The sequence below is a fragment of the Anomaloglossus baeobatrachus genome, chromosome 2 (genome assembly GCF_048569485.1).
Source record: "Anomaloglossus baeobatrachus isolate aAnoBae1 chromosome 2, aAnoBae1.hap1, whole genome shotgun sequence".
Lineage (NCBI taxonomy): Eukaryota > Metazoa > Chordata > Amphibia > Anura > Aromobatidae > Anomaloglossus > Anomaloglossus baeobatrachus.
In genome coordinates, this window is record NC_134354.1 from 219,020,161 (window position 1) to 219,092,249 (window position 72,089).

Sequence of the window (72,089 nt, forward strand, 5' to 3'; positions counted from 1 at the left end):
CGCCCTCCCGCCTGTTCCTCCCTCTCTCTCCTTACTGAGGCTAGCAAGACAGGTTTTATTGCTGTCGCTTATAAGGTTTGGGATATAATTAATTGATAACATTAAAGGGAACCAAACATCTGGATTTTGGTATATAAAGTAAAGCCAGTGCAGTACTGGCACTATCAGGCACAGGCTGTACATATCATTAGTGGGCAGCTCGGATGTTTAGGCTGTGAAATCCAAGTTTGTGAAGTTTGAAAATTCATCCACTTTTTGATTGACATGTGCACTTCTCCAGATAATATCCGGGAGGGTTATGCACATGATTGACGCCCCCCCTCCTGTTCTTCCCTCTCTTGCTGTATGCAAATTTCTCTCTTCAGTTACATGGCGTTGGAGCTGGCGCCTGCGCATAGCGCTCAACTCCGGCGCCATGTTTTTGCAGTCCGCATTACCTAGTTTTGTGTCTGAGAGGGCGGCGCATGCGCCCTCGCTTCTTCAGATCTCGTTGTGACCGCGGGAGCGTGCGTGGTCACAACAGGACTGGCGAACAGCTGATCTTACGAATTAGCTGCAGCAGACGATATCGTAGCAGACGTCTGCTGCAGCTAATCGGTAAGATCAGCTGTCCTCCAGTCCTGTTGTGACCGCGCGAGCTCCCGCTGTCACAACGAGATCTGAAGAAGCGAGGGCGCATGCGCCGCCCTCTCATGCACAATACTAGGTACTGCGGGCTTCAGAAACACGGTGCCGGAGATAAGCGCTATGCGCAGGCGCCAACTCCGACGCCGTGTAACTGAAGAGAGAAATTTGCATACAGCAAGAGGGGGAAGAACAGGCAGGGGAGGGGACGTCAATCATGTGCATAACTTGCCCAGATATTATTTGGAGAAGTGCACATGTCAATCAAAAAGTGGATGAATTTTCAAACTTCACAAACTTGGATTTCACAGCCTAAACATCCGAGCTGCCCACTAATGATATGTACAGCCTGTGCCTGATAGTGCCAGTACTGCACTGGCTTTACCTTATACACCAAAATCCTGATGTTTGGTTCCCTTTAACTTTATCAATTAATTTTATCCCAAACCTTATAAGCGACAGCAATAAAACCTGTCTTGCCAGCCTCAGTAAGGGTATGTGCGCACACCAACTTTTTTAGGTACATTTTCCCTGGATCCTGCCTGAAAAAGCATCAGATAAAGTGATTGTAATGAACAGCAATGTACAAACGACATTGCTGTGCAAAAGCTCATTCTCTTGTTAGTTATTTTAATAGCTTCAAAGTTAGGAAAGCGTGAAACAGTTATAAGACGTAGCATGTTCATTGATAAGGAGGCCCCTTCGCTAGTTAGAACTTATAGTCAAAAAGTAAGCCCCTCTTTGTGAAAAAGTAGCTTCTAACTCCAGCATGCTTCCTCATAAGCACTGGCAAGAAATCAGGGCCATAGAGCTCAATTCATTATTGCATTTGCACCTGTTTTTTTGTTTTGGTCTTTTTTATCTTTGCAATGAATACCATAAATCAGAATAAAGTGACTTTATAAAATGCAAATGATGATTCAGGGCCATAGTGAGCAGCAATATTAACAATATGGTCAGTAAGTAAGAGAAATGTGCTAATGTTATGGCCAGAGTAATAACACACAATTAGTTTGGAGTATCTTTTATTTATACCTAGACTTTTCTCTTTCTGCATATTCTTAAATAAAACATCTATTATTTTCATTGTCACGGTGCTTTAAGTCCAAGACGTAAGCAGGAGGTCGTCACTTTCTGGAGTTCACATAAACAAGCTCGTCATCTTCTCACACTCGCCGGTGCAAAACATTCACCTTCAAGGCAGTGGCGCAGTCATACTGGTGCTAGCTTATAGATGTGTAGGAGTAGGGAACAACCTTCTTACATCACTTCTGAAGGTCCAGCCAAACATAAGATGATTGTCTTACAATTTGGAACAGATCACTGGGATTTCTCCAATGAGCTCCATTCTTCATTTTTACTTGACTGTAACGATTCCTTGCTCACTGATAGAACGGCTCGAAGCTCCTTGTTCTCCAGCTGACAATATATAAAAAAGAAGAATCAGCAGTGTTATACAAAACAGGACAACCCCTACTGCTTGTAATAAATGTATAGAAAATCACATTTATACATCGACATTTAAAATTGCTGACATCTTTACACAACTTACACCTGCTCCTAAGCCTGACCCACACACCCCGACCCAATCCATCAGACAGTGTGTGAAATTTTCTAAGTAAATACAGGGTGGTCAAAAAGTAGCTGGACTGTATGTGTAATAGGGTTATCAAACATGGTGTAAAGTGAAACTGACTCAGTTACCCTTAGCAACCAATCAGATTCCACTTTTCATTCTTCACTGACTATTTGGAAAATGAAAGGTGGAATCTGATTGGTTGCTAAGGGCAACTGAGTCAGTTTCACTTTACACCATGTTTGATAACCCTATTACACATACTGTCCACCTATTTTTAGACCACCCTGTATATTTCTAAAGGTGCTAGTGACATGAATTCCTCACCAGATATTGGTAACAACCCATCAAATCCACACAGTCAAAGAAATCAAACCATAGATGTCTATAAATTTAGTGAGGTGTAATAATGACAAATGACACAGGGAAAAAGTATTGAACAGACTTACTGAAATGTATTTAATACTTCGTACAAAATTATTTGTTGGTGATGACAGCTTCAAGACGCACGCATACACTGCTCAGATGTGATTTTGGCCCATTCCTCCACACAAACACTCTTCAAATCCTGAATGTTCCTTGGGCTCCTTTTTATGAACTGTGAACTTTAGTTACTTTCATACATTTTCTATTAGATTCAGGTAAGGTGATCGGCTGGGCCATTCTAGCAGCTTTATTTTCTCTGAAACCAACCGAGAACTTCCCTGGCTGTGTGTTTGGCATTATTGTCTTGCTGAAATATCCACCCTCATTTAATCTTCATCATCCTGGTAGAGGACAGCAGATTTTTTTCAAGAATAACGTGATACATTTGTCCATTCATCCTTCCTTTAATTATATGAAGTATGCGAGTGCTGTATGTTTAAAAACAGCCCCACACCATGATGTTCCCACCGCCAAACTTCACTGTTGCTATGGTGCCAAAGACCTCCAAACATTGTATGTATTATGTCACCTGACCAGACTACATTTTTTCAGTATTTCACAGGCTTGTCTAAGTGTTGTGGAGTACACTTTAAACACACTGGAGTATGCTTTATGTTCACGAATGGAGTCTTGCATGGTCAGCGTGCATACAGGTCATGGAGGTTGCATGCATTACTTATTGTTTTCTTTTAAACAACATTACCTGCTGGTTCCAAGATTTTCCACAGGTTGTCCTCAGCTCTTGGACAACACTTCTGATAATTCTTTTCACTCTTCTGTCTGAAATCTTAAGGAGAACACCTTTTTGTGGCCGTTTTATTGTGAAATGACATTCTTTCCACTTCCGGATTAAGGCCCTAACAGTGCTTCTGGAACCTTCAGTATTTCAGAAAGACCTCTGCAAACAATGCAATCAGTACGTTTTGCAAGAATAACGTTTAGTTGAACCAGCTGATATTTTTCACTAAGTGGCAGGATTGCTTTCTAATTACTGATAGATTACAGCTGGTGTCATGACTTTTCATGGGTTTTTGCACTTCTCTATGTGTTCAATACTTTTTCCCTGTGTTATTTCTCATTATTACACAATTTATGTATGTTTATGGTTTGATTTCTTTGCTTGTGTGGATTGCAGGGCTGTGGAGTCGGTAAGCCAAACCTTCGACTCCGACTCCGACTCCTCAAATTCTCTTGCACCGACTCCGACTCCGGCTCCGACTCCGGCTCCGACTCCGACTCCTACATATATTGCTTATAGTTAGGTGAAAAATTTATTGTAGTACATGAATATGTGTATGTGAACATCAGACATTTAATAATTTTTATGATACAATAATCAAGATATTTGGATAGAACATAAAATATATTTATTGGAATACAACTTTAGAACACAAAAAACTGTAATAAATTGTAAATATGTAATACACTATGTAATATACAGTAGATTACATATATATCTTGTGTGTGTGTATATACACTGTATATATATATATATTATATATATTACATATTTACAATTTATTAGTTTTTTTGTGTTCTAAAGTTGTATTCCAATAAATATTTTATGTTCTATCCAAATATCTTGATTATTGTATCATAAAAACAATTAAATGTCTGATGTTCACATTGTACTACAATAAATTTTTCACTTAAATATAAGCATTATACTAAATGTTGTTATTTAGTAAAATATTCAGCACATTCTGCATTGCACTCCTGTCCCCAATTTATTATATATTTTAGGAGTCGGAGTCGGTGCATTTTATACCGACTCCGACTCCGACTCCACCAAAATGAGCTCCGACTCCGACTCCACGACTCCGACTCCGACTCCACAGCCCTGGTGGATTGGATGGGTTGTTACACAAATCTGGTGAGAAATTCATGTCGAAAGCACCTTTAGAAATATATTTACTCAGAAAATTGATGACGTGTTCAATACTTATTACAAGCGCTGTATATATCTGTGAAAAAGCATTAATGGGTGAAAAACATTCACTGTAAATAGTGTGGGTCCCCAGAGTGGCAACAAAACATCTCTATAGGTCAGTGCATGGAGAAGATCTCTGAAGAAGCCCTTAGTATCTGACACCAAGATGTTAGCGGTAAACCCTTGACTTTGTCAGCACTGAATGACTGTTCCAACAAAGTACAGGTGCTTGGTGCAGCTTTGGTGTGGTCAAGCCTTTAAAGGGAACCTGTCAGGTGCAATATGCACCCAGAACCATGAACAATTCTGGGTGTATATTGCTAATCCCTGCCAAACCGCCCCTGTATACACTAGCATAGATAAAGAGATCTTTAGAAGAAATATTTCTAAAGATCTTATATCATATGCTAATAAACGAGGGGACTAGTCCCCTGGGCGTTAGTTCCTCTGGCTAGTCGGCTCCTCTAGCATGTTAGTACGCCACTCTGGGCATGCTAACATGCTAATGAATGTGTAGCGACAGAGGATGATCTCACTCACCTCTCCACCGCGTGTGACGCTGGATTTCGGCTTAGTGTGCATGACCCCGGAGTTCTGGTCATGCGCACTATGAAGCCGGGTGTACGTGTCCTGGCTTCAGATTGAAGTATTGCACATAACCACCTCCGGGGTCATGCGCACTGAGCCGAAATCCCGCTGTCAGGTGGCGATGGCAGCCGGAGAGGTGAGCAAAATCATCCTGTGATGCTTCACATTCATTAGCATGTTAGCACACCCACAGAGGCGTACTAACATGCTAATGGAGCTGACTACACAGGAGAACTAACGCTCAGGGGACTAGTCCCTGGCCTCATTAGCATACGATATAAGATCTTTACAAATACTTTTTCTAAAGATGTCTTTATCTATGCTAGTGTATACATGGACGGTTAGGCAGGGGTTAGCAATATATACCCAGAACTGCTCATGGTTCTGGGTAAATATTGAACCTGACAGGTTCCCTTTAAGTACATTTTCCCAAATACCTGTTTTCACTCTATCTCCACACCCCTCTTTTTTGATTGACTGCTCAGGTTTATAGAGCCAGAAAAGGGGCAGAGATAGAGGGGGGAGGAAAAAAAAAGTAGGCGAAAAGGTGCACTTAAATGTTTGGTCACGACAAGGGTTCTTTGAGCTACTGTAGATGATTTGAACAGTCACAGACTCCTTTTAAAGGGGTGATTCCATGAACAAAATTTTAAAACAATAGATCTTGGAAGAATAATAATTTCCATAATTAGATGTGTTATAAAAATGTTCCTGTGCTGAGATAATCTTATATATGTGCCCCTGCTATGTACTGTGTAATGGATGTGCCTGACCGTACAGAGACATGGTCTCATTATACCACATTTCCTGGGCCGGGGAGGAAACAAAGTACACAGGCAGAACAGCATGGGATCAAAACTGCTGGTTTCTGTGAGGTAAAACATTTCAATGTCTGTTTTATCACATTAGTGAGTGTTTCTGCCACATCTCCAGTCATCTGAGCTCATCATATATTAAATCAGTAAGTTAGGAGAAGCAGTGCTACATCTACTACATATTGGGATAGGATCTTGGAGATGGGAATACCCCTTTAACACTAGAACTACTGGACTCGTGACACCTATATAGAAATATATAGTGCAAAGTAGTCAAAATGACTACCTCAGTAGTTCTAGTGTTAAGCATAACAGTGCTCTCTAATATGTGCTTTACCACATGAATATAGTCTAAAAACAAGTTGTATATAATGGTGTTGCAGTTATTTGCACATTATCTATTTGGGACCTAAGTGCTGACCACGTCTTACCTCTAGTTGGGCAAGTCTCTCCTGAATATTGTAGGCCTGCTCCTCATCTACTTGAATGGCTTTCCTCATCACCTCCCCCATGGCACATATTCTATCAATATAGCTTTCTATTTCCTAAAAGAAAACAACAGGTTAGTTCACAACAATACGATATCGACATACCCATATTGAAATTTTTTTGCATTAATTCATTTAGATAATAGGCCACATATAAAAAAAACCCTAATTTCTACAAAAGGTCAGTAAAATAGTGTAAAACATGCAGTGGATTCTAGGCATGGTACAAAACCGCAGCTTGCTATGTACGTATTGCAGATTTCAGCCATGAATTACATCGACATGTGGATTTCATGGCAGATTTTAATACTTCATCAACAAGTATATTGTGTAGACTACACGAGTCTACAATTAAGAATAAACATTCCCTATAACTTTACCTATGCTGCTCAACAATTTATGGATATAAAATACGTTGCATATAGTTTTTAGGTTTAGCGTATATTTTTACTTTTTCATTAAGGAAACCAGCTTGTGCCACTTTGCATTGTATATGCCATATTACAGTGATATTACTGGGCTACTTGCAGCAGTTTTGATAAAATTACCGATTTATCAGCATGCAATTATGACTAGAGAACTAGTAAACCTGCAGCCAGGTAGTCCTCCATATTCATGAGCTCCGTATAACCCAGTTTACACCACTGGTTTGTAGTTTTCGGCCTATGCACAGTGTACACAGAAAGCTGCCAATCAGTGGTGTGGACTGGTTTACATAGAGCTTCATAGAACTGGTAGATCTGCAGCAAACAAATCAGTGATTTTATCAAAACTATAGTAAGTACGAGCCCAGTTTAATTTCTGGAATCCGGGTCTCACCTCCTGCATCATGCTGCTTTCAGATAGGTTAGCAAAAATCTGGAGAAAAATTCTATTTAATACAAAACTACGAAAAACAATTCTGATATGTTGAAAGGATAATAAAATTAGTAAACGTTACCCATACACAGTAGGCACCCGATAATTACAGTGACATCGGATGGCAATTGAATGTGAATGGGGCCAATGGCAGGTGTCCGGGGAAAAAAAGGATTGGGCATAAGTGAGACGTATCTGTCCGTGGCCTATTGCCTCTCCCCCTAATGAGATAAACATGCAAGCTGGACCAGGGTGCTGGTTTATTGGTGGAATGGAGAGTTTTGCATTTTGCATTCCAGGCAATACTTAGAAACTGACGATATAGGAGTTCATTGTCATACAGTACCATTACATCAACAGGTGTGTGCAGGCCAGATAAAAACTTGCTTAAATGTGTTTAACTCCTTGGTACAATTTGTCACATTTTTAGGTCACAAAAAAAAAATAAAAAAAATTAAAAAAAAGATAACAAATGTAAAATAAAACTAAGCAATGATGATACCTAAAAAAAAAAAAAATTACATACTGGAGAAAATATAAAATTGGCACTGCTGTGTCCTTAAAAGGTATAAACTATGGTAGTAAAATATGTGACCACTAATGAGTGCCACAAAAAAAATAAAATAAACAATGCCAAAAATAACAGAAATGCTGTGGTTTTTTTTTTTTTAAATCTCAGTTTCCTCACCAAAAAAATGGAATAAAATTAGTGTTTATAGGGAATCTGTCACCAGGTTTTTGCTCCCCCATCTAAGAGCAGCATAATATAGAGGCAGACACCCCGATTCCAGTGATGTGTCACTTACTGAGCTGTTTGCTGTCGTTTTGATAAAATTACTGTTTTCTCTGCTGCAGATTTAGCAGTTACAGAGCTCATGAATATGGTGGACTACCTGCAGCACACCAACTAGTCCTCGAATGATAAATCTACTGCTGATTAAACAGTGATTTTATCAAAACTACACTTATCAGCCCAGTAAGTGACACACCGCTGGAATCAGGATCTCTGCCCCTACGTTAATGCTGCTCACAGATTAGGTGACAAGAACCTGGTGACAGATTCCATTTAATGAGCCCAATAGACCTCAAGGAAGTACCAGCAAATACTGCAGCTCTTCCCAAAAACAATTAGCCTGTATATAAGCTGTGCAAATAGAAAAATAAAAAAAGCATCGTTATAAAAAAGGAAGGTTTAAAATACAAAATAAAGTGTTAGAAAGGTGACTGATAAAACAGACTAATATGCTGTACATCAGCCCTGATAGACAAGAGTACTGCTTAAGTTTCTGCATTGGGCCTGACAGTCACAGCCCCTTCAAGAGCGCCACTAATCAGGTGCCACGAGGAGGGAGAAGATCCCTTTCTGTATTCCAACACAAAGAACAAGGGTGAGCTACAGTACAAGTAATAATCATTTTAATCACATCTATAAAGTTTTTATCTGGCTCCAACAGCCCTTTATAGCATTTTGCAGTTTAAGTTCTAATACAACATGAGTGTCACAGATGTACAACTTACAGAGGCGTAGGTTTCATGAGCTCCCAGCACCGGCTCTGTCGGGACAGGCTTCTTATTTGCCATTACCTGGAGCATTTGCCTCCTGTATTTGCTCATTATCAGTTCTAGGGCATACTGATGTTCTTCCAACGACAACCAGAGCTCTGAGAAAGATAGAAACTACATTAACTATAGGATGTAACATATCGCGGGTGATGTGAATATGTCCCACAGACCCTTTACACATCACCCCCCCCAAGCTTTCTAGTGGCCAAATATATCATTGAGAATGGAAGACCCCATTCCAGAGTTTGTGGTCAAGATCCAAAATATTGGAGCAACACTTCACTAACATATCACCTATTCCACGGGAAAACAGATTTTCTAAAAGTAAATGCTAACACAATCATTCTTGTTGTCTAAGGTCAGATGGAAGGCTATATTTATTACTCCAGGTCTCAAAGTTTTGCTTGAGAACATGAGTTATTCTAAAAATAAATTACATACAGGTTGACTGAATTTACTAGTTAGGTAACATCTGGAAGCAATTGGTCATTCAGGAGACAAACTAGAAATACGAGTCACAATTTTCAGATTTATAATTTTTTTTAAATATTTAGAAAACCATGTACCATTTCCTATACATTTTACAAATACTTATTAATTAGTATTGGTATATCACAAAATCCCACTAAAAACATTTAAGTTTGAATACTTTTTCAAGGCACTGTGTATACACACGTGGTCAAAATTGTTGGTTCCCCTCGTTTAATGAAATAAAAACCCACAATGGTCACAGAAATAACTTGAATCTGACAAAAGTAATAATAAAGAATCTATGAAAATGAAAAAATGAAAGTCAGACATTGCTTTTCAACCATGCTTCCACAGAATTTAAAAAAAAATAATAAAACTCATGAAACAGGCCTGGGCAGAAATGATGGTACCCCTGAAAATAATGTGATCAAGGGGCATGTTAAATTAAGGTGTGTCCACTAATTAGCATCACATATATCTACAATCTTGTAATTAGTCAGTGGGTTTGTATATAGGGCTATAGATACTCACTGTGCTGTTTGGTGACATGATATGTACCACACTTAACATGGACCAGAGGAAGCGAAGGAAAGAGTTGTCTCAGGAGATTAGAAAGAAAATTATAGACAAGAATGGTAAAGGTTATAAGACCATCTCCAAGCAGCTTTATGTTCCTGTGACTATGGTTACACATATTATTCAGAAATTTAAGATCCATGGAACTGTAGCCAGCCTCCCTGGACATGGCCAAAGGAAGAAAATTGATGACAAATCAAAGAGACGGATAATATGAATGGTAACAAAAGAGCCCAGAAAAACTTCTAAAGAGATTAAAGGGGAACTTCACGCTCAAGGAACATCAGTGCCAGATCGCACCATCCGGCGCTATTTGAGCCAAAGTGGGCTTCATAGGATACGACTAAGGAAGAACAGCATTGTTGAAAAAAAAAAAATCATAAAAAAGCCAGACTGGAATTTGAAAAACTAAATGTTGACAAGCCACAAAGCTCCTGGGAGAAAGTCCTATAGACAAATGAGACAAAAATGGAACTTTGTTGCAAGGCACATCAGCTCTATGTTCACAGACTCAAAAATGAAGCACATCAAGAAAAGAACACTGTCCCTACTGTGAAACATGGAGGAGGCTCAGTTATGTTCTGGGGCTGCTTTGCTGCATCTGGCACAGGGTGTCTTGAATCTGTGCAGAGTACAATGAAATCTCAAGACTATCAAGGGATTCTAAAAAGAAATGTGCTACCTAGTGTCAGAAAGCTTGGTCTTAGTCGCAGGTCATGGGTCTTGCAACACGATAATGACCCAAAACACACAGCTAAAACACCCAATAATGGCTACGAGGAAAACAGACTATTCTGAAGTGGCCTTCTATGAGCCCTGACCTAACTCCTATTGAGGATCTTTGGAAAGAGCTGAAACATGCTGCCTGGAAAAGGTAACCTTCAAACACGAGACAACTGGAGCAGTTTGCTCTTGAGGAGTGGCCAAATTACCTGTCGAGAGGTGCAGAAGTCTCATTAACAGCTACAGGAATCGTGTGTTTGCAGTGATTGCCTCAAAAGGTTGTGCAATCAAATATTATAGGGAACCTGTTACCAGAATGTTCGCTATTAAAATAAAAGAATCCCCTTCTGCAGCTCCTGGGCTGCATTCTATAAAGGTTCATCTTGCTACTGGCTCCCCTTTAAGACCTAAATAACAACTTTATAAAATATTACCTTTTACTATGGTAATGATGTTTGTTGGCTCCGGGGGCGAGCTGTATTTCGTCTGTTATCCCCCCTCCTGCCACTGTTCGCCATCCCCCGGTGTTCATTTACATAGATGAGGCCGCCGCCCTCATCTTCCGCAGTGCTCCGGAGGTCTCGCGCATGCACAATGGCACTATCGCGGGACTGAGCACTGTTTTCAAAAAAAGGTAAACAGGGATGATAAAAATAAGCAATGGCCAGCGCAAACGCATAACGGTAGAGGCAGAGGTAAAAGCTCGGGCACAAGACTATGGACGGGTACTTGGATGACGCTGGTGATGACATTCACAGCACCGCCCATAATCTCGTGCCTGCGCAACAACATCACCGGCGCTCGCGTTTTGAAAACAGTGCTCAGTCCCGCGATATTGCCACTGCGCATGCGCGAGACCTCCGGAGCACTGCGGCGGCCTCATCTATGTGAATGAACACTGCGGGACGGTGAACAGCAGCAGGAGGGGGAATAACTGATGAAATACAGCCCGCCCACGGGGTCAGCAAACCTCATTACCATAGCAAAAGGTAATATTTTATAAAGTTGTTATTTAGGTCTGAAAGGGGGGCCAGTAGCAAGATGAACCTTTATAGATTTCAGCCCATGAGCTGCAGAAGGGGATTCTTGTAGTTTAATAGCGAAAATTCTGGTGACAGGTCCCCCTTAAGATAAGAGTAATATCATTTCTGGCCAGGCCTATTTCATGAGTTTTATTTTATTTTATTTAAATTCTGTGGAAGCAGAAAAGCAATGTCTGACTTTCATTTGTTCATTTGCATAGATTTTTTTATTTATTATTATTGTCTTATTTCTGTGACCATCGTGGGTTTTTCTTTCATTAAATGAGGGATACCAACAATTTTGACCACGTGTATATATATATTGCGTGCGCACGTACGCACACGTCACCATGTATAATAAGCATGCTTGGTTGGTCATCAGTATTTTACATGCAGGCTGCCTGTGCCTTTTATCATGGAGCAAATGGAAAAAAAGAAAAGACCAAAGTCTGTACTGAGCTATATTAAAAACATCTGTTTATTATGGACCAAATAATTGAGAAGAAAAAAAAAAATAGAGGGGGGTACATACAAAAAAGGAGGAAAACCACATTCCATATAGTGTATATATCAACACATATGAACTTAAGTATAGGGAGCAGCATGGGACACCATATAGTCAAAGATGGCACTATAGTATCATCATAGTATCATAGTACCACCTATTATACCATATACCTATTATACCATAGTACCACCTACTATAGCACCACCAAGCAAGGAACCATGGAGTCCAAAGACATAAGTATTAATCTCAAGTGAGGAGAACCTATATCAACAGTTAGAAACCCCTGAAATGCACAAGCATGCGAGCATCAATCACGTTACCATAGACATACACCGGTGGATGCCATTCCCCCTGGAGCATGTGGTGATTTTCTATGGTAACGTGAGTCTGAAAGCTTTTCTTGCAATTGTGATTAATACTCACATGCTTGAGTATTTCATGATTTTCTAACTCCCGATATAAGTATTAATCTCAAGTGAGAGAAAAGCTATATGTTTTGGGACTCCATGATTCCTTACTTGGTGGTACGATAGTGCCATCTTTCACTATATTGTTTCGAATGCTGCTCCCTATTAAGTTCATACAGTCATGGCCACAAGTCACTGGCACCCCTGTAATTGTTCCAGAAAATGAAGTATTTCTCTCAGATAATTATTGAATTACAAATTTTGTCACATTTTGTATTTTTCTAATACACCTGATGAAAATAAACATAACAGAGAAAAAAAAAAAAAAAAAAAGAAGAAGAAGAGGCAAAATTGGATAAAATTTCTCACAAAAATGGGCCGGACAAAATTTTTAGTACCTTTCCAAACAGGTGGGTAAACAACTGTGTGTCAAGCATGTGCTGCTCGTTCAAACTCACCTGTGGCAAGAAACAGGTGTGGGCAGTCCCAAAATCACCCCGGAAACCAGATAAAAAGGGGAGACGTTGACTCAACCTTTGCATTGTAAGTCTATGTGCCACACTTTGCATGGAGAACAGAAAGAGAAGAGAACTGTGAGGAAAGACAATTGTTGAAAAATATCAACAATCTCAAGATTGCAAGTCCATCTCCAGAAATCTTGATGTTCCTTTGTCCATAGTGTGAAACAAGATGTTTTGAGATCATGGCATTGTAGCAATGCAGGATAATCACGGATAGTGGATAACCAGCCCCAATCAAGTTCCAAAGAAATTCAAGTCGTTCTGCAGGCTCCAGGTGCATCAGTGTCAGTGCGAACTATCAGTCGACATTTGAATGAAATGAAACACTGCAGCAGGAGACCCAGAACGACCCCACTGCTGACACAGGCATAGAAAAAGCTAGACTGTAGTTTGCCAAAATACTTCTGCCAAAGCATATTGTGGGCAGATGAGAATAAGGTAATTTTGGTAAAGCACATCATTCTACTGTTTATTGAAAATGGAATGAGGCCTACAAAGAAAAGAACACAGTAACTACAATCAAGTATGGTGGAGGTTCAAAGATTTTTTAGGGTTGTTTTGCTGTATAGCACTGGGTGCCTTGACTGCATGCAAAACATCAAGAAATCTGAAGATTATGAAAGGATTTTGAACTGCAATTAAGTGGCCAGTATTAGAAAGCTGGGTTTGCCTCCTAGGTCATGGGTCTTACAGCAGAACAATGACCCAAAACATATCAAGAAGTCCCCAGAAATGGATGGAAAAAAAGCACTGGAGAGTTCTGAAGTGGACACAACGAGTCCAGATCTAAATCTCACTGATCTCCTGTGGAGAGACCTTAAAATTGCTGTCGAGATAAGGCGCCTTCAAATATGAGACCTTGCAGTTTCCAAAACAAGTGGTCCAAAATTCCAGCTGAGAGGTTTAAGAAACTTGTTAGTTTCTTTAGGCTATGTGCACACTAGAAAATGGCCATTTTTTAAGAAAAATCTGTACCCTCTGGCAGAAACCACACCTGCGGCAAAAACCGTGGTACAACCACACCCGCCTTTTTGCCACTATTTGCCCGCGGGTTGGTCCTTGCGTTTTTTTACCATTCTTTGCCATTTTTTTTATGGCATAAATCGCAGGTACCTGCAGAAAAGAAGTGACATGCTCATTCTTTTTGCTGCAGAAATTCTGCAGCAAAACCTGTAGGTGAAAAAAACCCAGTGTGCACACAGCATTTATTTTTTCCATAGATTTTGCTGGGGAAGGACTGCAGAAAGGTTATGAACATTTTCTGCAGCAATTCATTTAGCAAAACCACGGCAAATCTGCGGCAAAAAACGCAGTGTGCGCACAGGGCCTAAAGGAAGCAATTTATTGCAGTTATTTATTCCAAAGCGTGCACAACCAAATATTAAGTGGAGGGTGCCAACAATTTTGTCTGACCCCTGTTTGGGTTGTTCTGTGAAATTATGTCCAATTTGCCTTTTTTTCTTGGTGTATTTGTATAGTTCCAGTATACACAAAGGAAATAAACACATATATAACAAATCATATGTAATTGCTATACTTTTCTGGAACAATTTCAAGGGTGACAACACTTTCAGCCATGACTGTATGTATTGCTACTGTATATATACACACACTATATAGAATGTGTGTTCCCTCTTTTTTTGTATGTTTATCCCATTTGATTCCCCAATTATTTGATCCCTAATACACAGATGTTTTTAATATATTTAATATAGCTTAGTACGGACTTTGTTGTTTCTTTTTCCTTTGCAATGTTAGCGTGTGCGACTTGTCCTTATAGTTCATCAGTCCGCACTATATGCGTATAACTATATTGTAATGCTATATTACTGATTATTTTGTTTGCTATGCATGTATTATCAGTGAGTATCTCATGTTCTTTATCATGGCGGTCTGCTGCACCCTGACCTACAACAGTGTTAATAAATATGGCTGCTTCTTTCTGTGATGTCTTTAGGTGTACAGTCCCAACCATATCTAGGTTACAGCTCATAATCACCTTTATTTTCTTGCTGTAGGTCTCTAATCTGGGTGTTTTCCTGACATAATAGCACATGTGGTTTGTATTTTGACGTGTCCTTTATTTCTGCCAAATCTTCTTGGTACTGAAAAAAAGTAGGGAAATAATTAACACAAATTAAGTCAAAAATTACTTTGCACCCAATGCACTGGTGGGCAGCGAGAGTGACCGGGGTCCCCCACACTAGTGAATTGTGTCAGTCCCAACAGTGAGACCCCCAATAATGTCCCTTCAGACAAATGCTAACAGTTGGAGTATTCTTCTGAAGCAAAGCTACCTTGTCTGGCAGAGTCGTTCCAACCTCCTTCATGGCTTCCACATGTTTATGCAGTGAGCTGGACTGTTCAATTAGCGATTCTGCAGCGTTGTCATGATCCTTAAGTCTCTCTAACAGGGTCTTGGCGTCCTGTAGGATCTTGTCAATGGTACACGTCATGGCTGCAATCAAAAAATATGTTAAATATATCTTGCTCTGTAAAATTATATTATATACACACACACACACACACACACACAGTATATATAAATAAACGCATCTATATCTACCTCACCTACATTTTTCTGACTGTAGTGGGGTCTTAAAAATATGTCAATTGATATTTGCTATTGTATTCAGTTTCTTTTCCTGAATATATCTGTATGCAAGGTGTCGATTCGTATTGAATTGATGATGCCCTACAACTTTGTAATTCACTTTCTCTATTTCGTTCCGTTTTTTAGATAAATATGCTAACTCTGTTTTCCACCAGGTGGCGCTATAGGTGGTTTCATTGCATAGCGCATGGCTACTTTACTATACCTAGACACCACTTCTATGCCTATAGCTGCCGTTCTCAAGATAATGGCGGTGGACAGGATATGGGTGGACACACTGTATATGGGCCTGTTAATTTATGGTTGGGGATACCGTAAATCTTCCTCTAAAACTACAATGTCCTTTTTGTGTGTATTTATTTGTGTGTATAGATCTATCCATCTATATACATACACACGAACATACATACAGTATATCATGAAAGTAAGTACACCTCTCACATTTGTGTAAATATTTTATTATATCTTTTCTTGAAACATCACTGAAGATCTGACATTTTGATACAATGTAAAGTAGTCTACAGTCACACTGGCATATGGCTCGCACGAGTGCAATGTGAGAAATCTTGTATTGCACTTGGCCCCATGTAAGACAATGCTACCGCTGAGATCTTTTTCCTCAGCCATAATCAGACTGAAAAAAACTAAAAAAATAAATCGATTAATAGATAAATCTCGCCATCTCCTCCGCAGCTGTGATCCGATCGCAAGATCAGATCACAATATAATGACGCACGGCTCACGCTCGCAGCAGAGCAGGAGTTGAGGGTCATTAGCATCTCACATCGGATGCCGTATGCTAATGTCACTTCAGCCGTAGTCAGTATGCAGCCTGTATACTAGTGTAAATGTGTTGCTCCCTCTAAATAACTCAAAACAGCCATTAATGTCAAAACAGCTGGCAACAAAAGTGAGTACACCCGTAAGTGAAAGTGGCCAAATTGTGTCCAATTAGCCATTTTTCCTCCCCAGTGTCATGTGACTCATTAGTGTTATAAGGTCTCAGGTGTGAATGGGGAGGAGGGGTGTTAAATTTAGTGTTATTGCTCACACACTCTCTCATACTGGTCACTGGAAGTTCAACATGACACATCATGGCAAAAAATGCTCTGAGGATCTGGAAAAAAAACAAACCAAAAACTGTTGCCGTACATAAAGAAGGTCTACACTATGTGAAGATTGCTAACACCCTGAAACTGAGCTGCAGCACGGTGGCCAAGACCATACAGTGGTTTTACAAGACATATTCCATGGTCGACCAAAGACGTTGAGTAAACTTGCTCAGTGTAATATCCAAAGATTGTCTTTTCAAAAAAAGATGTATGAGTGCTGCCAGCATTGCTGCTGAGGTTCAAAGGGTGGGATGGCGTCAGCCTTGTGCTCAGAAAATATGCTGCACACTGCTCAGATGGTGTCAAGCGTGTGTTGTGGTAACCAGGTGAGGAGAACGAAGACAAAGGTGTTTTAACTACAGACAAGCATGGTGGTGGAAGTGTCATGGTTTGGGGCTGCATGAGTGCTGACGGCTGTGGGGAGCCACAGTGCATTGAGGGAACCTTGAATACCAACTTGTTCTGTGACTTACTGAAGCAGAGCATGATCCCCTCCCTTCTAAACTATAATGACGATAAACTAACCTCCAAGACTATCACTGCCTTACTAAAGAAACTGAGGGTAAAGGTGCTGGACTGGCCAAGCAGGTCTTCAGCCCTAAATCCTCTTGAGAATCTGTGGAGCATGCTCAAATGGAAGGTGGAGGAGCACAAGGTCTCTATCATCTGCCAGATCTGTGATATCATCATCGAGGACAGAAGAGGAGTCCAGTGGCTCCTGTGAAGCTTTAGGCTACTTTCACACTTGCGTTCAGCGCAGTCCGTCACTATGGAGAATAGCGCAGTCCGTTAACGCACTGCGCTATTCTCCATAGACTTTTATGGACGACGCACTGTAACGCAAGTGTCAGCGTTGCATCCGCTGGACGACGCAGCGTCGTTATTTTGACGCTGCGCCGGGCGGATGGAACGCTGCATGTAACGTTTTTTTGAGCAGCGGAAACCTTTATTTTTCACTGCGCATGCTCGTTTTTTGTTTTTTTTTTAATCACAAACTTTATTTTATTTCTCGGTGGCAGAACGCTCGGCTGAGCGCTCGGCCGCCGGCATGTCAGGGCACTCGGCTGAGCGCTCGGCCGCCGGCATGTCAGGGCACTCGGCTGAGCGCTCGGCCGCCGGCATGTCAGGGCACTCGGCTGAGCGCTCGGCCGCCGGCATGTCAGGGCACTCAGCTCTCGGCACGTGAGAGCGCTCGGCCGCCGGCTATTAAGAGCGATCAGCTGATCGTTCACAATAGTCGGCTGCCGGTACTGTAAAGAAGAAAGAAAAAAAAAAAAAATAACGCTTTCCGTTATTTTGTACGATCCGTAGCATTGCGTTGTGCCACTATATGCAACGCATCCGTTACACAACGCAATGCTACGGAAGCCGTCCAACGCAAGTGTGAAACTAGCCTTAGTGAACTTCCTGCCCAAGAGAGTTAAGGCAGTGCTTGAAAATAATGGTGGCCACACAAAATATTCACACTGTGGGCACAATTTGGCCATTTTCACTTAGGGATGTACTTTTGTTCTCAGAAGTTTAGACATTAATGGCTGTGTATTGAGGATATAATATTCTGACTGCTTTAATCCTGAGATGTTGCAGTGCAGGCCGCTCCTCCGGTGGTCTCTGCCAGGATCTGAAGTCACAGCGCACAATGGACCGGCCTGTGATGGAGCGTTTGGGCATTAAAGCTTGGGATTTAAGGGCATGTTCACTTTACAAGGAGACTTATCTACAAGTAAGATAGATTAATAAGACAAAATATTCCCCGAAGGCTGCACAATGACTTTCCTCAGCAGACACAGGGATTGTTACAGCCATTGGCGCTAAAATCCAGAATATGGAGAATTCTACAGACATCAAATAACGCAGCCCTCACACTGGCTTCTGTCCATCACAGATCCCACTGACTTACACTGGTCGATCAGCCCCGTCACCCCACGTGGTGTTTCTTTTCCAGTAATTATGAATTTTCATCTTTTATTAATAAGTGACCCTTGGTAAATATTGTAAGGCCCTGTGCACATGGTGCATTTTTTGAGAAATCGGCACGAAAATCTGCATGCCTATCCTGAAGCCAGCAAAGTCTGAGATTTCTTAAATGCTGTGCACACATTCTTTTTTTATCCTTGCAGAAAAATCTGCAACATTTCAATTGTTGGGGCGTATTCCCCTTGTTTTTAGGCCCTTACAGCCATTGACGTCACTAAAAAAAATGCATGGAAAAAAATGCAGCAAAAAAAAAAAAAAAAACAAAACGTGCGTTTTTCTTCCAAAAGTTGCAGATTTCATTCAGAAATTTTTTGCACAAAATCTGCAGCATGTGAACAAACCCACATGCTCCAAAGCCTTTATAAAGCAGCATAAAACAAAAGTCCCAATACAAAGGTATGCTGCTAGTTGGCATACGCAGCTCCTTTGCAAACCTATGCATCTCCATGGCAACAGATAATAAATACAGACGATATAATGATTGTGAACGTAACACGACTGCAGAATGAGACTTCACAGAGGCCCACATCCATCATTGCTGTTTTCCCACCTTTTCTGCAGTCATTTGCTCCTGTTTAGTGGCCTTAAGTGTTTACGCCTTTTTCTTCACACATTTTGTGCCACTTTTTAAGTTTGCTTTCTTTACTTCTTTCCCCTTGCCAACTTTACATATCCAGACGTTGTACACTAAGTCAAACATGCGTCTGACCAAGTCACACTTTTTGTGCCGCTTCTGATTCCAGTCTCTGCCTGGAGTACAGTTTCTAGAAGAGTTTAAATTCTGGTGCATTTTTGCGAATTTTAAAGAACATGGACTTTGATGCTGAATCATCACAAAATAAAAAAAAAAGGTTAAAGACAAAAATAAAGAGCATTTTTTGATTTTGCATCAAATTCATGGACTGTGTGCACCATTTTGACACAAAAAGTCAGTAAACACCTCAAGACGTAAAAAAAGAAAAGTTACGTCAATAAATCACAAATCATGAATTGTGCCCAATGTGCTTGTTTGTAGTCTGTGGACACATGTAGTGTATACAGCTCCTGTGCAGACCCAATAGTTGCAGCTGTTCCCGAGCTAACCCCTTCCCAACATCGGCTGTACATGTATAGAGCGGGCTCAGGAGCTGGTCCTGCTACTTTCATGGCTGGCACTTGTGATTCCATACTAGGGGGCTGCATCTTCTAACCCATCACCCCTAACTCCTGTGGCTGGGCTTCATAGATGGGTAAACTGACAATACAGTGTACAGTTGTGCTACAAATGAGGCAAGTATGAGTGAGTGACTGGGCTAAGATAGGTATCCAGTCTACAGAATAGGTGATTATGGAAGTCATGATTGTCCATGTGCTAAAACCTTAGAGCATTATATGGTGATCATAAGATTCAGCTTTGCAAAGAGCAACATACTGGAAAACCTTGAAGTTGTTATGCCATAATCAGTGGCAAGCAACCTGTATTGTGCTGTAATTAGTGAAAAAGTAACAATTAGGCAACATTGGAGTAAAATAATTATGATAACCTTGAAGTTTTATGCTGAGAGAAACAACACATTGGGCAATGTTTTCATTGTTTTTCACTGAGAACAACAATGTACTGCGCAACTGCAAGATACTGATGATTTGACTAAAACATACTGCGCAGCTGCGATGGAGAGGAGTATGTGGGAGCGGTGTATATAAAAAGGGAGGGATTTTGCTCAACGAGTTAGGGACGTTCCAGAAGGTATAGTGGACGCATTTCTTCTGTGATGTTAAGACCAAAGTATTGTTCCTTCTCGTTGACTGATGTCCCTCCGGTGGAGAAGTGATGCTACAATACCTGGTAATGTATTGATGTTTATTTTTCTATATTCTATGATTTACACTGATTGTATGATTTACATTAATTGAATAGAACAGGGTAATATTGTTTCTGCCATTCCATAATTGAACATTATCCTGATGCAATCTCAATAAATTGTTACATTATTGTTTTACCATAAAACTGTATTCAGTGTGCCTAACTTGTATATTAGTGAGCGCTACGTAAGGGCATATCCGCCCTGTCACTTTGACGTGGTAAGACAATAGTGCTGTACATTTCTCCTACACAATGAGCATCCACCCAACAATGCCAACGATACTACCAAATACACTCTTCGGAATGTAATTACCGCGGTGAATTTGCCACCGATCCGAGTTTACACCCACGGTCACATTACTCGGAAATGTTGTGATGCAGCTTAGACATCAGCAATATGTCAAATTTTTCAGTGATTTATTATAGTGAGAACTTGTTTTCTCAAAAAGCTGGGTGTAGAGTGACAGCATATGTAATAACTAAAGATGAGCGAGCACTAACATGCTTGGGTCCTTGGTATTCATACGTCAGACGGGCCAGACTCAAGTACCAAGTATAATGGAAGTCTATGGGGAACTGGAAGATCTTCTGGAAAAATACTCGAGTCCCCCATTGACTTCTATTATACTCTGTAAATGAGTTGAGCCTGTCCAAGCATCCGACTGCTCGTTACGCTTACTGAGTAGCTAAGCTAAGCATGGCAGTGCTCGCTCATCACTAGTTACAAGTACCAAGCACCTAAGAATGGCAGTGCTCGCTCATCATTAGTTACAAGTACCGAGCACCTAAGCATGGCAGTGCTCGCTCAGCACTAGTTACAAGTACCGAGCACCTAAGCATGGCAGTGCTCGCTCATCGCTAGTAATACAAGCCAAAGTGCAGACACGCTGCTGCATCCTAGGGATGTAAAGAAGAAGTACATGGTCGGGGATCCTGAGTGTTTATGAAAAAAATTACATTTAACCCCCTTCTCAATGTGTGTCACATATCAAGATAGGTAATAATACAGATCTGTGGGGTTCGACAGCAGAGACCCTCCAGATCAGCATAACAAGCCCACTTATCCCGGTTAGGATGGCACAGCAGTGCAGATGCTCGAACACCACCCAATTCATTCCCTGTCAAAAAAACCACACACGCAGAGCTCGGTAGGGAACGATTACAGCAGCGAATGAGCATGAGAACTGATGCTCTATTCAAATGGGGATAAAGGGGCTCAGTTCTGCGGATCTGTGGGGTCCCAGAGATCTGATCTCAGATATCTGTGCCTGCGAATAGCTGATAGCTTTGTTTCATGGAAAATACCTGTAAGGCCCTGTTCACATGCTGTAAATGATGCAGATCCATTTAGGCTGCTTTCACACTACGTTTTTTTAGCATGCGTCATGAACGTTTTTTGCTGCAAAAGCGGATCCTGTTTTTGCAAAGAAAAACGCATGCAAACGCATGTGTTATTTTGCAGGATCCTGTCACTTTAAGTTTATGGGCGGGCATTGGAGTCATGTGATCGGGAGTGAGGGGAACTGAACGTGAAAGACTGGGAGCCGACATCTGACAGCTGCGGAGGCTCGTAACGAAGGTAAACATCGGGTAACTTGCTTGGATACCCGATATTTACATTGGTTACGAGCGTCTGCAGCTGCTAGGAGCCAGCTCCCTGCACACGTAACCAAGATATACATCGGGTAACTAAGCCCGCGGTTACCCGATATTTACCTTGGTTACGAGAGCATCCCTCCGCTCTCAGGAGGGGGGAGAGAGGGAGGGAGGGGTGAGAGAGGGAGGGGTGAGAGAGGGAGGGGTGAGAGAGGGAGGGGTGAGAGAGGGAGGGGTGAGAGAGGGAGGGGTGAGAGAGGGAGGGGTGAGAGAGGGAGGGGGGAGAGAGGGAGGGGGGAGAGAGGGAGGGGGGAGAGAGGGAGGGGGGAGAGAGGGAGGGGGGAGAGAGGCACTGATCACACCAGGCTGGTTTCTGTGCATGCTCAGTAGAGCAAGCAGGATCCTGTCTATCAGCATGCCAGCGTTCACATGCGTTTGCGTGCTGTTTAGTCAGGATCCAGCAATTTGCAGTATTTGGACACAGCTCAAAAACGCTACAAGTAGCGTTTTTGAAAAAAGTTAAACTGCAAGTCGCTGGATCCTTACTATAAACGCACGTTAACGGATTCCGCTGTTTCCCATAGACTTGTATGGATGACGGATTGTGCCAAAAGGACCTGCGTTGCTTCCGCTGGGCGACGCTCCGTTGCTTCCGCCCAGCGGGAGGAACGCAGCATGTAACGTTGTTTTGAGCAGCGGAATCATCCGGATTTCACTGCGCATGTTTTTTTTTTAAATCAAACTTTATTTTGTCTCGCGGTGGCTGAACGTTCAGCGCCCGCCCGCCGGCATGCCCGGCCGCCGGCAAGTGACAGCGCTCAGCTGAGCGACCGGCCGCCGGCTATTGAGAGCGATCAGCTGATCGTTCACAATAGTCTGCTGCCGGTAAAACTGTAACGAACAAAAAAAGCTTTCCGTTGTTTTGTACGATTTGTAGCATCCGTTGTGCCACTATATGCAACGCATCCGTTGCATCCGTAACACAACGCAATGCTACGGAAGCCGTCCAACGCAAGTGTGAAAGTAGCCTAAGGCTACTTTCACACATCCGGTTTGAGCACTGCGGCTCAATCCGGCTGTGAAACCTATGCAACGGATGCGGCGAAAACACCGCATCCTTTGCATAAGTTTTTACATGCGGCCCGTCTGGTTTTCTCCGGTTGCGGCACGCTACTAAGCATGCGCAGTGGAAGAAACCGCATGCGGCGGCCGGATGCGTTTTTTGCCGCATCGCGCCGCATTCGGCGTCCATAGGCATGCATTGAAAAATGCGCCGCAGTGGCCGGAAGCATCGCGATGCGTTTTTTTGCCGGAGCAAAAAACGTACCAGGGAACGTTCCATCCTGCCGCCGCATCGGCTAAATCTGCCGCATGTGGCATAAACCGGACGGAACGCAAGCCCATGCGGCGCCAATGCAAGTCAATGCTGGAAAAAACGAAACCGGCGGCAAAAAAAAAACGGTTTTGTTTTTTCAGCAGGAGCGCCGTATTGTGCCGCACTGCTACAACCGGATGTGTGAAAGTAGCCTAAGACAGAAATTATGTGGCTTTGCCATGATTTTGGAAAATACACATCATGTAATCACAGCCGGAGACGTCTCGCAGACACCGAGATTGAATGGAACTGTAATGGACAGCGAAAATAAACTATTCTGTCACCAGATGGAAAGGAGCGGCTGCTTCATCCCCCATTGTGGACAGTCACGTGCAGTCTTATTAATACCATGCACGTTAGGCAGAAAAGTATGTGATCTGCCATCACCAGAAAACACAGCCAGCACCTGCACAACCCCGGGCACTATCACTGCCATCCATAGTGCACATACAGTGCCTTGTGAAAGTATTGGGCCCCCTTGAATTTTTCAACCTTTTCCAACATTTCAGGCTTCAAAGATGAAGATAAAAATTTTAATGTTATGGTGAAGAATCAACAAGTGGGACACAATTGTGAAGTTAAACGATATTTATTGCTTATTTTAAACTTTTGTAAAAAATAATAAACAAAAAATAATAAACTGAAAAGTGAGGCATGCAATATTATTCATCCCCGTTAAGTTAAAGGAGTTGTCCGACATTAGCTTAACAAAAATGTTTGAGTTTATCTGTGCTGTATTGTCATATAAATCACACCTACATTGTTATTTTTTGTTTTCTAATTTTGTTCCTCTTGAATTCACCCTTTATTCTCTGCAGCTCTTTGTTTACATTCAGATCCAGCAAAATGACCACTTCCTGTGCTGAACCTCAGTCAGAGCTGTCACCGCCCGGCCTCAGTGTCCAGCCCCACCCCAGTGTCCAGCCTCGCCCCCTGCCCGCCCCCTGCACACACAGTCCCTGTCAGTATTCTTCCCCAGCACCTGACCTGGTGTCACTACAGCATTGCAAATAACAGCCCCACATCGGGCTCTGCACCGCACACATATGGCTCTGTACCGCACACGCACACATATGGCTCTGTACCGCACACGCACACATATGGCTCTGTACCGCACACGCACACGCATGGCTCTGCACAGTACACGCACACACATTGCTCTGCACACGCACACATATGGCTCTGCACCGTACACGCACACACATGGCTCTGCACCATACACGCACACACATTGCTCTGCACACGCACACATATGGCTCTGCACCTCACACGCACACATATGGCTCTGCACCTCACACGCACACACATGGCTCTGCACACACACACACATGGCTCTGCACACGCACACACAAGGCTCTGCACCGTACACGCACACACATGGCTCTGCACACGCACACATATGGCTCTGCACACGCACACACATGGCTCTGCACACGCACACATATTGCTCTGCACACGCACACATATGGCTCTGCACCGCACACGCACACACATGGCTCTGCACACACATGGCTCTGCACACGCACACACATGGCTCTGCACCGTACACGCACACACATGGCTCTGCACACGCACACACATGGCTCTGCACCGTACACGCACACACATTGCTCTGCACACGCACACATATGGCTCTGCACCTCACACGCACACATATGGCTCTGCACCTCACACGCACACACATGGCTCTGCACACACACACACATGGCTCTGCACACGCACACACAAGGCTCTGCACCGTACATGCACACACATGGCTCTGCACACGCACACATATGGCTCTGCACACGCACACACATGGCTCTGCACACGCACACATATTGCTCTGCACACGCACACATATGGCTCTGCACCGCACACGCACACACATGGCTCTGCACACACATGGCTCTGCACACGCACACACATGGCTCTGCACCGTACACGCACACACATGGCTCTGCACACGCACACACATGGCTCTGCACCGTACACGCACACACATTGCTCTGCACACGCACACATATGGCTCTGCACGTCACACGCACACACATGGCTCTGCACGCACACACACGGCTCTGCACACGCACACACGGCTCTGCACACGCACACACAAGGCTCTGCACCGTACACGCACACATGGCTCTGCACACGCACACATATGGCTCTGCACCTCACACGCACACATATGGCTCTGCACCTCACACGCACACATATGGCTCAGCACACGCACACATATGGCTCTGCAACCCCCCCCATCCCCATCAGGAACACATGTGGAATACATACTCACCTGTCCTCGGTCCCCGCCGCTCCTGCACGTTCGCGCGCTGTCTGTGCGCTCTTCAGCACAGTAGTGACGTCACCACTGTGATGAACAGAGCACAGACAGCGGGAGGGACAGTGATGAGAAGCTGCGCTGCGCTGCTTCTCATCAGCACTTTCAAATGTACCGGCATCAGTGATCTGTGATGCCGGTACATTTGAATGTGTGATCCTGGGCAGGGGCCCGGTGCTGGAGCTGACACCACGGCAGCTGCCGCCAGGCCCCGCCCCCAGGTCACGGACCCCACAGCAGTGCAGGGGGAGGTTACTGAAGGTGCGGGGAAATGTGTGGGAGGGTGCAGGGAAGGGGGGCGGGGCTCATCACACTGTAGACACCCAGCAGGGAGGTGACAAGCTGTTCCACATTTGCATGTCAACATGGCCCTGCCCATGTAGACATGAAATGACCGGAAGCAGCAAAATCGCGGCAGGAGCGGTCACATGACCGCTCTGAGCCGGGGGAGAGGGGCTGACAGCAGGGCAGGTAAGTGGTCTCTATCTACTTACCTGCCCCAATGTAGCCCAATAGGGAAATAAAAAAAAAAAATGTCAAAGAAGCCGGATAACCCCTTTAATACTTTGTAGCGCCACTTTTTGCTGCGATTACAGCTGCAAGTCGCTTGGGGTATGTCTCTATCAGTTTTGCACATCGAGAGACTGAAATTCTTGCCCATTCTTCCTTTGTAAACAGCTGGAGCTGAGTGAGGTTGGGTGGAGAGCATTTGTGAACAGCAGTTTTCAGCTCTTTCCAGATTCTTGATTGGATTCAGGTCTGGACTTTGGCTTGGCCATTCTAACACCTGGATATATGTTTATTTGTGAACCATTCCATTGTAGATTTTGCGTTATGTTTGGGATCATTGTCTTGTTGAAGACAAATCTCCATCCCAGTCTCAGGTCTTTTGCAGACTCCAATAGGTTTTCTTCAAAGAATTGTCCTGTATTTGGCTCCATCCATCTTCCCATCAATTTTAACCATCTTCCCCTGTCCCTGCTGAAGAAAAGCAGGCCCAAACCATAATGCTGCCACCTCCATGTTTGACAGTGGGGATGGTGTGTTCAGAGTGATGAGCTGTGTTGCTTTTACGCCAAACATATTGTTTGGCATTGTGCCCAAAAAGTTTGATTTTGGTTTCACCTGACCAGAGCACTTTCTTCCACATGTTTGGTGTCTCTCCCAGGTGGTTTGTGGCAACCTTTAAACAACACTTTTTATGGATATCATTGAGAAATGTCTTTCTCCTTCCCATTCTTCCATAAAGGCCAAATTTGTGCAGTGTACGACTGATTATTGTCCTATGGACAGACTCTCCCACCTCAGCTGTAGATCTCTGCAGTTCATCCAGAGTGATCATGGGCCTCTTGGCTGCATCTCTGATCAGTTTTCGCCTTGATTGAGATGAAAGTTTGGATGGACGGCCGGGTCTTGGTAGATTTGCAGTGGTATGATACTCCTTCCATTTCAATATGATCGCTTGCACAGTGCTGCTTGGGATGTTGTTTTGGAAATCTTTTTGCAACCTGCTTTAAACGTCTCCACAACAGTATCACGGACCTGCCTGTTGGGTTCCTTGGTCGTCATGATGCTCTCTGTTCTTTAAACAGAACACTGAGAATATCACAGAGCAGGTGCATTTATATGGAGACTAGATTACACACATGTGGCTTATATTTATCATCATCAGTCATTTAGGACAACATTGGATCATTCAGAGATCCTCAATGAACTTCTGGAGTGAGTTTGCTGCACTGAAAGTAAAGGGGCCGAATATTATTGCACGCCCCAATTTTCAGTTTTTTATTTTTTACAAAAACCTTAAATAAGCAATACATATCGTTTACCTTCACAATTGTGCCCCACTTGTTGTTGATTCTTCACCATAACATTTACATTTTTATCTTAATGTTTGAAGCCTGAAATGTGGGAAAAGGTTGAAAAATTCAAGGGGGCCGAATACTTTCGCAAGGCACTGTATATACAGCGTCAGATCAGTGCCTGTCTGCTGCCATCACCAGAGAACACAGCCAGGATCTGCACAACCCCGGGCACCATCAATGCCATCCATAGTGTACATATACAGTGCCTACAAGTAGTCTTCAACCCCCTGCAGATTTAGCAGGTTTGATAAGATGCAAATAAGTTAGAGGCTGCAAACTTCAAACAAGAGCAGGATTTATTAACAGATGCATAAATCATACAAACCAACAAGTTATGTTGCTCAGTTAAATTTTAATAAATTTTCAACATAAAAGTGTGGGTCAATTATTATTCAACCCCTAGGTTTAAAGGGAACCTGTCATCAGAAATTTCGCCCAAAAGCTAAAAGATTCCCCCTCTGCAGCTCCTGGGCTGCATTCTAGGAAGGTCCCTGTTATTATTGTGCCCCATGTGAGACCAAAATAAAGCCTTTATAAAGTGCTACCTTTTTGTATGCAGCTTCTGTAAATGTGACACGGGGGCGGGCTTTCTGGCGTCCGTTATTCTGCCCCCTGGTCCTGTATGCCGCCCCCATCGCTCCTTTCCATATCTCATGCACCGCCCACTGCTCCAGCCATCCCCGCGCATGCCCAGTGCCAGTCTCACAGAACTGAGCAGTGTGACCGCTGGTGACGTGTGCGCAGGCAAGTGATTATGGGCGGGACTGTGACTGTTATCAGCAAGTACCCGCCCATAATCTCGTGAGCGCGCAAATCTCTCCAGCGGTCACACTGAGCTCAGTGTAGATGCTAGACTGTATGGGCTGCTTCCAGGGATGACGTCCCTTTATCACGTGATAGGGGCGTGTTCAAAATACTATCACGTGACAAAGGGACGTCATCCCTGGAAGCAGCCCATACAGTCTAGCATCTACACTGAGCTCAGTGTGACCGCTGGAGAGGTTTGCGCGCTCACGAGATTATGGGCGGGTACTTGCTGATAACAGTCACAGTCCCGCCCATAATCACTTGCCTGCGCACACGTCACCAGCGGTCACACTGCTCAGTTCTGTGAGACTGGCACTGGGCATGCGCGGGGATGGCTGGAGCAGTGGGCGGTGCATGAGATATGGAAAGGAGCGATGGGGGCGGCATACAGGACCAGGGGGCAGAATAACGGACGCCAGAAAGCCCGCCCCCGTGTCACATTTACAGAAGCTGCATACAAAAAGGTAGCACTTTATAAAGGCTTTATTTTGGTCTCACATGGGGCACAATAATAACAGGGACCTTCCTAGAATGCAGCCCAGGAGCTGCAGAGGGGGAATCTTTTAGCTTTTGGGCGAAATTTCTGATGACCGGTTCCCTTTAATATTTTGTGGAATAACCCTGGTTTGCAATTACAGCTAATAATCGTTTTTTATAAGACCTGATCAGGCCGGCACAGGTCTCTGGAGTTATCTTGGCCCACTCCTCCATGCAGATCTTCTCCAAGTTATCTAGGTTCTTTGGGTGTCTCATGTGGACTTTAATCTTGAGCTCCTTCCACAAGTTTTCAATTGGGTTAAGGTCAGGAGACTGCCTAGGCCACTGCAACACCTTGATTTTTTCCCTCTTGAACCAGGCTTTGGTTTTCTTGGCTGTGTGCTTTGGGTCGTTGTCTTGTTGGAAGATGAAATGACGACCCATCTTAAGATCCTTGATGGAGGAGCGCAGGTTCTTGGCCAAAATCTCCAGGTAGGCCGTGCTATCCATCTTCCCATGGATGCGGACCAGATGGCCAGGCCCCTTGGCTGAGAAACAGCCCCACAGCATGATGCTGCCACCACCATGCTTGACTGTAGGGATGATATTCTTGGGGTCGTATGCAGTGCCATCCAGTCTCCAAACGTCACGTGTGTGGTTGGCACCAAAGATCTCGATCTTGGTCTCATCAGACCAGAGAACCTTGAACCAGTTTGTCTCAGAGTCCTCCAAGTGATCATGAGCAAACTGTAGACGAGCCTTGACATGATGCTTTGAAAGTAAAAGGTACCTTACGGGCTCGTCTGGAACGGAGACTATTGCGGTGGAGTACGTTACTTATGGTATTGACTGAAACCAATGTCCCCACTGCCATGAGATCTTCCCGGAACTCCTTCCATGTTGTCCTTGGGTTAGCCTTGACTCTTCGGACAAGCCTGGCCTCGGCGCGGGTGGAAACCTTCAATGGCTGTCCAGGCCGTGGAAGGCTAACAGTAGTTCCATAAGCCTTCCACTTCCGGATGATGCTCCCAACAGTGGAGACAGGTAGGCCCAACTCCTTGGAAAGGGTTTTGTACCCCTTGCCAGCCTTGTGACCCTCCACGATCTGGTCTCTGATGGCCTTGGAATGCTCCTTTGTCTTTCCCATGTTGACCAAGTATGAGTGCTGTTCACAAGTTTGGGGAGGGTCTTAATTAGTCAGAAAAGGCTGGAAAAAGAGATAATTAATCCAAACATGTGAAGCTCATTGTTCTTTGTGCCTGAAATACTTCTTAATACTTTAGGGGAACCAAACAGAATTCTTGTGGTTTGAGGGGTTGAATAATTAATGACCCTCTGAATAAACTTTTCACAATTTAAAAAAAAAATAAAAAAAGAAATAACATTCTTTTTTGCTGCAGTGCATTTCACACTTCCAGGCTGATCTACAGTCCAAATGTCACAATGCCAAGTTAATGCCGAATGTGTAAACCTGCTAAATCTGCAGGGGGTTGAATACTACTTGTAGGCACTGTATACAGCGTCAGATCAGTGCCCGCCTGCTGCCATCACCAGGGGGCTCAGCCAGCACGTGCACAACCCCGGGCACCATCACTGCCATCCATAGTGTATATATATATATATATACAGCGTCAGATCAGTGCCTGTCTTCTGCCATCACCAGGGGGTTCAGCCAGCACCTGCACAACCCCGGGCACCATCACTGCCATCCATAGTGTACATATATACAGCATCAGATCAGTGCCCGCCTGCTGCCATCACCAGGGGGTTCAGCCAGCACCTGCACAACCCCGGGCACCATCACTGCCATCCATAGTGTACATATATACAGCGCTTCCCCTGTATAACCCATCTACCCCATAGACATTCCTGTGGCTTCTCCCGATTTGGGGATATACACACGTTACGTAATTCCAGGCATTTGGGGTTAAACATCCGTTTTGTGACACATTTTGCACTTTGGCTTTTACAGTCTCTGCTTTTCTACAAAATGTAACTTTGATGTGTTCTGAGGTGATAAATCAGCAGAGAGGAGCTCAGGAGGAGACTGATAAACTCTCCCTGTGGACTGTCACAATGAGCTCACTGATGGCTTCTCAGTTCCCCCATTCTGCAGCCAGCAATACACAGTGCAATGCAGAGGCAAGAGCAGGTGAAATGTGAAAACATGTTCAATGAACCCAAATTCAAGTAGCCTCATATACATGCGACTAAGTTAAAAACAAAATGTCTCTAGCAGTGGGAAACCCCTTTTAAGCAAGTACAGCCAGGTTCTCTGCAGCCGCAGTGCTCTGAGCTGTAGGCAGCAGGGGGCGCTGTCCCAGCAGCACTGCACAATGACTGGGGGGACACCGGCCACACCGAGCACTGCCCCTCTCCAGCCGATCACCACCATTACCTGCCAAACCTGCCCGGCGACCGACAGTCTCAGCAACTTCCGCCTCCACTCGCCGGAAGTTCCAATCAAGCGTTCTGATTGGTGGCAAGATGTCATTTACATGGCTACAACTACGTCATGTATTAGTGCGGCCATGTCATGTCCTGGCAAGTTCCAGTTTATCTGCTATGACGCTTTATTCCTGGGGTTTATACCGAGGACGAGGCTTCACTTACAGACGAGTTATTGCTGCGGAGTCACTTCGTTCTATCAGCATGACAATATTGTTTAATACTGCGCCATCTAGTGGTCAACTAGGAAAATGCAGCTTCCTGCGCTTAAAGGGAATTAAACATCAGGATTTTGGTATATAAGGTGCAGCCAGTGCAGTACTGGCACTATCAGGCACATTGTGTATATACCATTAGTGGGCAGCTCGGATGTTTAGGCTGTGAAATCCAAGTTTATGAAGTTTGAAAATTCATCCACTTTTTGATTGACATGTGCACTTCTCCAGATAATGTCTGGGCGGGTTATGCACATGATCCCCCCCCCCCCCCCCCCCACACACACACACACACACACACACCTACACACCTGTTCCTCTGTCTCTCTGGCTGTATGCAAATTTCTCTCTTCAGTTACACGGCGTCGGAGTTGGCGCCTGCGCATAGTGCTTATCTCCGGCGCCATGTTTTTGAAGCCCGCATTACCCAGTTTTGTGCCTGAGATGGCGGCGCATGCGCCCTCGCTTTTTCAGATCTCGATATGACCGCGGGAGCGTGCGCGGTGACAACAGGACTGGAGAACAGCTGATCTTAGCCAGATTAGCTGCAGCAGACGTCTGCTACGATATCGTAGCTGCAGCTAATCGGTAAGATCAGCTGTTCTCCAGTCCTGTTGTGACCACGCGCGCTCCCGCGGTCATAACGAGAACTGAAGAAGCGAGGGTGCATGCGCCGCCCTCTCAGGCACAAAACTGGGTAATGCGGGCTTCAAAAACATGGCGCCGGAGATAAGCGCTATGCGCATGAGCCAACTCTGATGCTGTGTTTCTGAATAGAGAAATTTGCATACAGCTAGAAACAGGGAGGAACAGGCAGCGGGAGGGGGGGGGGCGGGAATCATTTGCATAACTCACCCGGATATTATCTGGAGAAGTGCACATGTCAATCAAAAAGTGGATGAATTTTCAAACTTCATAAACTTGGATTTCACAGCCTAAACATCCGAGCTGCCCACTAATGATATGTACAGCCTGTGCCTGATAGTGCCAGTACTGCACTGGCTTTACCTTATATACCAAAATCCTGATGTTTGGTTCCCTTTAAAGCGCTTTACATATACGTAGGTCTACTGGGAGGTCAGGTGACTTCCGGCTCTTTCTGGGGCTCCCAGTCCAGTGTCGTGCCACCCAGCCCGATGTCGTGACGTCCAGTCCGGTGTCGTGCCGCCCAGTTCGGTGTCATGTAGTCTTTATTCACAACACAAAGCATGTTCATTGTTAGAGATTTGCATAAAACATTTGTGCCGCCCCTGCAGCGGATCGAACCACTCGGATCCGGGGGTGCTGATCACTCGTGGCTCGGGGGTCTCCGGACCCGGGGACCACACTCAAATGTAAATGGGGATATTTACAGGGGATTTGGTAAAGTTCGTGACGCCACCCGTGGTGTGCGGTAATTGGGAGTACCGCCGCTGCCGTTGGGAGTACCTGGGGTGATGGAGTGGGGCATCTAGGTGACGTTGCCCTCCATGGGTAGGGACAGGCCCTGGGACTCTGTTTGGAGATATTGGGACACAGTGCAGGGATCAGTTGGGTACTCACTCAGCAATGAAGCAGATGCTGACAATCGGGTAAACCAAGTCTCTGAACGCCGTTGCCTCTCAAGGGGAGCTCGTCCAGGTCCCGTCCCCTACAGTGTTGTTGGTGGTCCGTAACCTGCCTCCTGGCACTAAGTTTTAGATTGTCTGTTGTGGCCCAGTAGCTTGGAGCTATCCGGGCCCCGCTCCCCACTGTGGCTAAGTGAAGGAGCCTGCTCTCAGGAGCTCACGCTTGGGATTTCAGTGGACCGCTTGCAAGGTAAGCCCTATCCAGGGCCGGCCTTAGGCTAAATGGCGCCCTGTGCCAAATTACCCTTTGGTGCCCCCAAACCATGTCACAGGCGACCTGCAGCCAATCAGCAGCTGGTTTACTCTCTCATCCTTTAGATAAAACTGACATCCAGAGGAAGTCATGAAACAGCAGCAGCTCTCCCTTCTTCTGGATTACAGTTTTGAAAGAGGGATAGTGAAGCAGCCGCTGATTGGCTGCAGATCACAAGACCCCGGTGCCCGGTTGTATTGCTTTTCTGCTGCGTTTGTTTTTTTCATGTACTGTAAAATGACAAAAAAGCCTCGCCCTAAGCATACTGCAATTTAGTTATTTAAAAAAAAATAAAAATCATTTGCAAAAAACATCCTGAAAGTCTATATGTATGCGCCGTTGTTACTGGCTTCATTTCTGGTGTCTATGCAATGACGGTATTCTGTTTTTCTTTTAAGTATATAGAGCGAGTGGCTTCTTCCAATTTTAGCCGCCCCACGAATGAAAAGGTTACCTCTTTTAGCCGTTTCATGGCTTTTGAAGCCTACAGCAGCTAAACTAATTAACCAAAGACGGAACATGTGCACAGCAAAATCATTCTGAAATTGCTGTGCATCATGTCCCTTTGCTATGGTGTATTTGCAGCGCTTTTTTAGGCAGGTACTCCCTGTTGCTCACACGCTTTATCTGTTGTGCACAGAAACATGTCCGCTTTTTTCCGGCATCACTGATGTCCCACAGACCACACTATGGTGTGATCCGTGAAACATGTACCAGAAAAACACGGACATTGAAAATAAAGTGATTTTTACATTCAACTTCTCCAGCTGTCTCCAGCCTCTGCTGGCTGCTGCTTCCTGCCCGGCTAATTACTGTCATGCATATTCATTTATGCATGGCACAGCCGACCCGGAAGTACTTGCAGAGGGGAGACACAGCGGCGGCCGGATGCAGCAGAGCTGGAGAGTTCAGCCCCATGGACAGCAGGAGCGGGGGCAGGTGAGTATCTCCATGTGCTATCATGTATCACAGATCACGGATTGCACATTGACAACCCCCGTGTGCTGTGAATCACGGCACACAGAGGGACACATGCGCATTTAACACGTCAGTGAAAAAATGCTTTTTTTATAAAAAAAAAAGTTTTCATTGCCATATTGTGAGAACTGTAACTTTTTTCTTTTTGGAGCGAACAGGGCTGTGTGGAAGCTTATTTTTTGCACAATAAGCTGAAGGATTTTTGCTACTATTATGGGGTACATAACATTTCTTGATTGCTATTTATTCAGATGTTTGAGGGAAAACCAGCAATTCGCTTATTCTTTTCAATTTTTTGCTCAGTTCACCATGCGATAAAAGTGATGACTGATTTATTCTTCGGGTCAGAACGATTACGCTATACCAGATTTATACAATTTTTTTATACTTTGCGATGTTTGCACACTAAAAGCAATATTTTACAAAAATGAATTTCTTTTTGCATCGCCATATTCTGAGAGCTGTAACTTTTTTAATTTTTTTGTTCAAAAGAGCTTTTAGGGCTTATTCCTTCACATATGACTTTTGTTGGCTTTTTATTCAATTTTTGTGTTTTCAGTAAGACTAAAAAACATTTTTGGAGTGATTTTTCCCAAAGTTTTTTTTTTTTAATTTATGGTGTTTGCGTAACAGCATTATAATTTCTTTATAATAACCTACACCTTAGGTTAATAATTAATAATAATTAATAATAATAATAATTTTATTCATTTATATAGCGCTATTAATTCCACAGCGCTTTACATACATTGGCAACACTGTCCCCATTGGGGCTCACAATCTAGATTCCCTATCTGTATGTCTTTGGAGTGTGGGAGGAAACCGGAGTACCCGGAGGAAACCCACGCAAACACGGGGAGAACCCTTTAAAAGGGCTGTCCACTAAATTTGACAACCCCTATTCATTCCATTTGCTGAAGCATAACCACATACACCCTTTGTAATAAAATGATGCCCCACTTCAATCCATAAAAGGGATGTCAACAACCCCTTCTCATTCACCTTGTTTGCCCCAGAAAAATAAATAAAGCTATACTCCCCTCCGGTACGGCCTCAGTTCCAGAGATCTCTAAAGCTGCGTTCCATGAGGCCCCTTGACCAAACAGCGCCCAGTGTTTCTCTCTCCGCCTTCAGACATTTGAGCAGGATGTGAGCGCTACACTGAATTTCTGCCGAAATGTCCAAAGGTGGGCATAAGAAAGCCGGTGCTGATTGCTTTTGGGGCTCGTGAGTCATAACAATGTCACAGATGCCCCTGGAACGCAGTTTTAGACATCGCTGGAACCAAGGCTGCACCGGAGGGGCGTATAGCTTTCTTTATTTTTCTGTAGCAAACAAGGGGAATGAGAAGGGGTTATCCAAGTAGTGGACTTCCCTTTTATGGACTGGAGTGGGGCATCATTTTATTTCAAAGGGTGTATGTGGTTATGCTTCATGGAGGTGCCATTTTACAGTAGTGGTGCATATTAACCCCTTCACGACCTTGGACGGATCTATCCGTCATAGATCGTGTCCCGTTAAGCCCCGCCCCCTGCCGCGGGCAGGCGGCGTGGATCGGCACACATATCAGCTGTTTTCAACAGCTGACATGTGTGCCTGCTAGCCGCGGGTGGAATCGCTTCCACCCGCGGCCATTAACCCCTTAAATCTTGCTGCCAAAGTCTGGCAGCAAGATTTAAATGCGCGCGGCCATGTTTGTTACTTACCGCCGCCCCCACCGGAAGTCACGTGTGTTATCACGTGACTATCGGTGGTTGCCATCGTAGCACAGGGTCATGTGATGACGCCTGCTGCTATGATCTTTCACTTTCATTTTCCCTCGGCCGAGAGCAGAGGGAAAACCAAAGTGAGTGAATCTGCTGATTACAGCGGTATTGCTGTGATCAGCAGATAGCGATCAGCGATCGGATTGCTGATTGCTATAGCCCCCTAGGGGGACTAGTAAAATAAAAAAAAAAAGTAAAAAAAAAAGTTTTAAAAAATAAAAAAAAAACAAAAAACCTAAAAGTTCAAATCACCCCCCTTTCCCCCCATTGAAAATTAAAGGGTTAAAAAATAAATAAATATACACATATTTGGTATCGCCGCGTTCAGAAATGCCCGATCTATCAAAATATAAAATCAATTATTCTGATTGGTAAACGGCGTAGTGGCAAAAAAATTCCAAACGCCAAAATTACGTTTTTTGGTCGCCGCAAGTTTTGCGCAAAATGCAATAACAGGCGATCAAAACGTAGCATCTGCGCAAAAATGGTACCATTATAAACGTCAGCTCGAGACGCAAAAAATAAGCCATCACTGAGCCATAGATCCCAAAAAATAAGAACTCTACGTGTTTCGGAAAATGGCGCAAAACGTGCGCCACTTTTATTGGACAAACTTGTGAATTTTTTTTAACCCCTTAGATACAAGTAAACCTATACATGTTTGGTGTCTACAAACTCGCACCGACCTGAGGCATCACACCCAGACATCAGTTTTACCATATAGTGAACACCGTGAATAAAATATCCCAAAAACTATTGTACGATCCCACTTTTTTTGCAATTTTTCCGCACTTGGAATTTTTTTGCCGTTTTCCAGTACACTATATGGTAAAACTTATGATTTCATTTAAAAGTACAACTCGTCCCGCAAAAAACAAGCCCTCATATGGCAAGATTGACGGAATAATAAAAAAGTTACGGCTCTTGGAAGAAAAGGAGCAAAAAACAAAAACGCAAAAACGGAAAGTGCCCGGGGGCTGAAGGGGTTAATATACTACTATGTAAGGACACACACACACACACACACACACACACACACACACACACAACACCCCTTGCATGAAAATGATGCCCACTCCAGGAACACAATCACATATCCTTGATGGTAACAAAAACACATACCATATTTTTTGTTTTATAAGATGTGCCGGATTATAAGACGCACCCCAAATTTAGAGATAAAAAAAAAGTAAAAAAATGGGGTCCATCTTATACTCCATTGTTGTCTTACTGGATAGGGAGCAGAGTCACAGGAGGCAGGCACGGCGGTGGGAACGGTGTGGCGGTGCTGGCAGCGGTAGGGCTGTGCTGGCAGCGGAAGCTGTGCTGGCTGTGTGGAGCAGGCTGGTGCGGCGGGTGTCCCAGATGCTCTGTCAGCGGTGCGGGCTTCAAAGAAATAGCCTCCGGAGCAGATTGAGCTTTCAGTTCAATGACAAGATCTTGAGCTAAGGGCTCCATCTGCACATGCGCCGCCCGGACGCCATAATTTGAACCCAGAGCATCTGGGACATCAGCCACACCGCCCTGCTCCACACAGCCACCGCTGCCCTCAAAGACAGATATCCAGCCTCAGAGAGAGGCAGCCGGTCGCCCGCAGAGAGAGGCAGCCGGTCGCCCGCAGAGAGAGGCAGCCGGTCGCCCGCAGAGAGAGGCAGCCGGTCGCCCGCAGAGAGAGGCAGCCGGTCGCCCGCAGAGAGAGGCAGCCGGTCGCCCGCAGAGAGAGGCAGCCGGTCGCCCGCAGAGAGGGGCAGCCGGTCGCCCGTAGAGAGGGGCAGCCGGTCGCCCGCAGAGAGAGGCAGCCGGTCGCCCGCAGAGAGAGGCAGCCGGTCGCCCCCGCAGAGAGGGGCAGCCGGTCGCCCCCGCAGAGAGGGGCAGCTGGTCGCCTGCAGAGAGGGGCAGCCGGTCGCCCCCGCAGAGAGGGGCAGCCGGTCGCCCCCGCAGAGAGGGGCAGCCGGTCGCCCCCGCAGAGAGGGGCAGCCGGTCGCCCGCAGAGAGAGGCAGCCGGTCGCCCGCAGAGAGAGGCAGCCGGTCGCCCGCAGAGAGGGGCAGGCGGGCATAGAGGCATAGAGGGGCAGGCGGCCGTCCGGCCTTTCCGCCCGCACAGAGAGGCAGATGGCCGCCCGCCCGCACAGACAAGCGGCCAGCGCCCGCACAGAGAGGCAGGCGGTCGCCCGCCCGCACAGTCAAGCGGCCGGCACCCGCGTGCCTGCACAGAGGGAGGCGGCCGGCCGGCCTTCCCGCCCGCACAGAGAGGCAGGCGGCCGCCCTCCCGCACAGACAAGCGGCCGGCGCCCGCACAGAGAGGCAGGCGGCCGCCCTCCCGCACAGACAAGCGGCCGGCGCCCGCACAGAGAGGCAGGCGGCCGCCCTCCTGCACAGACAAGCGGCCGGCGCCCGCATAGAGAGGCAGGCGGCCGCCCTCCCGCACAGACAAGCGGCCGGCGCCCGCACAGAGAGGCAGGCGGCTGCACGCCTGCACAGACAAGCGGCCGGCGCCCGCACAGAGAGGCAGGCGGCCGCCCTCCCGCACAGACAAGCGGCCGGCGCCCACACAGAGAGGCAGGCGGCCGCCCTCCTGCACAGACAAGCGGCCGGCGCCCGCATAGAGAGGCAGGCGGCCGCCCTCCCGCACAGACAAGCGGCCGGCGCCCGCACAGAGAGGCAGGCGGCTGCCCGCCCGCACAGACAAGCGGCCGGCGCCCGCACAGAGAGGCAGGCGGCTGCCCACCTGCACAGACAAGCAGCCGGCGCCCGCAAAGAGAGGCAGGCGGCCGGTCGGCCACCCGCACAGACAAGCAGCCGGCGCCCGCAAAGAGAGGCAGGCACCCGGCCTCCCGCACAGAGAGGCAGGCGCCCGGCCGCCCGTAAGGAGAGGCTGGCACCCGGCCATCCGCCCGCACAGAGAGGCAGGAAATTAACTTCTTACCCCTCTGCGGTGCCCCCCCTGAAGAATGGCCATTGGCGCCCTGTGCGGCCGCACAAGTCACACATGCCTAAAGCCGGCCATGGCCCTATCCCCCTCCTTGCGCTAGTGCCCCTGATCTCTGAGCCGGTGGGAACAGTCTATAAAGGCCCTGTCCTCCGCATGTTAATTGCCGGGTTGCCTGAAGCTTCTCCCCAACCTAGGGTCCCGGACCGGTGATAGGACCAGGCTGCTGTCCGTCCTCTTCGATGGGTTCCAGGCACCAAGCCTCAATCCCCTGCGACCGGGCGTCCGACTCCTCTAGGTCCAGACCACCATCTGCAACCTAGTTTTCCTCTCCCTTGGGAGCTACAACTCCCAGCTTCCTCAGAGCTCCTCTCAGCTCGATGGCCACCACTGAACTGACTTGACACCTCCCACCTCCCTGTCTGAACCCTAGGTGGGCAGCCCTATTCCTGCTTAAGCAGCCCACTGGTGTGTCTGACAAGTGTAGTGCAAAGTGTATCTAGGATTTGTGAATGCTGATGGAGGCAACACTGCAGAATAGAGACCCAGAACCATGGGGGGTTGAATACTGTATGGGGAGGGCAGTTTGTGCAGTACCCTGTGATGACCCGAATAGGCCAGGGCGTCACACATTAAATTAATTTTTTTTTTTTTTTTTACTTGTGCAATTTAAGTTTTAAATGTGAAAATTGTTGCATAAAAAGGATTAAAAAAAACAAAAAATCCCCGATCTTTAAAAATTCCTGGTATAAATGTCATGTAACAGTAAAAAGCACATAGCAACCCAACATCCCAAAAGTGAGCACACCCCTCCCATTTGTGTAAATATATTATTATATCTTTTCATGGGACAACACTGAAGATATAACACTTGGTTGCAATGTAAAGCTGTATAATAGTGTACAGCTTGTATAACAGTGTAAATTTGGTGTATCCTGTAAATAGCTCAACACACGGCCATCAACGTCTAAACGGCTGGCAACTAAAGTGAGTACACCCCTTAAGTGAAAATGCCCAATTACTCATTTTCTCTCTCGGGTGTCATGTGACTCATTAGTGTTACAAGGTCTCAGGTCTGTATCGGGAGCAGCTGTGTTACATTCGGTGACTTCCTCGCACACTCATACTGGTCACTGGAACAAGCTAAAAAAAGGAGCACTAGCCAACAATTCATAAACCATGGAAGGTGATGGTAGAAATGAGGAAACTCGCATGGCAGGTGGCCCCCAACCCCTGTACTCTGGTACAACGAATCCTCATCAGAGTAATTTTCAATATGGTGGTCACACTGCTGCCGTTCTTATGAATGTTGTGTGAAGCCTTCATCTCTACATCCGCTATCAGAGTTCCCAGTCAGCAGAGCCTGGGGCCACATGAGCACTTCTGCAAATGCATCGCATGACACTCGGCTCCCGCTCTGCTGGAAAGTTAGTAGGGTGTCATGCCACTGTGTTGCGATCCTGCAGGGAGGAGGGGGCGCGCGCTGCTGATGCATATATTGCACTGCACTCCGCTGTAATGTGAGTGCAGTGCGATGTTTCTCACCCACCCATAGACTTGTATGGAACAGAACAATGGAAAAGATCCAGCTGGACTCCAAGGGGATGAATAAAAATGCTTCTTTATTTGTAACTTGGTTAAAAATAAATATCCATATTCCAAATGAAAACACCGGCTTGTGCACACTGATGAATGGCAGATGTATACCACAACGCGTTTCGGCGGAACGCCTTCCTCAGGTCCTGGTTTCCGAAGTGCCAACATGGCAAATACCATGTTTTTCCAAAAATAAGACACTGTCTTATATTTTTTTTGCCCCCCCAAAAAAGCACTAGGGCTTATTTTTGGAGGAGGTCTTATTCTTTTAGAAACACGGTTGGGGGTAAGTTTACCCCCTAAAAAAGCAGACCCCCCCCACTTCCCAGCAGACTCATACTCACCAGACCAGGACGTCTGCATGGTTCCAAGGTCCTCCTGTGAACTTCGGTCGGTGCTGCACGCCGTCCTCCACTGCTGCTAGCTGACTGACTGACACACACACACACACACACACACACACACACACACACACACACACACACACACCAGATCACAGATATACACAGCAGATCGCACGCACACACAGCCTATCACAGATACACACATCCGATCGCAGGCACACACAGCCAATCACAGATACACACATCCGATCGCAGGCACACACAGCCGATCACAGATACACACATCCGATCGCAGGCACACACAGCCGATCACAGATACACATCCTATCACAGGCACACACAGCCGATCACAGATACACACATCCTATCACAGGCACACACAGCCGATCAGATACACACATCCTATCACAGGCACACACAGCCGATCACAGATACACACATCCGATCGCAGGCACACACAGCCAATCACAGATACACACATCCGATCGCAGGCACACACAGCCGATCACAGATACACACATCCGATCGCAGGCACACACAGCCGATCACAGATACACACATCCGATCGCAGGCACACACAGCCGATCACAGATACACACATCCGATCGCAGGCACACACAGCCGATCACAGATACACATCCTATCACAGGCACACACAGCCGATCAGATACACACATCCTATCACAGGCACACACAGCCGATCACAGATACACACATCCGATCGCAGGCACACACAGCCGATCACAGATACACACATCCGAACGCAGACACACACAGCCGATCGCAGAAAAACACAGCCGATCGTAGACACACACACAGCCGATTGCAGACACACACAGCAGATCACACACACACACACACACACAACACATCACATCACATCCAGCACTTACGGCAGCAGGGAATGAGAGCAAGTCACGTGTCCGGCCGCAGGTCCTGTTCGTCGCGCTGCACCGCACTGCCTCTCAGGATTCTCCCGGCGAGAAGAGATCGGTGTCACTGGATGAGGTGAGTGTGTATGCGATCCGATGTGTGAGCGATCCGATGTTTGTGTGTGTGTGATTTGATGTTTGCGTGTGATCCAATGTTTGTGTGTGCGATCTGATTATGTGTGCGATCTGTGTGTGCGATCCGATGTTTTTGTGTGTGATCTGATTGTGTGTGTGTGTGTGCTGATGTGTGCGGGTGTGTGATCACTGCAGGTCCTGCTGCTCGGTGTCTGGTGAGTGTGATTGCCGGGTGCCGCTGTGTATAATGAAGTGTCCTGCAGTATCTGTAACTTATTCAGCTGCATGGACACTTAATTATTGATCCGCGACTAGGGCTTATTTTCGGGGGAGGGCTTATATTTAAGCCTTTCTCCGAAAATGCTGAAAATCCCTGCTAGGGCTTATTTTTGGGGGAGGTATTATTTTTGGAAAAACACGGTAATTGATGTTTAACTCCCCTTTGCAGTCTTCTCTTCTCTTCAGCAGGGGGCATCAAAATCATGCGTGCTTACCACCTATTGAAGTTGCCCTTTCCAGATACAGCAGTTGGATTGATATTTATGGGAAAAAATGAAAAACATTAGACAGACAGACAGATTTTAGCATGGTATGTGTCGCGGGCGGGGAGGAGGGTGTCAGCACACTACGCTCGCCCCCCTTCTGCTCGGGTCCGGCGACCGCTGCTCAGTGGTGGCTCGAGCTGTAGGCCGGATCCCGGGGGTTTCTCGCCCGTGAGTGAAAGGGGTTGGTTGGGTGTGGGAATTGTTTATAGTTCGTGACGCCACCCACGGTTGTGGTGATTTCACCACCGCTGCTCAATGCGGGGATCCCGGGGATGGTGATGCGGAGCAGCCAGGTGTTGTGTTGCCCCTCCGTGGGCAGGGGTTGGTGATCCCGGGGCCTGGTGATGGCTTGTGAGGTGCGGGGCCTGGTGGGCGCAGGGACGCGGGGGCAGCGCTGTGCCTTGCGGCACCGTGGTACTCACTCAGCCTGAGACACGGACACAGTTTGTACGGTAAACCAAACGGCTGGTAGGACGGTCCCACAGACGGCTGCACCTGCACTCCCGGTAGGTGACGGTGATGTCCCTCTTCCTTGCACCTATGGTTGACTTGTGGTAGCGGTGGATTCCCTCCGGTTACCCGCTCCCCGACTACAATCTGAGCCGGAGGAGCTCTACACTTTGCCCGCAGGCGCTGGCCCTGAGAAACTGGTGCCTTGGCGGTGGCGGTGTCTCTCTGCTTCAGGTTGGGCTGTTGCCTTCAATCGGGACTTGGTTGCTGGGGGATCTACGTCCCCTTCACTGACGGATTCGGCAAATTTGGCGACTCCTAGCCTTGCCGGGGTCCGAGAGGCCCCTGCCCTGGTGCTGACTGTCCTTCGGAACACTGCTCCAGACCACCGGGCACACAGCCAACGGGGTCCTTCCAGGAACTTCCAAACGGTCCCCCTCCAGACAGTCACCACCGTCGCTGACCTTGCTGATCTGGCCCTACACAAAGCTGGACCCTTCAGGCTTTTCTTCCTTCTTGTCACCTCACTTGCTTTCCTCCTTTACCACTTTTCTACTTTCACTACTTGTTTACTCCTTCACTTAGCTCCTCACTCAAGCTCCCCCTGAGCTAATCTGCCTGGTGTCAGGTTTCCAGGTTTTCCAGTTCTCTTTTGAATGAGCTTGCCCTCGGTTAACATGGAGTTTACTGTTCTGTTGCCCTACTTCCTCTCTAGCTGCTTAAAAGGCCGCCTCTAAGCCTAGTCCAGTGCCTGAGTATACTGCTTGTTGTGTGCTCCTGCTTTGCTGCTGCAAATCCTGTTTGCCTTTGGATCCTCCTAAAGACTACCGACCGACCGACTCTGGACCTTACCCGGTTTCTCAAGCTGTGCCCGGATTCCGTCTGCCATCTTCGGTCAGCACTCTGCCCGGTTCTCTCTGGTTCGTAACCACTCTGGACATTCATCCCGTACGGACACTCCTGGACTTTTACCGCTTGCCCCTTGTGTCCCGGCTGCTGCGCATTTAGGCCTTCCGGGGTGATTGCCGGACAGTCCCTGTATAGGGGTTCGCTCTGGTGGTCTCCCTGGGGGAGTCCGGTGCGTGGCCCCGGGAATTCCCTTCGCTCCGTTTCGGGAAGGTATTGTGTGTATTTGTACCGCTGTGTTTTCCGTTGTGTATCTACCGTGGTTACATATTATAAAATATCTTGTACCAAGAACTCGTCTCTGATTGTCATTGCCCTACGCTATCGAAATCCTCAGAACATATATAAGTATTACACCTGGTTTCTCCCGCCTCCAGAACTGTGACCTCCTCGGTGGGCGGAGCCAACCGCCTGGCCCACCCCCTGGTGTGGATCATCAGCCTCTGGAGGAAGGCAACAAGGATTTGTAGTTTAGCTGTGATGTGCCTACCTGGAGTGTGGGGTGTGGTGGTGTTGTGACCTGTGACCCCTGGCTTGCCCAGGGCGTCACATTCCCCCTTAGCAAAATGCAGACCGTCCGCGGGCTGCCGTCCTACACCGGTTTTATTTTTCTGAAAAAGATAACATTGGGAAAATCAACATATATACATTTTTAATAACTCTTCCCAAGACGGGAGGCACATTTCTTAAACGTTGCAACGGTTTACGGTTACGGTTTCCGCTCTCTCCCACCCAAGCAACCTGGCCCTGATGCTGCCCCTAAAGCCCAGGCAGCACCCCTTGACCCACAGTCCAGCACACGGTACCCGAGCGGGATCTGTCCTTCCCTCCAGAGGGTAGCCACCGGTTCCTTTGGTGGCTGGGCCCTAGCCTGCTCTGCTCAGGGCCCTCCCTCCAACCTGCCTCTCCGGAGGCGGCATTGCGGAAAACGGTAACGGAAACCAACATATTTACAAGCCACTAACGTTTGTGGTTGCCCTGCAAGTTCACGGGCTTGTCCATGGATAGTTCCCATGCCATTTTAAACGGTCCCCACGGGGACAACAGTGCCGGCTCCTGCCGGTTCAATCACTAAGCAAATCAGGTAACTGTTCGGTAATTATTTTCATCATTCTTTCAAAACTTTTCAACAAACAAACAAGTGGTCCCCACGGGGACGGTGCTACGGGCATCCGCTGCCCTACTCCGGTCCTTCTGCTGCTTCATCCGAGGGAGGGGGTGCAGAGCTCACCCTGCTCTCGTTGCTGCCCCTGAGCTTCACATCCAGGGCAAACCACCCCCTCTCTCCGCAGTGCCGGGTATACCGCACCATGTCCCCCGGTATGAGGTTACGGCCAGGATGCTCCTCGGGCAGATGGGCATTCACATCCCGCCGGGCCACAAACACTTCGGCCTCCAGGCCCGGTTCATATATAAATCCGTAGCCCCGGCGGACATCAAACCGCCTCACCTGCCCTTCATACAACGGGCCCCGGACACGGAAGGTCGCTTGCCGAAGATTTTCTTTCTCCCGAATGGCTCGGGCCACCAGCTCGGCTTTCCTTCTCTCCCTCTCCGCGATCTCCAGGCCCAGCTTTGTCGGCTCCCTATCCCAATATGGCGCTGCTGCCAGCGCCGGCGCACGGGTCGGGCCCCGCGGGACATCCAGAACGTTACCCACTGTCAGGAAGGTGGGCGGCGTATCCCGCGGTGTCATGGCCTTGGGCGCTGCCTTGCAGCAACAACCCGGCGCCACCTCAGCCGAGGTGTGGGGGATGGGCACAGGGGCTTTCCGCAGCTGGGCCTTCGGCTCGGAGCGGGTCACCGGCTCCGGCTCGGAAAACTGCTCGGGGACTGTCTCTGGCACAAGCTTCGGGGCCTTCCATGGCAACACCTCCGGTTTGCTACGGGCTCCGGCTACAGGTCGGTCCGCTGGGGCGGACGGGCTGGGTATCGCTACCGGTTGCGGTGGTAGCGGGCCTAGTGGCGGGGTCACGGCCTCCGAGACGGGTGGCGAGGGAGGCAACGGGGGGAGAGGGCTTGGACCGGGTCCCTCAGCCGCAGCGACCGGTCCCTTCGGGACATAGGGGCGTGGGTCACTCACCCTCCCTTCCTCCGCTTCCTCCTCACGTCTCCGCACGGTGGCTATAACGTCCGCCATGTCGGTCTCCCACTCCTCCAAGAGGAGCTGCATCTTGACCTGCAGCCTTAGGTGGAGCTGCGCGGTCCGGATTTCCACCCACGCTGCGGTTCCCGGCGCGGGGGCCACGGTGTTTCGGGACGGCATCCACATGGTGACTTTCTCTTTTCTTTCCAGGAACGGTATGCTTGCAGGGTCCTGGCGTCCCTGCTTTTATAGCTGCGACTACATGCCGCCAGCCGCCATCGCATCCCCCTTAGCTCTTTCCGGCCCCTCCTCTCTCGGGGCGGGGTCTTGGCCTTCGCGCCTCTACTGCTCGAGAAGACGCTCGAGCGGGAACTTTTCACGCCAAAGATGGCGGCTTCTGAAATTTTTCTGCCGGATACCTCCGGCGGTAACAAGGCGCACCTCTACCAGACGGCAGAGCGGTAAGATCCTGTTCGTGACGCCAAGTTGTCGCGGGCGGGGAGGAGGGTGTCAGCACACTACGCTCGCCCCCCTTCTGCTCGGGTCCGGCGACCGCTGCTCAGTGGTGGCTCGAGCTGTAGGCCGGATCCCGGGGGTTTCTCGAGCAGCACTCCTCGCCCGTGATTGAAAGGGGTTGGTTGGGTGTGGGAATTGTTTATAGTTCGTGACGCCACCCACGGTTGTGGTGATTTCACCACCGCTGCTCAATGCGGGGATCCCGGGGATGGTGATGCGGAGCAGCCAGGTGTTGTGTTGCCCCTCCGTGGGCAGGGGTTGGTGATCCCGGGGCCCGGTGATGGCTTGTGAGGTGCGGGGCCTGGTGGGCGCAGGGACGCGGGGGCAGCGCTGTGCCTTGCGGCACCGTGGTACTCACTCAGCCTGAGACACGGACACAGTTTGTACGGTAAACCAAACGGCTGGTAGGACGGTCCCACAGACGGCTGCACCTGCACTCCCGGTAGGTGACGGTGATGTCCCTCTTCCTTGCACCTATGGTTGACTTGTGGTAGCGGTGGATTCCCTCCGGTTACCCGCTCCCCGACTACAATCTGGGCCGGAGGAGCTCTACACTTTGCCCGCAGGCGCTGGTCCTGAGAAACTGGTGCCTTGGCGGTGGCGGTGTCTCTCTGCTTCAGGTTGGGCTGTTGCCTTCAATCGGGACTTGGTTGCTGGGGGATCTACGTCCCCTTCACTGACGGATTCGGCAAATTTGGCGACTCCTAGCCTTGCCGGGGTCCGAGAGGCCCCTGCCCTGGTGCTGACTGTCCTTCGGAACACTGCTCCAGACCACCGGGCACACAGCCAACGGGGTTCTTCCAGGAACTTCCAAACGGTCCCCCTCCAGACAGTCACCGCCGTCGCTGACCTTGCTGATCTGGCCCTACACAAAGCTGGACCCTTCAGGCTTTTCTTCCTTCTTGTCACCTCACTTGCTTTCCTCCTTTACCACTTTTCTACTTTCACTACTTGTTTACTCCTTCACTTAGCTCCTCACTCAAGCTCCCCCTGAGCTAATCTGCCTGGTTTCTCCCGCCTCCAGAACTGTGACCTCCTCGGTGGGCGGAGCCAACCGCCTGGCCCACCCCCTGGTGTGGATCATCAGCCTCTGGAGGAAGGCAACAAGGATTTGTAGTTTAGCTGTGATGTGCCTACCTGGAGTGTGGGGTGTGGTGGTGTTGTGACCTGTGACCCCTGGCTTGCCCAGGGCGTCACATATGCAATCAGATTTCACCCTGAAATCCAAATCTACAAGTCTGAACATCTCGAAATCACATAAAGACGTACAAGTTGCTCTCCTCCCACTTCATAATGTAGTTGTTATGTCCTCCTTCCTGGGCCACTTCTTGGTAAACATGTCCCCCATCCTAATATAAATTTCCTACATTCTGGTATATTTGTCACCATCATGGCCCCATCCTGGTAAATGTGCCCATCTTGGCATGTCCCCCCATCCTGGTAAATGTACCCCATCCTGGTAAATGTACCCTTATCCTGGCATGTCCCCCCCCCCATCCCGGCATGTTCCCCCCATCCTGGCATGGTCCCCCAAGTCTGGGATGTTCCTCCCCCCAAGCCTGGCATGTTCCCCAATCCTGATAAGTCGCACACTGTTAAAAAAAAGAAAAAAGTATACTCACCTTCCAACACCAGCTCCACCGCTGCGCGCCGCTGGGTCCTCAGTTCCTGTGTGGCCCACAAGACATTATTATACAGGCGCTGCTTACTGATGCTCCCGATGTCTCCAAGGCAACAGGCCTGCGGCCTAGGAGAGGAGTGTCTCCTCCGCTCCAACACAACTTTAAACTGCTAGCGTGATTGCACCAGCAGTTCAAAGCGGCTGGATGAGGCGACAGAGTGCATGCCAACACAGAGGGCTCTGCGTGCCCTGTCTGGCACGTGTGCCATAGGTTCGCCATCACTGGCCTAGGCTATAAGAAGATTACCAACACCCTGATACTGAGCTGCAGCACTGTGGCCAAGACCATACAGTAGTTTAACAAGAAACGTTCCACTCAGAACACGCCTTGCCATTGTCGACCAAAGAAGTTAAATTAAATTGGTCTGCATGACTGTCATCCCATAAGGAAGCCTATTCTAAAGATAATTCACGAGAAATAGTTTTCTGAATGAGTGCCTAAACCCTATTGAGCATATGTGGGGCATCCTCAAATGGAAGGTGGAGGAGCGCAAGGTCTCTAACATCCACCAGCTCTGTGTGTCACAGGGTATCACAACAGAAAGTGGCCTATTCATTTCTATCCTAAGGATTTCGGTCCTGGCCTATTTCAGCTGTTATGTTTTAGCCAATCTTCTCTGGCATAAGTACTCCCCTATTAGCTTGGTTAATTGCCAGTGATAGCCTGCAATACTTTGGTATTGGTGTGAATTGTGGATATAGAGGTCACTTTAGACTGGATTTATATTGTTATACAAGCTGTACACTGACTTCTTTACATTGTATCAAAGTGTCATATCTTCACCTTTGTCCCATGAAAAGATATAATAAAATATTTGCAAAAATATCACTTTTGTGATATTCTGTATGTGTGTATATATTATAGATATACCGTGTATATAAATATGAATATACATGCTATAGGTGCATGTATATATAATAAAAATACACTACAGTTCAAAAGTTTGGGGTCACCCAGACAATTTTGTCTTTTCCATGAAAAATCATACTTTCATTTATCAAATGAGTTACATAATAAATAGAAAATATAGTCCAGACACTGACTAGGTTAGAAATAATGATTTTTACTTGGAATAATAATTTTCTCCTTCACACTTTGCTTTCGTCACAGAATGCTCCTTTTCAGCAATTCCAGCTTTGCAGGCCTTTGGCATTCTAGATGTTAATTTGCGGAGGTAATCTAGAGATATTTCATCCCATGCTTCCCCCCTTCCACAAGTTGGATTGGCTTGATGGGCACTTTTAGCATACCATACGGTCAAGCTGCTCCCACAACAGCTCAATAGGGTTGAGATCTGGTGACTGGGCTGGCCACTCCATTACAGATAGATTACCAGCTGCCTGCTTCTTCCCTAAATAGTTCATGCATAATTTGGAGGTGTGCTTTGGGTCACTGTCCTGTTGTAGGATGAAATTGGCTCCAATCAAGCGATGTCCACAGGGTATGGCATGGCATTGCAAAATGGAGTGATAGCCTTGCTTATTCAAAATCCCTTTTACATTGTACAAATCTCCCACGTTACCAGCACCAAAGCAACTCCAGACCATCACATTACCTCCACCATGCTTGACAGATGGCATCAGGCACTTCTACAGCATATTTTCAGTTCTAGAAAAACAAAGACCAAGTAGAGCGGACCTCATATTTGTTGTAATATACATAGACCCCATAGAATACATACAGAAACTTGTAAACAAGAAGGGGTATTTATCATGTTTTTGAAGTAAAACTACTGTACCACAGTTGTGAAAAAGTATACAGTTTTTATTATTACAAAAAGAGCAAATATCAAAATCACATCTGATGACAGTTAGTAGTTAGACATACATAGTTAAAATCCAATTAGTTGAGACAGAGAGAGAAAAATGTCCCAGGGAGGGAGACAGACTACCCCTTAGCTAAAACTGGGAAGAAAGTGGTATTACTATATCCCAGGGGGGGCATATAAGTAACCAAAATATATCAATAGTATATCCCCTGGGCTAGTGGAGTGATGGAATGTTCATACATTAAACAGTAACCAACAGGATAAGGTCCAAATCAGGGCCTGAGCACACCAGTATGTAACACCACCAGAAAATACATAGTATAATCTCAGATAGAGGAAAAAAAAATCATACAGTGGTGGGGAAATTGGCACCTGAAGGACCTACCTGTGGTATGTATAGCACCCTAAAAAGGGAGTCTGTCAGCCTCACATGTGGACCCGGTCCCGACACGTGTTTCGCATGTGCTTCAACGAGCGAGACCCAGGAAGGATTAGGACGATTAGGACGGCTGATGGCGCCGAAGCATGGGGTGGCGGTGCCGGTAATGACAAGGACGACACAGGGGGCTGCGGTTCAATGTTCCGTTTACTCACAGTTCTTAAGGTGCCTCGGAAGTGCCGCTCTCCGCCACCATGGATGGACTCCAGTCAGTTCCGGGTGAATCAGAAGCAATCACCGGTGTCTGTGGAAATGTGTGAGACTTTCTCCTTGCGCTGACACACGGTTCCTCGTAGCTTGATGCAATTTGGGGACTCCGCTGTCAGTGTTAAGTGTCCCGTCCCGTATGCAGGTGATGCGGGCTCTCAATGGTGTCCGACCGTAGCCCTGACCGCGGATCCTATATGTCACTGTGCTGCGGGAAAGTTGGTAGTAGACGATGGGACTTGAAATCCCCACCTCCTGCAGATTTGTTGGAGTCCATGAAGGTGTCCCCAACTGAGGGTCCTGCATTCCAACGCGCTGGCACTGTGGGAACGGTTAGGCTCGACCTCAGCTACCATCTCCCCTTGTCCCAACATCTCCCCCGGCTGCCTCTGTCTCTCGCCCTCTTTCCGTTTCACTCCTGCAGATTCAGTGCGGTGTTGTGGCCCCTGGCCCTGGGACTATCTCCACCTATCCATAATTTATTTTTCAACAGGACAATGACCCCAAACACACCTCCAGGCTGTGTAAGAGCTATTTGACTAAGAAGGAGAGTGATAGGGTGCTACGCCAGATGACCTAGCCTCCACAGTCACCAGACTTGAATCCAATTGAGATGGTTTGGGGTGAGCAGGACTGCAGAGTGAAGATAAAAGGGCCAACAAGTGCTAAGCATCTCTGGGAACGCCTTGAAGACTGTTGGAAGCCCATTTCCGGTCACTACCTCTTGAAGCTCATCAAGTGAATGCCAAGAGTGTGCAAAGCAGTAATCAAAGCAAAAGGTGGCTACTTTGAAGAACCTAGAAAATAAGACATATTTTCAGTTGTTTCACATTTTTTTGTTAAGTAATTCATTCCACGTGTGTTAATTCATAGTTTTGATGCCTTCAATGTGAATCTACAATTTTCAGAGTCATGAATATAAAGAAAACTCATTGAATGAAAAGGTGTGTCCAAACCTTTGGTCTGTACTGTACCTAATTATTAATTTAGTGATAGGTGAGTGACAAGTGTGGGACTAGGGTTGTGAAACAGCTGATTAAAATGAAAGGGTGAATCAAACATGAATGGGAAAGCCCGAGGTCATGGTGGAAGGGAGGATAAGCGTGGTGTTCGAGGTGTACGCGGAGTAGGTGCTAAAGTTCCTGAAAGCTCTACTGAACAAACATCAGCTCCTCCTAGCCAAAGACAACTGACAACTTCTGTTACTGGACGGGCTACTCCATTCCCTTTCTTTGGTAACCGCATAGATGTAAGACTTGTAGATGTGCTACAGTGGATAGCAAGCGCTGCATCAAGTGGCCTCTCCTCTTCCTTTACTTCGACTTCACACACTGTACAGGCTTCAGAGGTGGCACCCCAATTACCTTTGTTTTCCCCATGTAACAACTCTCCAACCGCCCCACTGACTTTGGTAAACCTCAGATGAGCTTTTCACACATTTTATTCCATGGGCATCTGCTCCAAATATTGCCAGACTCAAGAGGAGGAAATTGTCTGCACCGATGCGAAAAATCTTTGTCAGTTGAATCCAGGGTCGGACGAAGTAGAATCCGAGCAGAATCCAGGCCCTTCCTGTAGGCTTCTTGTTATCTATACCAGTGTAGATTCCTTGTTCATTTTTTTATTTATTTTTGTATAGCATTTGTTTTTTATTTGTATTTTTTTTTGTTTCTTCTTTTGTTTTCTTATTGCTATTTTCTAATTTTTTGTCTTTTGATTTTGCCAGTACTCATACTTGATCTTTTGTGCTACTGATAGTTACATGACTTCTACAGGTATCTATGAAAATTATTTGACACCCAGGACGATCTTCATACATTTTGGATTATTTATATGCTTGTAAGGTCTTTACAACTGTAGCCCTTCCGTGTACATAAGGTCTGTTATTACTTGTATTTGCGAATATTTATGGTGTCCCTGATTACAGGCTTGTGTATTTCATCATCTTTACGGATCTTGATGTGTACGTGGACCCTGCTGTAGGGCTCTTCCTCCCCTCCTGCGGCATATGCTACTTTGTTGTGTGCATGTCTGGGAGCATCATTTTCCCTGACATGCACATTGAACCCTGACACCACGGCCGTGCTGAGTGACCTCCTGCGGTCCGGGTAGAATGTGCCACTCATATCAGTCTCATTTGATGATTTGGGACATGTGACCGATAAAGCAACTCACAACAACAAGCGAAATGCGCGTCTGGGCTTGTTTCTTGGGGTCTCCCCGTGCCAGCTCTACAGCAGTATATAAACATGTGGCCAAAATTGTTGGTACCCCTCATTTAATGAAAGAAAAACCCACAATGGTCACAGAAATAACTTGAATCTTAAAAAAGTAATAATAAACAAAAAAATCTATTACAATGAACAAATGAAAGTCAGACAATGCTTCTCAACCATGCTTCCACAGAATGTTTTAAAAAAATAAAATTCATGAAACAGGCCTGGACAGAAATGATGGTACCCCTGAAAATAATGGGACATGTTAAATCAAGGTATGGCCACTAATTAGCATCACAGGTGTCTACAATCTTGTAATCAGTCAGTGGGCCTGTATATAGGGCTACAGATAAATACTGTGCTATTTGGTGACATGGTGTGTACCACACTCAACATGGACCAAAGGAAGTGAAGGAAAGAGTTGTCTCAGGAGATTAGAAAGAAAATTTTAGACAAGCTTGTTAAAGGTAAAGGTTATAAGACCATCTCCAAGCACCTTGATGTTCCTGTGACTACAATTGCACATATTATTGAGAAATTTAAGATCCATGGTACTGTAGCCAACATCCCTGGACGTGGCCGCAGGAGGCAATTTGATGAGAAATCACAGAGACGGATAATACGAATGGTAACAAAAGAACCCAGAAAAACTTCTAAAGAAATTAAAGGTAAACTTCAAGCTGAAGGATCATAAGTGTCATATCGCACCATCTGTCATTGTTTGAGTCAAAGTGGACTTCATGGGAGACGACTAAGGAGGACACTATTGTTGAAAAAAAAAAGCCAGACTAGAATTTGCCAAACTACAAAGCTTCTGGGAGAATGTCCTATTGAAAGAAGAGACAATAATGGAACTTTATGGCAAGTTAAATCTCTTCTATGTTCACAGATGGAAAAATGAAGCATATCAAGAAAAGAACACTGTCCCTACTTTGAAACATGGAGAAGGCTCAGTAATGTTCTGGAACTGCTTTGTTGCAGCTGGGACAGGGTGTCTTGAATCTGTGCAGGGTACAATGAAATCTCAAGACTATCAAGGGATTCTAGAGAGAAATGTGCTGGTCAGTGTCAGAAAGCTTGGTCTCAGTCGCAGGTCATGGATCTTGCAACAGGATAATGACCCAAAACACACAGCTAAAAACACCCAAGAATGACTAAGAGGAAAACATTGGACTATTCTGAAGTGGCCTTCTATGAGCCCTGACCTAAATCCTATTGAGCATCTTTGGAAAGAGCTGAAGCATGCTGTCTGAAAAAGGCAACCTTCAAACATGAGAAAACTTGAGCAATTTGCTCTTGAGGAGTGGCCAATATACCTGCCGAGAGGTGCAGAAGTCTCATTGACAGTTACAGGAATCGTTTGATTGCAGTAATTGCCTCAAAAGGTTGTGCAACAAAATATTAAGTTAAGGAGGAGGGCGCCATCATTTCTGTCCAGGACTATTTCATGAGTTTTATTTTTTTTTTTAAATTGTGTGGAAGCATGGTTTGAAAAGCAATCTCTGATTTTTATTTGTTCATTTTCATAGATTTCTTTTTATTATTACTTTTGTCAGATTCAAGTTATTTCTGTGACCATTGTGGGTTTTTCTTTCATTAAACGAGGGGTACCAACAATTTTGACCACATGTGTAGGTAGCTTTTGCAAGCACATCTTTCATTTTTTCCATTCGTTTTTTACTAGCTTGTCTTGTACACTGGGTTATAGGCTGCACTTTTTTACATACAGGGGATCCCCAAGACATCTAGTTTACATAGGAAAACATACAATATCTTGTGTGGGAAATTTTTACCTTTTGAGATTGAGACATTGATTTTTCTATATATATGCTATTGGTGTTTGTCGTATTCTGTTATTTTTATATCACAGTGAGCAATCATACTATTGTTGGTTTTGAAAAAAATTCCACCACTTCCATACCATCATCATGACTAATAGATGTGTACAGCGACTCAACATCAGCTGTTGCCATAATTATGTCCTACAATTTATAAATTGTCGTTCCTCCAATATCGTTTACTGGGCCATATGCCCATGTGGGTACATTTATGTAGGCCTTACTACTTGCGAGTTCAGGGTTCGAATTTTAGAACATGTCCGCGACATTAATAATGCCGCCAAAATTCAAAAACCTGACGAAATAGCTCAGCTTAAGAATATGCCCAAATATTTCAAAGAAAAACATGGATGCAACTGGCGGCAGTTGAAATTTAGGGGAATAGATAAAATCAACCTGGGAGTGAGAGGGGGTGATATAAAGAATAATCTTCACAAATGAAGATCGGTGGATCACAATTTTGGATACCATCTAACCTAAAGGATTAAATGATGCTGTTAGCTTTAAGCCGTTCCTTGCATAGTGCCTATATATCTATATAACTAAATTGTTAGCAGTCTCGATGCTGTGGAGGGTTTGGGGGATGTGTGGTTTTGCTATGTGCTTTTATCAAAATCGTGATTTTAATTTCATGTCTTCTATTATAGATTTGGCTACCCCTTATGATCATGGGCTGAGGAGCCTTGTGTGGCAACTGATAAAGAACACAGGCACCCAGTGAAAATCAAGCATAAGAGATGCTCTTCTATGGACTCTATTTCATATATATATATATATATATATATACAGTTAGGGCCAGAAATATTTGGACAGTGACACAAGTTTTGTTATTTTAGCTGTTTACAAAAACATGTTCAGAAATACAATTATATATATATAATATAGGCTGAAAGTGCACACTCCCAGCTGCAATATGAGAGTTTTCACATCCAAATCGGAGAAAGGGTTTAGGAATCATAGCTCTGTAATGCATAGCCTCCTCTTTTTCAAGGGACCAAAAGTAATTGGACAAGGGACTCTAAGGGCTGCAATTAACTCTGAAGGCATCTCCCTCGTTAACCTGTAATCAATGAAGTAGTTAAAAGGTCTGGGGTTGATTACAGGTGTGTGGTTTTGCATTTGGAAGCTGTTGCTGTGACCAGACAACATGCGGTCTAAGGAACTCTCAATTGAGGTGAAGCAGAACATCCTGAGGCTGAAAAAAAAGAAAAAATCCATCAGAGAGATAGCAGACATGCTTGGAGTAGCAAAATCAACAGTCGGGTACATTCTGAGAAAAAAGGAATTGACTGGTGAGCTTGGGAACTCAAAAAGGCCTGGGCGTCCACGGATGACAACAGTGGTGGATGTTCGACGCATACTTTCTTTGGTGAAGAAGAACCCGTTCACAACATCAACTGAAGTCCAGAACACTCTCAGTGAAGTAGGTGTATCTGTCTCTAAGTCAACAGTAAAGAGAAGACTCCATGAAAGTAAATACAAAGGGTTCACATCTAGATGCAAACCATTCATCAATTCCAAAAATAGACAGGCCAGAGTTAAATTTGCTGAAAAACACCTCATGAAGCCAGCTCAGTTCTGGAAAAGTATTCTATGGACAGATGAGACAAAGATCAACCTGTACCAGAATGATGGGAAGAAAAAAGTTTGGAGAAGAAAGGGAACGGCACATGATCCAAGCCACACCACATCCTCTGTAAAACATGGTGGAGGCAACGTGATGGCATGGGCATGCATGGCTTTCAATGGCACTGGGTCACTTGTGTTTATTGATAACATAACAGCAGACAAGAGTAGCCGGATGAATTCTGAAGTGTACCGGGATATACTTTCAGCCCAGATTCAGCCAAATGCCGCAAAGTTGATTGGACGGCGCTTCATAGTACAGATGGACAATGACCCCAAGCATACAGCCAAAGCTACCCAGGAGTTCATGAGTGCAAAAAAGTGGAACATTCTGCAATGGCCAAGTCAATCACCAGATCTTAACCCAATTGAGCATGCATTTCCCTTGCTCAAATCCAGACTTAAGACGGAAAGACCCACAAACAAGCAAGACCTGAAGGCTGCGGCTGTAAAGGCCTGGCAAAGCATTAAGAAGGAGGAAACCCAGCGTTTGGTGATGTCCATGGGTTCCAGACTTAAGGCAGTGATTGCCTCCAAAGGATTCGCAACAAAATATTGAAAATAAAAATATTTTGTTTGGGTTTGGTTTATTTGTCCAATTACTTTTGACCTCCTAAAATGTGGAGTGTTTGTAAAGAAATGTGTACAATTCCTACAATTTCTATCAGATATTTTTGTTCAAACCTTCAAATTAAACGTTACAGTCTGCACTTGAATTCTGTTGTAGAGGTTTCATTTCAAATCAAATGTGGTGGCATGCAGAGCCCAACTCGCAAAAATTGTGTCACTGTCCAAATATTTCTGGACCTAACTGTATAATATATGGGTTTACAAAAATTTCCACAGAATGATAAAAAAAGAGTGGGTAATTGTAGTAGAGCAACAAATCCTATGATATTTGTCCACGGCCACTAGGGGGCACTCTTAGTACACACAACAATATTGAAACCGATATATAAGAAGATCCATCTTACCCATATTGTCCTGCCTCAGGATATGTAAACAATAAAGGCCCCGACGCACGTTTCGCATTGGGCATCCATTACTGGGGCCAGTGAGGCACATTCATCAATGTGTATGTTCCTCACTGGCCCCAATAATATGAATGACCCCACTGGCTCCAGTAACGTATATGCCCCCCACTGGACCCAGTAATGAGTTGTAACGCCTGCCTGGATCCACAGACTCAGATGGGCTGTAAAGGGGAGGCTAGAGGGAAGCCACTCACCAAGTAGGACCCCCAGAACCCTGAAACCCTTTAACCCCTATACAGGGATTTGGAATTACACCGGGAACTGGAGATCACTACCTGTGGAAGGCTGCAGTCCGATGAGAGTAGTAGTCAGGCAGGGTCAAACCAGGAATTGCGGAACAGGGACAGAATTGGCAGGCAGTGACGTAGTCAGTAAACGTAGCAGAGGTCAGATCCGGGTCGGGCAGCAAGGTACAAAAACAGTAGGCAGAAGGGTAGTCAAAACACGCAGAAGTCAACACACAGGAATCACCAAACAGAATAGGACGTAACACGAGCCAGGAAAATCAGAACTATATCTGGCAGTAATCATGTGACAGGAGGGGAAATAAGAAGGGTGTGGTGTCTTCCCATTGGCTGTAGCTGAACGCTGCCAACTTCAGCTGGAAGACACATGCCACCCACAGTCAGCCAGCGGTACTGCAGATCCCAAGCTAACCCAGCCCAGTGGATGATCGGAGCCTGCGCCCACTAGTGCCGTTGGCATCGACTTCTCTCCCATCACCAGCACCATCCACGGCAGGAACACGGTGTCACCTGCCGATCGGAGCAGAAGTCGCTGGAGCAGACTCCGGTGGTGACGTAACATGAGTATGCCCCCACTAGTCCCAATAACGTGTATGTTCCCCATTGGTCCCAGTAAAGTGTATGCCCCCAACAGGCCCCAGTAAAGTGTATGCCCCCCACTAGCCCCAGTAAATTGTATGCCCTCACTGGACCCAGTAACGTGTATGCCCCCCAGTCAGCTCACTTTAAGTGGTGTAATTATAACTGACAATGGCTTTTTTCATTACTTTTCACCCTCATATTCATGTCTCTCCCTAGTTTAATATTACTGTCCTCTTACTGTACTGTATAAAATTTGGATTTTTTTGTAATAATAAAAAAGCTGTTTCAATAAAATGTCTTTTGGTTCTTATACTTCATGTTCTACTGATATACAAGTTTCCAGGAAGTTTATTCCTATCCTAAGCGCCGTTATACTATGAGCCCTTGGTGTCTATATATAATGGCTACAATTTCACCATTCCTGCTATGTTTGTGTATGTGCGTGTCTGCATGGGGCCCACAGAGACTCTCTCACCCAGAGCCCATGAAAACCTGGAGCGGGCCCTGCTTCTGAATATCCTTTTTATAATGTGGAGCCCAAAACTGGATCCCATATTCTAGATGTGGCCTTACAAGTGATTTATAGAAGGGTAACAATATGTTGGGACAGGGCCGGACTGGGACTAAAATTCAGCCCTGGCATTTTGGGGTACACAGGTCCACTGTTCGCGTGGTGAATGTGTAATATCTTTGTGCACTTGTAGATTGTGTAACACGACCATATAACATGTAGTCACAGCTGCATCCAGTATTACAACTCAGTCCTATTTATTGCTCTTAGTAGCAGGACCTGGTGAAGCAGCAATTTTTCCTACAGAGCTGGGTCTCGCAGATAATGAAGAGGATGCTGCTCTCCATATAATGCTGCGGTTATATAGCTGATGGGCAGGGATACAAAATCAGATCCCCCTGAACTAATACTGATGACCTATTCTACAGATAGGTGATCAGGGAAGCTGTGGTTGTCACTGGTGATAATTTTGGACACATACCACTTAGGGAAGGTGCAATGACATTTTTGGGGGGCAGATCCCACCATGGAAACCACTATGGAAAATACTCAAATGACCATCTGCATCTACTCGCTGTGCACAGGTTCAGGATTTTGAGCATCTTTTACCCACTTTAGGTTTCTAAAACCACCAAGTGATTAAAAGAAGTGACCGCTCCATTCTTCTGGTATTTTCCACTCGGAAAATGCTCTGTATTTTGCAATGCAGATCAATGGGAAGGCTCGGAAGATGCCGGAATCTACAACTCCCGGCTTGTCCTTAACAATGATAAGGAGATGCTGGGAGTTGTTATCAGACTGCGGACCATACAGGAACCACAATACTGATAAGACGCAGACAATATCACAAATAATCATTTACATCCAGGTACCTTTTATAGGTGACATCTTCTGAGTCCATCCTTTTTGTCTCCACGCAGTACATACGCCATGATGAGGTTTCGTGCCCGCCGCTCGTCTCTGAATACCTCCCTCTTAATTCTTCAGCCGCACTTCCCCACACAGCACCTTTACAAATAAAAGTATCATTATACTGCCCCATAAATATAAATATCTCCCATGCTGTGCCCCTGAATAAATAATTGCTGTGCTTCCTTCACAAAATATCCCTCCACACTGCCCGTATCCAAACTACCTCCCACACTGCCTCTCTCCTTAATATACCCTCACGCTGCCTCTTTCCATAATGTCCCCAAAGACAGCTTCTCCACACTGCTCTCTTTATAATATACCCCCATATTGCCCCTTTATTATTATTATTTATTTATTTATTTATATATCCCCCCCCAAACTGCTCTTTCGTAATCCCCCCCCACACACACACAATACAATGCACCCCCATTACCCCTATACACACACACACAATACAATTCACCTTCCATTACCCCACCCCCCACACACACAATACAATGCACCCTCCATTACCCCCACACACACACAGTAAAATGCACCCCCATTACCCCTCCCCCCACACACACACAATACAATGCACCCCCATTACCCCTACACACACAATACAATGCACCCTCCATTACCCTTCCCCCCACACACACAATACAATGCACCCCCATTACCCCTCCCCCCACACACACACAATACAATGCACCCCCATTACCCCTACACACACAATACAATGCACCCTCCATTACCCTCCCCCCCCACACACACAATACAATGCACCCTCCATTACCCTTCCCCCCACACACACACAATACAATGCACCATTACCCCTACACACACACACAATACAATGCACCCCCATTACCCCTACACACACACAATACAATGCACCCTCCATTACCCTTCCCCCCACACACACAATACAATGCACCCTCCATTACCCCTATATGCACACACACACACACACACACACACACAATACACCCCCATTACCCCTACACAGACACACAATGCAATGCACGCTCCATTACCCCCCCCACACAATACAATGCACCCCCATTACACCTACACACACACACACACTACAATTCACCCCCCATCACCCCCTAAACACACAATACAATGCACTCCCCATTACCCCTCCCCCCACACACAATACAATGCACCCCCCATTACCCTCTCCCCAGACATAATACAATGCATGCCCCATCACCCCCTACACACAATTACACTACTCCATCACTACACATTCCTGCCTCCCCCCTCCCTCGGAATACAGTACTCCCCCTCTGCCTGTCACAAAGCTGTGTTCCTTCGCAAATGCTCTCCGTTATGTGTCCTCAGCCCCTCCCCACTCATCCCTATTAATTAAAACTGTCTCTTCGGCTCCTCCATGGAGCGCTTACCGATGCCTGATGCGTCAAGCGTGGCGCACGGAGCACTGTGATGACGTCAGCAATGTGCTGATCTCATGACGTTGCACGTCGCGGGAGCGGGGCCCAGTCCCAGCGCACTATTCAGATGTATTTATGTCTGAAAGACGCAAATACATTTCAATAGCAAGGAGGAAGCTGCGATCACAGGCACCGCCGCGCTCTTCTGCACTGTGTGCACGGGCACGCTATCACACAGCAGGGCCGGCGACATGGCACAGTACGCTGCCTCCTCGTCCTGCTGCAGCTAGTGTGCTCGGCATGCACACACTGCTGAGGAGCGCGGCGATGACTGCAGATACAGCGGCCCACTACAGGCACCGGCCCACTACAGGGACCGACCCATCTGGCATTTGCCAGACTTGCCCTATGGTCAGTCCGGGCCTGCGTTAGGATCACAGGATCTAATCTCTCTTTTTATACGCCCTAAAATCTTGATTGCTTTTGCAGCTGCTGTCTGACATTGAGCGCTGCTGCTCAGCTTATTTGCAACCAGAATCCCCAAGTCCTTCTCCTGTTCTGTAGTCCTCAGTTTACTTCCATTGAATGTATACGCAGTTATAGGATTACTCCCTCCTAGGTGCATAACTGTACATTTATCAACATTACATCTGATTTACTTACCATCACCCTCCCTCCCTCACACACCGTTCTCCATCATCCTCTCTCTCTCTCACAGACCACACCCCATCATCCCCCATCTCGCACAGACCACTCCCATCATACTCCCTCTCGCACAGACTGCTGCCCATCATCCTTCATCAATCCCAGACCACACCCCATCATCCCCCTCTCACAAACTGCACCCATCATCCCCCTCTCTCACAGACCACTTCCCATCATCCCCCCTCATGTACAGACCACACCCCATCATCCCCTTCTTTCACAGACCGCTGCCCTTCATTTCCCCTCTCTTACAGACCACACCCCATCATACCCCTCTCACACACCACTCCCCATCATCCCCCTCTCGTACAGACCACTACCCATCATCTCCCTTCTTGCACAGACCACTCCCCATCCCCCTATCTAACACAGACTGCTCCCCATCATCCTCCCTCTCGCACATACCACTCCCCATCATACCCCCTATCATACAGACCGCTCCCCATTATCACCCTCTCACACAGACCGCCCCCAATCATCCCCCATCAATCCCAGACTGCTCCTCATCATCAACCCCTCACAAACCGCACCCCATCATCACCCATCTCGCACAGACCACTCCCCATCATACCCCCTCTCGCACAGACCGTTCCCCATCATACCCCCTCTCGCACAGACTGCTCTCCATCATCCTTCATCAATCCCAGACCACTTCTCATCATCCCCCCTCTTTCACAGACCACTCCCCATCATCCCCCCTCATGTACAGACCACACCCCATCATACCCCTCTTACACACCACTCCCCATCATATCCCTCTCATACAGACCACTACCCATCATCCTACTTCTTGCACAGACCACTCCCCATCCCCCTAACACAGAATTCTCACCATCATCCTCCTTCTCGCATATACCACTCCCCATCATACCCCTTATCGTACAAACCGCTCCCCATTATCCCCCTCTTGCACCCCATCATCCCCAGACCACTCCCCATCATCCGCCATCAATCCCAGACCGCTCCTCATCATCGACCCCCTCACAAACCGCACCCCATCATCCCCCCTATCTCACAGACCACACCGCATCATCCCTCCTCATGCACAGACCACCCCCCATCATCTTCCTCTCTCACAGACCACACCCCATCATCCCCCCTCTCTCACAGACCACCCCCCATCATCCCTGTCTCTCACAGACTGCTCCCCATCATCCCCCCTTTCCCACAGACTGCTCCCCATCATCCCCCTCTCTCACAGACCGCACCACATCATCCCCTCTCTTGCACACAGCGATCTCCTCCTCTCCTTCCCTCACTACCTTTCTCAGCAGTAGGTAGGTGACAATGTGAGGGAATAAATAACACTGGACCCTCCAAAATGAAGATGACATTTCTCCAGATTATATCTTAGATTTTATTGTAAGGCAATCCACCATGGAGTGTAAAGTTTCTGTCCTGTGTTTGGATCTTCATCAGACACTATAAAGACAATATACAATCAATACAACAGGAAAAATCAAATATATTTATATATATATATATATATATATATATATATATATATATATATATATATATATATATATATACATATACATATACTGCAAATCTCTGCAAATATATACTAACATTATAGCTCCTGGCAGCATGGTCTAATAATAATAATAATAAATTTTTATTTCTATAGAGCCAACATATTCCGCAGCGCTTTACAATTCAGGAGGATCATATACAGTGGCATGAAAAGGTTTGGGCACCCCTAGGCAAAATGACTGTTATTGTGAACAGCTAAGCAAGTTGAAGATGAAATGATCTCTGAAAGGCATGAAGTTAATGATGACACCTTTCCTTTGTATTTTAGGGGTGTAATATATATATATATAATATATTTTTTTTTTTCATGTTTTGCATTTTTAAATTAAAAAAATGGAAAATGGGTCGATTCAAAAGTTTGGGCACCCTACACAGTTAGTACCTAGTAGCACCCCCTTTGGCAAGTATCATAGCTTATAAACGCTTTTTGTAGCCAACCAAGAGTGTTTGAATTCTTATTTGAGAGATTTTCATCCATTCTTACTTGGAAAAGTCTTCCAGTTCTGTGAGATTCGTGAGTCGTCTTGCATGCACTGCTCTTTTGAGGTTTAGCCACAGATTTTCAATGATGTTCAGATCAGGGGCCATTGTAAAACTTTCAGCTTGCACCTTTTGAGGTCGTCTATTATGGATTTTCACATGTCTTTAGGATGATATCCATTTGTGGAAGCCATCCTCTTTTCAACTTCAGCTTTTTTACATATAGCGTTATGTTTGCATCAAGAATTAGTTGAAATTTCATTGAATCCATTCTTTTTTCTACCTGTAAAATGTTCTCCATGCCATTGGCTGCAGCAGAACCCCACCACATGATTGATCCACCCCCATGGTTAATGGTTGATGAGATACTCTTTTCTTGAAATTCTGTGTCCTTTTTTCTCCACATCAAGCATTGTGGCCAAAGAGTTATTTTTTAACCTCATCACTTCACAGGACTTGTTGCCAAAATACATCATCTTCTTTAGATGTTCTTTTGCATACTTCTGACGCTGAATTTTATGGTAAAAATGCAGGAGAGGTTTTCTTCTGATGACTCTTCCATGAAGGTCATATTTGTGCAGATGTCTCTGAGCAGTAGAACAATGTATCACAACTCCAGAGTCTGCTAAATCTTCCTGAAGGTCTTTTGCAGTCAATCAGGGGTTCTGATTTGCCTCTCTAGCAATCCTACGAACAGCTCTCACAGAAATTTTGCTTGTTTTTCCAGACCTTATCTTGACCTCTACTATTCCTCGTAACTGATATTTCTTAATTGCATTTCAAAATGAGGAAAGGGCAACTTGAAAACACTTTGCTATCTTCTTATAGCTTTCTCCTGCTTTGTGGGCCTCCACCATTTTGATTTTCAGAGTGCTAGGCAGCTGCTTAGAAGAAGCCATGGCTGCTGTTTTTTTTGGCACAAGGTTAAAGGAGGCTTGTTTTTTATAAAGCTATGAAATTTGCATCACTTGGCATTTCCTAAAGATGATAGTGAACAAGCTATAACCCTAACAGGCTAAATAAGGTCTGAAATCTTGGTCAAAGTTATCTGAGCACACAAATCTCCAAGGGTGCCCAAACTTTTGCATCGGCCCATTTTCCTTTTTGTAATTTTTAAAATGTAAAAGATGAAAATACATTTTTTTTGCTTAAAATGCAAAGGAAATGTGTGATCTTTAACTTTATGCCATTTAGAGATCATTTCATCTTTAACTTTGCTTAACTGTTCACAATAACACAAATTTTGACCATTGGTGCACAAACTTTTACATGCCACTGTACAAACAAATAACAGTTAAAGAAAATACAATATTTGGAGTATGGAAAAAAGACAACCCTGCTCGTGAGAGCTTACAATCTACAATGCGATGTGGGGGCGGGGGCAAGGTAAAATTGCTTATTTACAATGGCAGTCCAGCCAACTCAAGAAAATAGGGGATAGATAATGGCTGCCTGAACCAATTGGCCAGAACCTTGAGATACACTTGGGTGCCATGGAATTTGACGTGGGGTTGTATTCTGAGAAGACGTGGAGGGACTATGTGACTAGGGAGTGTGATAGGCCACCCTACAAAGATGAATTTTTAGGGAGCGTCTGAAGCCGAGTAACTTGTGATTTGCCCTAGCTTCTTGGGGTAGAGCGTTCCAGAGGATTGGTGCAGCTCGGGAGAAGTCTTGGATCCAGGAATGGGAGGTTCGGATTAGTGGAGACGTTAGTCGAAAGTCTTTTGCAGAGCGTAGAGAACGAGTGGGGTGATAGACAGAGAGGAGGGTGGAGGTGTAGGGGGGTGCCGCACTGTGGAGAGCTTTGTGGGTGAGAACAAGGAATTTGAATTGGATCCTGTGATATATGGGCAGCCAGTGCAGTGACTGGCACAGAACGGAAGCATCTGAGTAGCGGTTAGCCAGGTAGGTGACCCTGGCTGCTGCATTAAGGATGGACTGTAGAGGAGAGAGTCTAGTTAGGGGGAGACCAATTAATAAAGAGTTACAGTAATGGAGGCGGGAATGAATCAGGGCCACGGTGAGGGTTTTTGTCGTTTCCATTGTGAGAAAGGGGCAGATTCTAGAGATGTTCTTAAGGTGCAAGCAACAGGAGCGGGTAAGAGATTGTATGTGGGTGGTGAAGGACAGATCGGTGTCAAGTAAAACACCCAGACAGCGAGCCTGCTGCCTAAGAGTTATCATGGTGCCACACACAGAGAGGGAGATGTTGGGTTTAGGGAGGTTAGAAGATGGAGGGAATAGAAGTAGTTCAGTTTTGGAAAGGTTAAGTTTCAGATAGAGAACAGACATGACATTGCAAACTGCAGTCAGACAGTCACTTGTTTTCTGTAGTACAGTGGGGTTGAGCTCAGAGGATGAGGTGTATAGTTGTGTGTCATCAGCATAAAGATGGTACAGGAAGCCAAATCTACTGATGGTCTGTCCAATTGGGGCAGTGTAGAGGAAGAAAAGAAGAGGGACGAGGACTGAACCTTGAGGGACCCCAACTGTGAGCGGAAGAGGAGAAGATGTGGAGCCTGCAAATGATATGCTGAATGAGCCGCCAGAAAGATAGGAAGAAAACCAGGAAAGTACAGTGTCGTTTAGCCCGTTTGAATGGAGCATAGAGAGAAGGAAATGGTGGTCAACAGTGTTGAAGGCTGCAGAGAGGTCAAGAGGAATAAGCAGAGAGTGGTCACCAGTACGTTTTGCTGTCAATAGCTCATTGGTCACTTTGATGAGGGCAGTTTCTGTTGAGTGTAGGGGGCGGAAGCCAGACTGTAAAGGATCTAGATGAGAGTGAGAGGAGAGGTAGCGGCTGAGGCGGGAATAGACCAGGCGCTCCAAGAGTTTGGAAATGAAGGGGAGATTGGAGACTGGTCTGTAGTTGACTCGCCCACCCCAGGGCTATGGGACACCCGGTGCCGGGCCGTACTAGTCCGGGGGTCGTCAGTGGTGGCGGGGCCCGGCTCCGTGGCCCTGGTGGGTGTCAGTTAAATATGGCTGGTGAATAAAGTTTATGGTTGTCGTGACGCCACCTGTGGTTTGCGGCTATTAAGCCGCCACTGCTGTATGGGGCCTCCGGGGCTGATGGAATGGCAGCTTGGATGGTCCTGCTCCCCACAGGTGGAGCGGTACCCTGGGGCAACAGTTGGTGCTCGTGAGAGTCTATGGTGTGATATTGTGTGAATAATACGGTGCAGGGCCGACAGGCAGTGAAAGAAACAGGCACAAACAGTAGTCTCTTTACCTTCTCCTCTTTTACTTGGCAACAGTGTAGTCCAGGGAGACCGTCACAGGTGGTAAAGATGATCCGGCCGGCCTGGAAGTGCCTGGGGGTGATCTCCTTGGCCAGTTGAGTATGAGGCCTACTCCCTGATCTTTCTTTTCTTCTACAGGACCCTGCACTCTGAATTAAGCAATGGCCCTCTTGCTGCTGGGACCGGTGGTTCGTCCCTTTTTTCTGTGTGGTAGGCTGTGCAGGCCCTCTCTGGTGCTTCTCTGCTGGAGTCCACACCGGGCCCTTGGAATGCGGCTGTACCTTCAGATTGCTGATGGGCCAGGGGGCTTGCAGCTCTCCTGCCCTCCGGATTCGGCCACCAGGGAAGGATTTTATACCCTGGCAACCACAGACTCCGATGTCTGAGTCTCTTCTGTGCCTCTCTGCAAATCTTGCTTCACTGGGCCAAGCTACTCCAGCTACAGGCCCCAGTTCCAGAAGACAGCACACTCTGCGTCTGCTTGCTCTGACTTCTCTCTACAGACTGACACTAACTCCTCCCTCAGGTAAGACTTAAGGAATGCTCCCTGGAACTCCAGGTTCAGAGCTCCCCCTGCTGGCCTGAGGGAGAAACTACGTTGGATGTTGAACTTACTGGCCAAAGATTCCCCCAATTACCTCCAGGCTCAGCATTAACCCTTTGGAGGGGCAATGCTGTTGTGGCGACCAGGTCCTGGGGCGCCACACTCCCCCTTAGTTAAACTCAGTTCTCCCGAACTGAAGAAAACAAAAAACATAACATGTCAGAACATTTCATCCCATTATGGGAGGCACATTACTTAAATGTTACAACTTAAACAATACTATAAGAGTCCAGTGTGGCTCCCTGCCGGGTGTCCATTACACTGCTCCATGGGGGACCCGCCGCGATAAAACCCCCAACGTAGGCTCTGGGCGTGCGTCAGAGCACTTATGACCCCACTCTATGCACGCCGGACGGGTTTTTCTTCAGGGGTGCTGAGCACACTGGTGCTAACTATGTACAGCTAGAGTGTTGGCCACCCAAAGTCCAGTGGCCCAATTGTCCATTTACTTAATCACCTAAGACAAAAAGCATTTTATACAAGACATTTTAAATAACTATATACATTCTGTTAGGTATTTTACTTTCTATGTTCTATACCTTGGAGGGGGCTGTCCCCGAGTGCTACGTTGGGACCGGCGTAGCTCTGGGGTTTGTCCCTGACTACTTGGAGTGTCTGCCCCCTCCGTGTTACTGGTAGGCCTAACCCTGACAGGTATGCGTGTTGGTTGCCTACGGGGTCTCAGATTCGCCAAGGGTACGACAGGTTCACCACTGGCAGGGGGTTGATTCTCCTGTTCTACTGCTGGCGTGTCATCTTGTGTTGGGGCGGACAGTTCCTTAGATGGATCTGGAACCTCTTCTGTCTTTGGCTCGACCAACTGCGGGAACGTCAAGACTGGTACCACTATGGCATTATTTATTCGGGTCCAAGTTTGGGGGAATTTGCCAAGGATTGTTTGTATCATCTCTTCCTCTTTTTCTTGAATTTCTTCCACTTCTTTTTGGATTTTGCACCGCTCAGGGCACGCTTTCAGGTGGTCTCTGGAAACTGTTTGATAGGTCTTGCCTTCATCCTTGCTTATGAGGCATACCTTACTATTGTCAAAGTTGGAGGGAATAATGGTGTAGGGTTCATTCTCCCACTGATCATCTAATTTATGCACCCTCCGCTTTTTCTTAAGGACCTGTTCTCCAGGTGCTAAGGGAGTTGCTGGGGCCGTTTGATTGTAGTTCTGTTCTTGTCTCGTTCTTGCTTGGGACAGGCTCTTTTCTACGCATTCCTGAACTCTGCGGTACTGCTGTTGTCGCTCTGTATCCCAATCTTCTATCTCTTGAACTGCTTCACGTGACACAGTTCCCATCTCCAAGTCTACAGGTAACTTGCCAGGTCTTGCTCGCATCAGGTAAGCAGGGCTGCAGTTAGTCGAATTTACTGGGATATGGTTATACAGGTCTACCAGATCTGGTAACTTCTCTGGCCATTGGTTTCTTTCTTCCAGCGGTAGAGTCTTGAGCATATCAATAACCACATGGTTCATCTTCTCGCACAATCCATTGGTTTGGGGGTGGTACGGTGTTGTTCTGATTTTCTTACAACCGTACATGTTACAGAACTCTTGGAACACTTCTGCCTCGAATGCAGGACCTTGATCAGTCAGTACCCTTTCAGGGTAACCGTGAGGTCGACAAAAGTATGCCTGAAACGCTCTAGCTGCCGTTCTGGCTGTCTGGTCTTTCACAGGCACTACTACCAGGAAACGAGAGTAATGGTCCACAATGGTGAGGGCGTACACATAGCCTGACCGGCTTGGTGTTAACTTCACGTGGTCCAGGGCCACCAACTCTAGGGGCTGCTTCGTGACAATTGGCTGTAGGGGAGACCTCTGGCTGGCATCATCCTTCCGCCTCAGGTTACATGGACCACAGTCTCGGCACCACTTCTCGACTGCCTTTCTCATGTGCACCCAGTAGAACCGATCGCGGAGTAGGGTCTCCAACTTCTTCCACCCGAAGTGTCCTGCTTTATCATGGTAAGCTGCTAGGACCATTGGAGCATCCCTCTGTGGGACCACTATCTGCCAGACGAGTTCATTCGTTCGCCAGTTGACATATCTCCTGCATAGCTTGCCTTGGTAGGTGAACAGTCGTCCCCTCTCCTTCCACAGCTGCTGGGCTTCTTCTGGAGCATCTGGGCCAAGATGGGTCTCAGCTTGTGCTAGCTTTTCTTTGACCAATCGCACGGCCGGGTCACCATTCTGTGTCTCTTCCCAATTATGGTGGAGTAATGGGTTGACCAAGACCTCGTGCTGGCTCGAGCGCTTCTCTCCTACAGCATGCTCACACTGGGAAACACCTTGGTGATGGAAAGCCGGTAACTCTCTCTCTTCGAGTTCATCCAGGTCTTCTCCAGACTCGGGTAAGTGAGGCATTCTGGACAGCGCATCAGCATTGTTATTCTTCTTGCCAGCCCGGTACTTGATGGTAAAGTCAAAGTTAGACAGCCGGGCCATCCATCGCTGCTCCAACGCACCTAGCTTGGCTGTTGCCAGATGTGTCAACGGATTGTTGTCCGTGAAGATGGTGAACTTGGCCAATGCCAGATTGGGCAGTGACTGAACGCTTCAAGCACTAACAATAGCGAGGAACTCCAGCTTGAAGGAACTGTAGTTTTCTGGATTCCTTTCTGTGGGACGAAGCTTCCTGCTTGCGTAAGCTATCACCTTCTCTCTGCCTCCCTGCACCTGGGACAGAACTGCTCCCAGGCCCACGTTGCTGGCGTCTGTGTACAATACAAATGGCTGGCTGTAGTCAGGGTAGGCCAGAATTTCTTCTCCCGTGAGAGCCCCTTTCAGCCGGACAAAAGACGTTTCTATTTGGCTGTTCCATTCAAATGGAGGGCTTTGCTTCTTAGCCTTCTTTGGCTGGCCCACCAGGAGATCTTGAAGAGGTGCCGCTATCTTGGTGAAACCATCAATGAACCTTCGGTAGTAGCCCACCAGCCCAAGGAACTGCCGCACCTCCTTTACCGTGGTGGGTCTCGGCCAGTCCTTGATTACCGTGACTTTCTCTGGATCAGGTGCCACACCTTCTGTGCTGACCACATGACCCAAGTACTGTACCTTTGGCTTCAAGAGGTGACATTTGGACGGCTTTATCTTCAGGCCATACTCCGACAGGGACTCGGACACTTCTGCCAAATGCCTCAGGTGGTCTTCATAACTCCTGGAGTAGACTATGACGTCATCCAGGTACAACAGCACGGTTTCAAAGTTGTGATGGCCCAAGCAGCACTCCATCAACCTTTGGAATGTTCCTGGGGCATTGCAGAGCCCGAATGGCATACAGTTGAACTCGCAGAGGCCCATTGGTGTCGTGAATGCAGTCTTCTCCTTGTCCGCCTCTGCCACGGGAACCTGCCAATACCCACTGGTGAGATCCAAGGTGGAGAAATAGTTAGCTGACTTTAAGGCTGTTAGTGACTCCTCTATTCTGGGTAGTGGATAAGCATCTTTATGTGTAATGCGGTTAATTTGTCTGTAATCTACGCACATTCTCATTGTACCATCTTTTTTCTTTACGAGCACTAATGGAGCTGCCCAGGGGCTACAACTATCTCTGATAACCCCAGCCTCCTTCATTTCCCGTAACATTTCTTTGGCACGCTGATACTGTGCTGGGGTACAGGGCGGTATCTCTCTTTAATGGGATGATGGTCACCAGTGGGGATTTGATGTTTAACCCCTTTTTCCTGCCCAAAATCTAGGGGGTGTTTGCTGAAGACCCACTCGTACTCATGTACCACCCGGTAAACCCCATGCTTTTGGTGTGAGGGGGTGGAGTCGGTGCCCACATGTAATTTTTGGCACCAGTCCTCCAGCTGTCCCTTGGAGCCATTGTCTTCTGCCTGGTCGGACGGGATCAAGGGTTCCACTGCTTTGATGGTATTGTTGCTGACAGTGTACAGTTTTGCTACAGTGGCGTACCGGGGCAATTTGGCTTCCTCCTCCCCACAATTCAGGACACGGACGGGCACTCTTCCCTTGCGGACGTCTGCTACCCCTCTGGCTATCAGGACTCCAGGCCTGCTGTCTGAATACACCGGTTCTACCAAGGCCTGGTAATCTTGACCCTTGAGACCTATTGCTGCCCGACACCATATCAACATTTCACTTCTTGGGGGTATTGCAATGGGGAGGGGGTCACTTACCCTCACACTGCCAATTTCTCCTCCGGCCAGCTCTACCTGCTGCCTCCTCATCAGGGCTCTGATTTCCCTCTGTAGGGCACGCTGCTGCCCGGAGCTGGCACCTTCAGACGCCTGCTGCAACAAAATTATCACTTCGGCAATACAATTTTCCATCACATTTGTACCAATGGTTAGCAGTGGGTTAGATTCCTTGCGATCAATAT

The 72,089-nt window shown here is 46.5% G+C and overlaps 1 protein-coding gene across 1 annotated transcript; it reads right to left on the reverse strand.

Annotated features, from left to right (window-relative positions):
- Positions 1-1,632: 1,632 nt before the first annotated feature.
- SIKE1 (suppressor of IKBKE 1) lies at positions 1,633-31,534 on the reverse strand. Its single transcript, XM_075333636.1, has 6 exons — positions 31,478-31,534; positions 15,394-15,554; positions 15,096-15,201; positions 8,824-8,966; positions 6,391-6,504; positions 1,633-2,043 (listed from the first exon to the last, which is right to left on the reverse strand). Exons 2-6 carry the CDS (start codon positions 15,550-15,552, stop codon positions 1,945-1,947), a joined length of 621 nt encoding a protein of 206 aa, XP_075189751.1. The 5' UTR covers positions 15,553-15,554; positions 31,478-31,534; the 3' UTR covers positions 1,633-1,944.
- Positions 31,535-72,089: the final 40,555 nt, after the last annotated feature.

Coding starts and splice junctions, on each gene's coding strand:
- SIKE1 (XM_075333636.1), bottom strand. CDS start 15,552: ATGACGTGTACCATTGACAAGATCCTACAGGACGCCAAGACCCTGTTA. Junction 8,967..15,095: donor CCTACAGCAAGAAAATAAAG/GTGATTATGAGC, acceptor TATCTTTCTCAG/AGCTCTGGTTGTCGTTGGAA. Junction 2,044..6,390: donor AGAGACTTGCCCAACTAGAG/GTAAGACGTGGT, acceptor ATATATTGTCAG/CTGGAGAACAAGGAGCTTCG.